At 45.6% G+C, this 60,948-nt stretch overlaps 3 protein-coding genes across 3 annotated transcripts; 2 read left to right on the plus strand and 1 right to left on the minus strand.

Moving 5' to 3' along the window:
* The first annotated feature begins 28,873 nt into the window (after window positions 1–28,873).
* LOC134949714 (olfactory receptor 5V1-like) lies at window positions 28,874–29,692 on the plus strand. The gene has a single exon (XM_063938469.1). It carries the CDS (start codon window positions 28,874–28,876, stop codon window positions 29,690–29,692), a length of 819 nt encoding a protein of 272 aa, XP_063794539.1.
* Window positions 29,693–45,284: 15,592 nt separating this feature from the next.
* LOC134949715 (olfactory receptor 10C1-like) lies at window positions 45,285–46,223 on the plus strand. Its single transcript, XM_063938470.1, has one exon. The coding sequence runs from the start codon at window positions 45,285–45,287 to the stop codon at window positions 46,221–46,223; it is 939 nt and encodes a 312-aa protein (XP_063794540.1).
* A 2,585-nt stretch (window positions 46,224–48,808) lies between these two features.
* On the minus strand, window positions 48,809–59,432 carry LOC134949716 (extracellular calcium-sensing receptor-like). Its single transcript, XM_063938471.1, has 6 exons — window positions 59,410–59,432; window positions 58,820–59,105; window positions 56,165–57,004; window positions 52,704–52,916; window positions 51,849–51,972; window positions 48,809–49,817 (listed from the first exon to the last, which is right to left on the minus strand). Exons 1-6 carry the CDS (start codon window positions 59,430–59,432, stop codon window positions 48,919–48,921), a joined length of 2,385 nt encoding a protein of 794 aa, XP_063794541.1. The 3' UTR covers window positions 48,809–48,918.
* Between the last annotated feature and the right edge of the window lie 1,516 nt (window positions 59,433–60,948).

The following is a 60,948-nucleotide window of genomic DNA, read 5'->3' on the forward strand; positions in this document are numbered from 1 at the left end:
TTCAGTGCTGATTGGTTGCCATGGGCAACTTCTCCACTGGCTCACTTCTCCGCTCTTATCACTGCTTAGTAAATGTCTCCCTAAATGACTCTACTGCCTGCGCTGTAACTGCCCAGGCGTGCAGCGGTTTGGGCGGTCAATGTAGTTGTTTTAAACAAAATTAGCACCAAGGGATAAATTTACTAACCGTAAGTTTTTGGTTCTATTTCAAAGCTGATGGGAAATCGCCCACAGACCCAGAAACGGTGGTTAGTAAATTTACCCCGAAATCTCTGCAAGTGTTTTACCCAAAATGCCACAAACCTACATCAAATTCTGTCCAGGATTGTGCAGATACGGTTTCCAGAAATCCAAGGGGAAGAGGGGAGGGGGGGACCCGCTTCCTACCTTACTTGATCAGGAAGTAGGTCCCTCCTCCCCGGCTAGCGCCATCTTGTCAGTGATATTTGGGAAGATGACACTGGCCACTAGAGAGCAAAGACTCTGGCACAGTACAGTCAATGGGGGTCATTCCGAGTTGTTCGCTCGTTGTTATTTTTTTTTCGCAACGGAGCGATTAGTCGCGAATGCGCATGCGCAATGTCCGCAGTGCGACTGCGCCAAGTAAATTTGCTATGCAGTTAGGAATTTTACTCACGTTTTTTTCTTCGTTCTGGTGATCGTAATGTGATTGACAGGAAGTGGGTGTTTCTGGGCGGAAACTGGCCGTTTTATGGGTGTGTGTGAAAAAACGCTACCGTTTCTGGGAAAAACGCGGGAGTGTCTGAAGAAACGGGGGAGTGTCTGGGCGAACGCTGGGTGTGTTTGTGACGTCAAACCAGGAACGACAAGCGCTGAACTGATCGCAGATGCCGAGTAAGTTTGAAGCTACTCAGAAACTGCTAAGAGGTGTGTAATCGCAATTTTGAGAATCTTTCGTTCGCAATTTTGATAAGCTAAGATTCACTCCCAGTAGGCGGCGGCTTAGCGTGTGTAAAGCTGCTAAAAGCAGCTTGCGAGCGAACAACTCGGAATGAGGGCCCATGTGCGGTGCCATCTTGGGAAGATGGTGCCGGCCACAGGTGAGGTGTACTCCGGGGGGAAGGGGGGGGGGGGGGCACCTCCAGCAGCCCGGGTAATTAGTACCCCTTTGTCCCGTCTCCACCCCCCTCCTCCTTCTTGGCACCACTTATTATATAGGAAGTGTTACTTGGTCGCACAATTCCTGGAGCAAGGAAGTCTAGTACGCACAAGAAATATCTTCCCCCACAATGACACCTACAGTTCCAGAAACGTTCCTTTGCATATTTGTGAATGTTAGTTACTTATCGCTCTCTTTTTTCGTCTTTTTACTCTGACCACACATGCAGGGATTTTATGAACATTAATAGAAAGCTTAGAACTCGCTCCTGTTCCTCATTTATTGACCAGTGGTCCCAGTTTTCCAAAATATTAATGATTGCGTTATTAAAGTTCCATACTAACCAATGGAGTGTGCCATTCACTATGGAAAGAGTGCGATCGTTATTTATGGTTTGTGTTCTGCATCTTGTCTATGAGCCAGTTACTGCTGGTTTCTCCATGAACCACAGATCTAAGGCCTGATGCAGTGATTCCCCCAATGCGTCCCAAATCGCAAGTGCAAATCGCGCTCACTAAAAAAGCGCCAATTGCAGTCATAATCAAAATGGAAATAGAACTCGGTGATGGCAAAAGCACCAATCAGCGTCAGCCTAGCATTCGTAAACTGCCAATCACAAGTATTCGCCAGTCTCCACTCTCCATTTGCACCTTTCCTTGGCCCCCTGCAAATAATGCGGCTTTACCAGACGTAAATGGGGGTTTGTCCCAGCTGCGTCTATTCGCAATTGCGCAAACTGTACTCAAACTATGTCAGAATGCCCCGTCGGCGCTGCGTCAACCTCTGCATCAGGTCCATTAATACATGAATACTGAAGCATGGACCCAGGGCAGTAATTTTTGCAGCCCTGCGATCAGATAGTTGCCGCCTACAGGGGGAGTGTATTTTCGCTGTGCAAGTGTGCGAACGCATGTGTAGCAGTCTCTGCGCAGCCCAGGACTTACTCAGCCGCTGCGATCACATCAGGCTGTTCAGGACTGGATTTGACGCCAGACACCCTCCCTTCAACCGCTCGGGCACGCCTGTGTTTTTCCAGACACTCCCTGAAAATGCTCAGTCGCCTTCACAAACGCCCTCTCCCTGTCACTCTCCTTGCGCTCGTCCGTGCGAATGGATTCTTCTCACAAACCCATCGCTGACCGACGACCCCCGTTGTTGTTGTCCGACACGCGTGTGCATTGCGGTGATTACGCATGCGCAGTGCAGACCTGATCGTCCGCTGTGTCACAACGCACAGCAACGATCAGGTCTGAATTGCCCCCACAGTCTCTAATCTATGGGATACATCCACTGTCTCTGATAACTTGCCGCTTGTTGGAATATAGGAAGTGAGCGTTGTGACCTTATTTTCCATAAAGGGATTAAATGTACATTTAATTACAGTTACATAGCCATATGATGGTGGATTAAATAGACCTGGTCCGCTCAGTGCCACGTCATCAGCATAAGAGACTGTGAGGTGTGAGTGATTGTAGCCCGTCATTTAAATATTGAATATTCACTCAGGGAGCAATTTGCAATTTAAAAGACTCAAACAGAGAAAGACAAAGGTGTTGATATGAAGAGTAGATTAGACCTGCACAGCCCCATCTCCTCATAGCAGGAGACCAGACCACAGGCAAGAAGTGTCCCCAGTACAGAATATTGTATGCACTAAATGCTGTGTAAGCCCCTTATTAAACAAGCGTAACACCCCACACTGTCAAGTATTTATTATTTATTTATTACCAGTTATTTATATAGCGCACACATATTCCACAGCGCTTTACAGAGAGAATATTTGGCCATTCACATCAGTCCCTGCCCCAGTGGAGCTTACACTCTATGGGGGTCATTCTGAGTTGTTCGCTAGCTGCTTTCGTTCGCTGCACAGCGTTCAGGCAAAAAAAGGCACTTCTGCGCATGCGTATGCAGCACAATGCGCACGCGCGTTGTATTATTACAACAAACGAAGTAGTTTCACACAAGGTCTAGCAAAGCATTTCAGTCGCACTTCTGGCCGCAGAGTGATTGACATGAAGTGGGCGTTTCTGGGTGTCAACTGACCGTTTTCAGGGAGTGAGTGGAAAAACACAGGCGTGGCTGGGCGAACGCAGGGCGTGTTCGTGACGTCAAAACAGGAACTGAATAGTCTGAAGTGATCGCAAGCGCTGAGTAGGTCTGGAGCTACTCTGAAACTGCACAAAAATATTTTGTAGCCGCTCTGCGATCCTTTCGTTCGCACTTCTGCTAAGCTAAGATACACTCCCAGTGGGAGGCGGCATAGCGTTTGCACGGCTGCTGAAACTAGCTAGCGAGCAATCAACTCGGAATGACCACCTATATTCCCTATCACACATACACACTAAGGTTAATTTAGTTGGGAACCAGTTAACCTACCAGTATATTTGTGGATTGTGGGAGGAAACCGGAGTACCCGGAGGAAACCCACGCAAGCACGGGGAGAATATACAAACTCCACATAGTTAGGGTCATGGTGGGAATCGAACCCATGACCTCAGTGCTGTGAGGCAGTAATGCTAACCATTACACCATCCATGCTGACCAATCCCCCATCTTCCAGTGCTCCTGACCAGCTATTCCGCATTCTACTACCTTCAGTTTATTCATCGTGTATTATTTATTTGGGAAGCCGTTAACTTCCCGATGGCTGAGATCCCGGCGGTCAATATACCGACGCCGGGATCCCGAGGGAGGATGCGATGCCAGTGTCCACATACCGACGCCGATCGGGATGCTAGCGTCACTTTACCGACAGCCGGCATTCCGATCATCCTCACAGCGGGACGCGCTGGTGTTCGGCCATTTTGGGTGACGGGGGAGGTTAGGTTTAGGCAGGACAAGGGGGGGGGGTTAGGGAGCAGGGATGGGAAGGTCAGTGTTAGGGACCGGGGAGGGAGGGTTAGGCTTAGGCACTTAGAAGGGGAGGGTTAGGGCATACTTGCCTACTCTCCCGGAATGGCCGGGAGGCTCCCGAAAATTGGGTGACACTCCCGGCCCCCCGGAAGAGCAGGCAAGTCTCCCGATTTCAGGGGTCCCCCCCTACCCGGCCGCCCACTTAGCGAGTAAAGTGGGCGGTCTGGGCAGGCGATGACGCGATTCTTGTTGAATTGCATCATCATAGCCACGCCCCCTGCTGTATAATGCCAGTAATAGCACCATTACACAGTGGGGGCGTGGCTTACATGACGTGATCCCGCAGCCACGCCCCCGTCCCACCTCTGGCCCGCCCCCCTCTGAACGGCACGTCGCCTGATGGAGCAGCGGCAATTTCCGCACTTCTGCGCATGCACGCACGCCTCTGTGTGCATGCGTAGGGGCTTAATTAGGCCCTATACCAGGCCTGGCCAACCTGTGGCTCTCCAGCTGTTGTAAAACTACATTTCCCAGCATGCCCTGCCACAGTTTTAACTTTCCCTAATAGCAAAACTGTGGCAAGGCATGCTGGGATGTGTAGTTTCACAACAGCTGGTGAGCCACAGGTTGGCCAGGTCTGCCCTATACTCTCTGTCATGGACTCATACACATACTTTAGGGTTAGTTATTTCTGTCAGAATCCATTTATCCTTCCAGTATCCTATCGGATTGTGAGAGGAAACTGTACAGTGCAAAGGAAACCCACGCAAACACGGATAGAACATACAAACTTCACACAGATAGGGCCTAGGTGGAAATCAGACCTTAGGATGGGCATACACCTGTAGAACACGTCGGCAGACCCACCGTAATACCGACCGAGCGGCCTATCAAGGTAAGTGTATGTTTGTGCCGACTGGACACTCGACGTGTCGGTCAGGATCCCCAGCTGGGCAATCATTTGAATTTGCCCGCCCAGCTGTGACATCAACCCCCCCCCCCCCCACAGCAAGTGTACGGGAGGTTGGCGGACCACCCGTACATGCGCCCAGATGGCTCGATATGTCTGCAGATATATATCGGCCATTGGTTATGCCACACAGCCGACGCAATGTGTCTGTGAACGACGATGTTTACAGACATATCAGGGGCACAAACCTGCTGACGGGCTCACAATATATCGGCCATTCGCGTGAACTGCTGATATATTGGGCACTGTGTACCCAGCATAAGAGTAGCAGCAATACTAACTACTGTGCTAACCGTTTATAATGAAACATAGCATCATAATAAGGGACCCATACACAGTGAGATTTTGGACACAATATAAATTCCTGATCAACCGAAATTAACAGGCAAGTTGGAAAAAGTTCCTGTCATCTATGTTACCTCACCTAGAGCCTCAGTGGCAGCGTATGCTATCTGTAGGCCACAGGAGTGCTGGTAATTTATTATTAATTATAATAATCATCATCATCATCATTATCATCATAGTGCTTCTTCTTCAAAAGGACTCCATTATGTGAGCCTTAGTTATGCCTTAAGACTGTGGGCGGGATGTATTAAGATACATCGCCGCCCCTCGCCGCTTATCGCAGCGATGTTGATTGCATATGTACTAACATATGCGATCAATATCGCAATGCGGTGACGTAGGCCCCCCGAGATACCTCTGAGGTGGTCTGCGGGGGGTCTCCGTCACCTCCCCGGGATCTTCCCACTGCCTAGACGCCGGGAAGCAGCAGCAGGCTGCCCCCGGCGCCTCCTCCTCCCCCTGCAGCTGGAAGGACCTCTGGCTGCGTTGCTAGGGGGAGGAGGAGATTACCTTCTGGTGCCAGGGCTGCCTGAAGGAAGGTATGCCGGCGGGGAGGGGGGCGGCGTCTGCGGCGGGGGCGGCGGTCGGCGATAAGAAGCCCATAGGCTTCTATAGGGTATCGCCATCCAGAGATAACCATACCCTGGACGGCGCAAAAACCGGCGGTAGGGTCTTTGTACATTTGAAAATGCGGTAAAACACCCGTTTTCGGGGGTTTTACCGCATTTTTCCTTTATTTAATCCCGCCCTGTGTGTATCTTCTGAGATGCCCATTAATGCCTGCTGGTTTGTGACCTTTCTGTGGCATTATACATCTGTACTGTACATATATTCCTGGGTCAGCCACTTCTATTACGTCTTTAGGGTGTAAACTACTTGAATTGAAGCTGTAGCACTGGGTCTTCTTTCATGTCTTATATTATGGGACAGATTCAAAAATACAACTTATTATCTGACCTATGTAAATGCGTCCAAGATGGATGACTGGCCTGTTACCTAGGATGAGTAGTGCTTGGAACTGATGACCCAAAATGGCTGCCTCCCTAGCTTTAGACTCATGGGGGGTCATTCCGAGTTGATCGCTCGCTAGCTATTTTTTGCAGCGCAGCGGTCAGATAGTCGCCGCCTATGGGGGAGTGTATTTTCGCTTTGCAAGTGTGCGAACGCTTGTGCAGCCGAGTGGGACAAAAAAAGTTTTTCGCAGTTTCTGAGTAGCTCTGGGCTTACTCAGCCGCTGCGATCACTTCAGTCTTTTTGGCCCCAGAATTGACGTCAGACACCCGCCCTGCAAACGCTTGGACACGCCTGCGTTTTTCCAAACACTCCCAGAAAACGTCATTTGTCACCCACAAACGCCCTCTTCCTGTCAATCTCCTTGCGATCGGCTGTGCGAATGTATTCTTCGTTAAGTCCATCGCCCAGCAATGATCCCCTTTGTACTCGTACGACGCGCCTGCGCATTGCGGTGCATACTCATGCGTAGTTTTGCAGAGTTTTGACCTGATCGCAGCGCTGCAAAAAATAGCTAGCGTGCAATCAGGTCGGAATGACCGCCATGGTTCCTAAAGTGTGTGCAAATAGAAAGAACCTTGAGTTCTGTTGGAGAAAGTGTAATCTAAGTAACATATCTGTATGCGTATGACATCTACCAGATAAATGGCCCATGTGTCCTGCCTATGCCATTATACCTTATTGCATTTGTTCTCTGAATATTTTTCTGTGTATTAGTCACATTTTTGTCATATATATATATATATATATATATATATATATATATATATATGTATATATATATATATATACAGTATATATCTTTATAACCATATATATATAATGTAACCCCATACCATATACTGACCAGGTCACCTAGATCTCCATACAATATATTGACTGTAAAATATATTCTTTCTCTAAGACCCAGCACTTAATTAGTGAATAGGTAACAGTTTCAGAAGCAGATCAGCCCATTCAGCTCTGAGGATGTAAACATCCCCTATTGTCCTGCCAGAGGCCTTTTCAATGCAAGTTTCCACTATGAATAGATTCCAATCTCTATTTTAATTCAACATTTGGTTCCAAAGGGTCTCTTCAATCAGACTCCCTCCGCCCCTATTTGTTCCCAGTTAAACAATGCCTCCTGCAGTGATATGCAAATCAATTAGGTGGTGTCCCATGGTCTGGATTGGGTGGTGGTCTTCCCTGGACACCTTATAAAAGCTGAGGGTCTGCAGCAGCAGCTGTTATGGGAAGATCATGCCAGGTAAGTTGGAGACCTCTCTTCACCATGTCTTAGTCTATTTCAGGGATCATTTTTATAGTTTTTAACTTTTGGAAATATGCTCTAAAGTGTCCAGACCTACCTCTGCTTACTATGTCTATGCTTAGTGCTATGGTGCCCTCTGCTCTGCTTCTTCTAAAACCTCCTAGCTTCTGCAAGCCTTCTATATCTCACCCCTGGGGTAGATGTACTAAGCTTTGGAAAATGATAATGTGGGGAGAGATAAAGAACACGCCAATCAGCTCCTAACTGCCATGTCATAGGCTGTGTTTGAAAAATGGCAGTTAGGAGCTGATTGTTTAATGCTTATCTCTCTCCACTTTATCTCTCTCCATGGCTTAGTACGTCTGCCTTGCATGAATGTCTTCTCAGTTGTTGCTATCTCATTTTTCCTTTCATCTAATCCAGAGGTTCTCAAACGTGGTCCTCAAGGCTCCCCAGTGGTCCATCTTTTACGTATACCCATGGCTCAGCACAGATGGTTAAATCAAATTGACTGAGGTGCTAATTAAGTCACCTGTGGCCAAGCATGGATAAACATAAAATCTGGATCGTTGGGGTGCCTTGAGGACCACGTTTGAGAACCTCAACTTTTTTCCATCCTCTGAGGGAATTCTCATACTTTTAAAGTATTGTGTGGCATTCCTAGGGCTATGTTGTTGAGGAATCAGCATTTATTGTTTATATTACTTTATGTTGGGATATACGTTTGCTAGGTTCCCAGAAGAACATGTCATGGACATAGAGTAGACCTGTGTTGGTGGCCTTGGTAAGACGTGTCTTCTCTTTAGGATGTTTGTGTGGACCATGAAGTCTGCAGCCATTATCCTGTATGTGTAGTATGCACTTGTCTGCCTAAAATCTGCATGCAAAACACCCCAAATAAAGCCTTTTCCTGTGTTATATCAGACGGGTAAGTGCTTACTTTTTGGGGCATTCTGTGTGCAGAGGAGCATCGAGGTCCATGGTCTCCTCCTAACTGATCTATGGAATCCATAACGTGTATTATTTTCCCTTTATCTCTCCCCATATTGATAACAACAGTGGGTGCTGGGAGATGGACATCATCATGTGAGGTGTATTTGCGTTGGGTATCTTGGCCACCTCAGATTCTACGTACTTATTTGCAAGCTCTCTCCAACTTATTTATTCAGTTGTAGATGACACCAGCTTGTGTAATTCTGCTTTTGTGATCTGTTCCATAATAGGCCATTTGCCAATGTTTTTGTTTTCTAGATTCCCAGCCAATGGTGGTGTGTGCGGTATTGACTATGAATGCAATCAGACTCCAACCTAGAGAGGATCCTACTTATTGAGTTCCATGATCTTGGGATTTGAACGTCTAGTGAAACATCTGCTATCATTTTATATCACAGGTCCTGGCGTACAACCATCTGGAAATTATCAAGTGCCTGGAGTCCATTGTGCAGCTCCTGGCTGTAATTTGTTTGCACAACACCCTAAACTAAGCACTTTCCTGTGTGTGGAATTTAGGAAAAGTGCTTAATTGTTTGGGGCATTGTGTGAGCAGTTGTGGTTTACTCTTCTGCTGGTGGCATGTACTATGCATTGTGTCGCTTTCTCTTATCTATGTTCCACCTGTCTTTTACTGCCACACTTCTCTGTATCGTTTCACCAGTATGTTTTTTCACCCCCACTACTAGTTTATTCTCTACTTTCTCTACTCTGGTACCCCACTTCTCATGACTGCCATAATAACCCCTTTATCTAGTCCAGGCCTGGCCAACCTGTGGCTCTCCAGATGTTGTGAAACTATACATCCCAGCATGCCCTGCCATGGTTTTAGCATTCCTTAATAGCAAAACTGTGGCAAAGCATGATGGGACTTGTAGTTCTACAACAGCTGGAGAGCCACAGGTTGGCCAGGCCTGATCTAGTCTAATGGGTATATTTACTAAGCCTTGGGTGCATATAAAGTGGATGGAGATAAAGTACCAGCCAATCAGCTCCTAACTGTCATTTTCAAACCCAGTCTGTGACATGGAACTTAGACTGATTGGCCAGTACTTTATCTCTGTCTACTTTATCTCCATCCAGGGCTTAGTAAATAGACCCCTTAGTGTCCTCCTATTCTGCTAGGCATCCTACCCATCTTCTTCACTCATTCGGTCTCCTTGGACCTTGTTCTCCTGAAAAATGTCCTCCCACATTTATGTTGTTTGCACATCAACTAAACTAAGGCGCTTGCTTATTATCAGCTACTAGTAAGTGCTTATTAGTTCAGTTGGTATGCGGGCAAACTAAGATTTAAGCGTTTGATGTCGTTGGCAGCTATGTTCTGTGTTTCTCCAATATGTAGAGTTGCAGACTGGTTGATCCTAATGTTACATGTATTGTGTCTGCACAACACCCTAAACTGAGTACTCCTTCTGTGACAAACATGAGGAAAGTGCTTTCTTGTTTGGGGCGTTGTTTGGGCAACTTACAGCAGTACTCTGATATTTATTTGGCCTACTCCCAAGTAAGTGCTTACTATTAATATGCATGAAGGATTGGACTATGATAGTGGTGGGGAGGACCACACAAGGTTGTACTGTAGCCACCATACTTCTCAAGCATGGCCTTGCAAATGTATCTGTCTGTGCAACGCCCTAAACTTAAGTACTTTTCTGCGCTGAAGATGGAAAGTGCTTCATTGTTTGGGGTATTTCATAGTCGGCTGACTCGACTGGATGTAGGTCTCCCATTTTCTTGAGGTTTCCTTACTACACCCAACAGTATGGATTTTGTGTTATGTCATTTTCCGTCCACTCTCACTAAATGACCCTGTCTGTGTTTACACATCAGCTAAACTGAGGCACTGTCTCGTTTATCACCTCTGAGTAAGTGCTTTCTAGTTTGGTTGGTGAGTGGACATTCTGAGGACCAGCAGAGCTCTCCTTTGGCTAATCTGTGTAACAGGAACCTCTTACTCAACATCAGGTTATGGTCTCTCTAAAATCTGCATGCAAAGGACCGGAAATAAAGCGCTTTCCTGTTTATACCTATTGGGTAAGTGCTTTCTTTTCGAGTTGTTGTGTGTGCGGTGGAACATCGAGGTCAATAGTATCCTTCTGACTATTCCGCCATAATTCCTGGTAATATCTTATTGTAAGAAAAGTCCTTGGTGAGAGAGATGTTGTTTTGTATGTTTTGTGGTCCAGAAAATTTGCTGGTGTTTAGTCTCGTGTTCTGGACTCCCTAAAATCTGCTTACAAAACACCCGAAAAAAAAGCCCTTTCCAGTATATACCAGCTGGGTAAGTGCTTTCTTTTCGAGTTGTTCTGTTTCCAGTGGAGCATCGGGTTTCATGGTATTCTTCCATTAATCCCAATATTTCTTATAGTATATTGCTTTATATATATATATTTCATCTATGACTTTGATAGTTTGATAAGTTGGCCTCAAATATATATTATAATAATGGCGTGTAGTGAGGCTGCTTTGCTCAGGTGCAAAATACACATAAATGGACACTGAGCAACTAAATCTGAGGCGGCCATGTTTCTGGAGTCCTGGTTCCCCTACAGGTACTGAAGCAATATTCATCTCTGCTCTTGGACTAGCCAAACAAGGGCATGCTCTTATTTTTTGATGTAAGAAAGTGCTTCTTGTTCAGCTGATTCATGCACCAGGAAATCTTCACGATATTCCACGTATGCCAACGCAAGTGTATAGGTTTGTTATGTAAATGTACATTATATATACAGCCATTTTGTGTCACATCTCATGCATGTTATATTTGGGTATTTAAAGCATAGTGCATTTGTCTTTCTACCATGCCATTATGAATGTAAATAAATCATTTTGCTTTCACATATGCTTGTGTATTTTATTTTCATTTATGTTTGTATTTTATAGATAGTAGTAGCTCTTATTTGCAGTCACTTAACAGAGTACTTGTAGCCATGGAGGCAGCCATTTTGTTTATTGAGTAGCCCCCTATTTATACATACCCTCCAACTGTACCTTTTTGGCAGGTACAGTACCTTTTTCCTATGGTCTGTACCTGCCAAAAAGGGCTTTGCACCGATTCCCCCCCCCCAAACTTCCATTGAAAGTATAGGAAAGTACAGGAAAAGGGGTCACGTCCCCTTTACCCATGGCCACGCCCCTTTCCTAATTTGTATCGGTTCTTATGTGTAAAATGTTGGAGGGTATAGTGATATCACCATGGTGGTGCAGTGTCTCGTGTTGCATTTTCATACATATTCTTACAGACTACAAAATGGCTGCCTACACTAGATAATGGTGTATTTTTAATCTTCAACCTAACTTGTTATGTGCGTTGATTTAATTGATATTTTAACATGTTTTAGTGTTGTGTGATTTTGCATGTGCCGCTGACATTGAAGGGCTTCCCAATGGTAAGTTACTAAAGAGTAAGCGGTCTAACTCTATGTACTAAGCCTTGGAAAGAGATAAAGTATATATATATATATATATATATATATATATATATATATATATATATATATATATATATATATATGTTTCTCCAAAACATAGAACATAGATCCCTATGTAACACAACATTATATGTAATTTGTTTACTTTATTTATATGGCACCAATATATTTAGTACAAATGGGAATAAACTACAGTAAAACGAAACTGGGAATTAATAGACAAAGCATTAAAAGGGTCTCAAAAAACAGTTTTCCTTATTACACATAATCATTTTGTTTTATTTTAAATTATGTACCTCCTACATATACATCTCATGAACTGCTGACGTCATTTAGGAAGATGGACAAGCACAATGGAGTGATTTAATGGGCAGCATTACACTTTAATATCAGGAAGGCGCTAGAGTAGTGGTTCTCAAACTCTGTCCTCTGGACCCCACACAGGACATGTTTTCTAGGTCACTTGTTGATTTTTAAAATGTGACAGTTGGTGATACACAGTGCACCTACCGGGTGACCTGGAAACCATGACCTGTGTGGGGTCCTGAGGACAGAGTTTGAGAACCACTAGCGCTTCTATAATGGGTGCATGGTGTGTGGTACCCTCAGGGCACCTTAGCCATGCCAAGCCCACACCGCACACTCTGCACCCACTTAACTTACTGTGAGGAGACTAGCTCCATTTTCCAAGTGTTTTCTTCAGAAGTTTGGCCGTATTTCTGAAGAGATCACCGTAAAAATGATGCCAGCACCATTTTCCCTGTGACATGGACAGTAGAATATGCCTGCGTGTCTCATCTTACTCACCCTTCTGTCTCATATCTACCTCCTCTAGGGGGAGATGTAGCTAAGAGGAATAGTGGAGAAGTGACCCATAGCATCCAATCAGATTTTAGCCATCGGTTATATAGCACATCCTATAAAGTGATAGTTACAATCTGATTGGTTGCTTTGGCCAAATTCTCCACTCCAGAAGGTTTGATACATCTCCCCTATAGTCTTCTAACTAAGGTGCCAGAGTGGTCAGCAGCGCCGAAATTGTAAAAAAAAAACAGGGCGTACATACAATAGGGACATACAAGGCAGACCAAATACATGGAGACGTAGAGACAAACGGTAGCGGGGAGCTTCTCATATGAGAGATTGCAATCCAATGAGACAAGAAGTGTAAGGTTGGCTAGAAGGGTCATTCATGTGCAGCATATAGTTGTCCATAATGCAGGTGTGTGGATAGTATCTATAAGAGTGCAGGGGGTGCAGAGTTCAGGGGGCTCACAACACACACCCTGCACGCATGCAGACAACACTTACCTCTCTCCGGAGTCCTGCATCGGCAGCTCCAGTGCAGCACAAATCGTATGCACAGTACAAAAATTGCCAGGAAAATGGCTGCTGCACCGTTTACCTGGAGACCTGAGCATGCCCAGTAGGTTCTGGCATGGCGCCTGAGTCTTCTAATGCACACTAAAATGCTGATGGCTTGAGAGGAGGGGGCTCAAATGGAGGCTGCACACGGGCCCCCGGGGGGAGAGGGGGGGGGGGGGGTTGGGCCTGGGTAATTAGTACTCTCTCCCCCTCCTCTCGGCGCCATTGGGGTAAGCTATATTAATGAGTTGGGGTCATTAGTGTGGAAAGTATAGTTAGGACTCGGGTAAGCAGGTATAGTAATGAGGTAGGTACTCACAGTAGGATAGTCTGGGCTCTGTCCCTAATCCTCTCCTTTATTGAGGAGACTTATCAAACCTGCCAAAGAGTACAAGTGGAGGAGTTGGCAGTGGCAATCAATCAGATTATAGCTATCATATATCTACTGCAGTCTATAAAATGATAGGTAGAATCTGATTGGCTGCTGTGGGTAATTGACTTGTCCTCTTTAGGAGATATGAAAAATCTCCCCCTTTATCTGATCCCATTGTCTTCACTGTGGGGTCTATGTACTAAGCGTTGGAGAGAGAAAAAGTGGATGGAGATAAAGTACCACCCAATCAGCTACTAACGGCCATATTACAGGCTGTGTTTAAAAAAATGACAGTTTGGAACTAGTTGGTTGGTAGTTTATCTCTCTCAAAGTCTTACTACATAGAACTCTGTGTCTCTTCTGCAGGGCTGCCATCAGAAATGATGGGACCCGGGACTGACAGAAGAAACAGACCCCCCACAAAAATAAGATTCTGCCGCATCAATCTCCACACCTGTGTGATGTCATATATTGTGATATTACATATAGGTGAAGTATTGCGGACCTACAGGAACGGTTCCCTGAGGCTTGTTTTAAGAAGTCTTCACTCAGCATCAACCCGCTGTTGCTTCACAGCCTGGTGCAGTTCTACAGGTATTGGTAGTAGGAGCCAGGGGTGGGCCCCCCTCTATGTAATGGCCCAGGACACCAGTCCCCACAGTCCCCCTCGATGGCTGCCCTGCTCTTCTGTCCACTTGTCTGAACATCCTTCTCCAATGCACCCCACCACCATCACCAGTACCACTCTAGGTCACATCATTCCAGTGTCTTCGTTCTACGTGCCTCTTTTGCAAACTGAACAAATACAGTATATGTGTCTCCTTTCTCTCCTTCCCCTTCATTATTGTCAAACTTGTCTCTTCTGTCCTCTTCCTTTGCCAACAACCTCAAGCCAAAAGTTCTAAAAATAATGGAATATTCTGGCCCATGCCCAATTGTAAGAAAGGGAAAAAAAAAGTTGTGACTTCTGGGGCAATCCAGTCAGACCTTGACTGTCCCACCTAAATATGGACACTTGGGAGGTCAGATGCTAAAATAAGTTCTTTGTAAAACTTTTATATTTTATGCCGAGAAACCCAACCTGGTCCCTTTGTAATAGAAATGAGCCCAGTTTAGGCTACAAAAAACAGGAACATGTGGAAGAATGAGCTTTTATTGTGTTTAATTCATCACAGGTCCCTCACCCCATCCAGGAAGGCTTACCCTGGCCCCCCTGTGGGGAATGGAACTTTTTGCCCGAAGTTAAATTGTTCACGCTCACCAAACCTCCAAACTTAATTAGTAATCAGATAATGATTTCAGAAGCTTTGGGGATGTAAACATCTCCCATTGTCTGCCCAGGGCAGCTCATTAGCATGGACTTTCCGCCATGAATAGATTTCAATCTGTGCTTTCATTTAGCACTGGAGTCTAAAATCCCTTTAATCTGACACTGTCCTCCTCCGTTTGCTCACAGATAAACAATAGCTCTTATATGACACTGATATAAATGGAAATTACTTGAATTCTTTTGTGTGGAGTCAATAAAAAAAAAAGAATTCAAAAACTGGATCATCTACCGAGGTCATCTAGAGTAGACGAATTACCGCGGATTATCATCTTCCTGATATGGGCTGTAATATTGCGGCATCAGAGGCCAACACACTCCCAGGCAATAACCCCCTCTTCCCATTGCCCAAATCATCCGGAGATGAGACTTGTAAAATGTATATGGTCTACTGTGGAGCATAAGAGACCTACATGATTATATAATGGGCAACACGGGGGTAATATTGGATACTGTACATTTTATGGATTTGATTAATCAGTCTATTTCCTCCCAACCAGCCTCAACTTTAAATGAATAGCTTTTAACATTTTCTAAATAGGCCAACTTCACCAAAAGAACCCCCATTATTAGCACCTACATTTAATGCTGAGACCTAATATTACTTTAGTAGCCCTTACTGTATATTAGGTAATCCACATTGACCTCCTATTACTTTAACATCACCCACATTACATGAATACGACCCTACTGTGCATGTACTTACCCACACTAAAGACTCACACTGAATCAGAGTCACTGCACTTACCTCATTACTAAGCCTGCCGCCTCTGTCTGCGGCTCATACCTCATTACTAAGCCAGCCGCCTCTGTCTGGGGCTCTTACCTCATTAATAAGCCTGCCGCCTCTGTCTGGGGCTCTTACCTCATTAATAAGCCTGCCGCCTCTGTCTGGGGCTCTTACCTCATTAATAAGCCTGCCGCCTCTGTCTGGGGCTCTTACCTCATTAATAAGCCTGCCGCCTCTGTCTGGGGCTCTTACCTCATTACTAAGCCTGCCGCCTCTGTCTGGGGCTCTTACCCCATTAATAAGCCTGCCGCCTCTGTCTGGGGCTCTTACCTCATCACTAAGCCTGCCACCTCTGTCTGGGGCTCTTACCTCATTACTAAGCCTGCCACCTCTGTCTGGGGCTCTTACCTCATTACTAAGCCTGCCGCCTCTGTCTGGGGCTCTTACCTCATTACTAAGCCTGCCGCCTCTGTCTGTGGCTCTTACCTCATTACTAAGCCTGCGGCCTCTGTCGGGGCTCTTACCTCATTAATAAGCCTGCCGCCTCTGTCTGGGGCTCTTACCTCATTACTAAGCCTGCCGCCTCTGTCTGGGGCTCTTACCTCATCACTAAGCCTGCCGCCTCTGTCGGGGCTCTTACCTCATTACTAAGCCTGCCGCCTCTGTCTGGGGCTCTTACCTCATTACTAAGCCTGCCGCCTCTGTCTGGGGCTCTTACCTCATTACTAAGCCTGCCGCCTCTGTCTGGGGCTCTTACCTCATCACTAAGCCTGTCGCCGCTGTCTGGGACTCTTACCTCATTACTAAGCCTGCTGCCTCTGTCTGTGGCTCTTACCTCATTACTAAGCTTGCTGCCTCTGTCTGGGGCGCTTACCTCATTACTAAGCTTGCTGCCTCTGTCTGTGGCTCTTACCTCATCACTAAGCCTGCCGCCTCTGTCTGGGGCTCTTACCTCATTACTAAGCCTGCAGCCTCTGTCTGTGGCTCTATTGTGTGTGGTTGGCATCATTGTCTTCCATGTGGAGGCCACACAATAGACAGGCCAAGCTCCATGTTACTGACCATTCATACCACATATTGCATTCAATGCCAATGCTAGGGGTCACGGGAGGATTGACTTGCCTAAGGAGACAGGAGGGGAAATGATCCTGTAAAGGGAGGGAAGGATCAAGGATATTCTTGCGGCACATACAGTGCAGTGTCATCAACACCAATATTGGCCCCCGTTGAGGCTTTGTCACCTAAACCCGGACCTTGGGAAGCCACCACCTTTCTGCTTTTAAATAAACCTGCATCCTTCATTTCTGTGTTGGGTATTGTATTAGCTATTTTTATTCCTAATCTCTGGGAAATGTGGCCGCTGGGTCTAAAAAATAGGGTATGGGCGACTATTGCCATTTGCGTCATCAAGTGAGCTGGGCAAGTCCTATGATGCCTCAAACGTGGCACAGTTTTGCCCACTTTCAAGGCCAATGAGCTACTCCAGGAAGTTTAACCTTCCTGAGGGGAATCTGGAAGATGGTGTAATGTTAGAGATGTGCACCGGAAATTTTTCGGGTTTTGTGTTTTGGTTTTGGATTCGGACGCGTTTTGGCAAAACCTCCCTGAAAATTTTTTGTCTGATTCGGGTGTGTTTTGGATTCGGGTGTTTTTTTTTCAAAAAACCCTCAAAAACAGCTTAAATCATAGAATTTGGGGGTCATTTTGATCCTATTGTATTATTAACCTCAATAACCACAATTTCCACTCATTTCCAGTCTATTCTGAACACCTCACACCTCACAATATTATTTTTAGTCCTAAAATTTGCACCGAGGTCGCTGGATGACTAAGCTAAGCGACCCAAGTGGCCGGCACAAACACCTGGCCCATCTAGGAGTGGCACTGCAGTGTCAGACAGGATGGCACTTCAAAAAATTGGCCCCAAACAGCACATGATGCAAAGAAAAGAGAAAAAGAGGTGCACTGTGGTCGCTGGACGGCTAAGCTAAGTGACACAAACACCTCAATATCACAAGAATTATTCGTTCCAATCAATGGTATTATTGGGCCAAATCACTGGAAGAAAATGACAAAATCACTGGAATTATTCGTTCTAATCAATGGTATTATTGGTCCAAATTACTGTAAGAAAATGACAAAATCACTGGAATTATTTGGCAAGATCACTGTAATTAATAATTATAAATCACTGATATTAATTGGTAAAATCTCGCTATCGCCTGCCTAGTAAAGTGGAATCTAGATGGGATTTTGTACCGGGGACACAATAACTTCATCAATTGTCTAAATCCCATTGCACTAATGGCGGAAAATGGGCACACGTCTAACAGCGCACTGATTATACTGAGAACTGATTATACTGATCACTGATGATACTACGGAAAACTGACACTGAGCAGCGAGAACAGCACTGGACTGTTGTACTATAGTATACTGGTCACCACAATGCAGCACTGACACTGAGCACAGATATTAAGCACTGATCAGGATACTAGAAGTGACACAGAGCTGCAAGATACAGCAAGATACAGCAATGGCCTACTGTACTGTACTACTATATACTGGTGGTCACCACAATGCTGCACTGTACTACTATATACTGGTCACAACAATGCAGCAGATATTGAGCACTGATCAGGATACTAGAACTGAGTCTGACACGGAGCTGCAAGATACAGCAATGGCCTACTGTACTGTACTATATGTATACTGCTGGTCACCAAAATGCTGCGCTATCCTACTATATACTGCTCACAACAATGCAGCACAGATATGGAATGGATGCTTGCAGTGACACAGAGCTGTAAGATACAGCAATAGCCTACTGTACTGTACTACTATAATTATATACTGGTGGTCCCCACAATGCAGCACACTGAGCACAGATATTACCAGGTGTATCTCACACATCGCTCAGTACAGATTACAGGATGTATAATCACCAGGTGTATAACACACGTCGCACAGTACAGTATACAGGGTGTATAACTAATTACCAGGTGTATCACACACATCACACAGTACAGTATATAGGGTGTATAATCCCCAGGTGTATCTCACACATCACACAGTACAGTATATAGGGTGTATAATCCCCAGGTGTATCTCACACATCGCTCAGTACAGTATGCAGGGTGTATAATCACCAGGTGTATCACAAACATTGCACAGTACAGTATACAGGGTGTATAATCCCCAGGTGTATCTCACACATCGCTCAGTACAGATTACAGGATGTATAAAATCACCAGGTGTATAACACACGTCGCACAGTACAGTATACATACTGGTCACAACAATGCAGCAGATATTGAGCACTGATCAGGATACTAGAAGTGACACAGAGCTGCAAGATACAGCAATGGCCTACTGTACTGTACTATATGTATACTGCTGGTCACCACAATGCTGCACTGTCCTACTATATACTGCTCACAATATTTGCAGCACACTGAGCACAGATACAGAGCTTTTCATGGAGGGAACGCAGCCACATCCTCTCCGTTCAATCTCCAATGCCCGAGTGAAAATGGCGGCGACGCGCGGCTCTTTATATAGAATACGAATCTTGCGAGAATCCGACAGCGGGATGATGACGTGCGGGCGCGTTCGGGTTAACCGAGCAAGGCGGGAAGATCCGAGGCTGCCTCGGACCCGTGTAAAATAGGTGAAGTTCGAGGGGGTTCAGATCTCGACGAACCGAACCCGCTCATCTCTAATTAGAATTACTGCCTCAAAGCACTGAGGTCATGGGTTCGATTCCCATCATGGCCCTAACGGTGTGGAGTTTGTATTTACTCCCTGTGCTAGCGTAGGTTTCCTCCGGGTACTCCGGTTTACTCCCACAATCCAAAAATATACTGGTAGGTCAATTGGCTCCCGACAAACAACCCTAGCATGTAATAGGGAATATAGATTGTAAACTCCACTGGGGCAGGGACTGATGTGAACAGGCCAAATATTCTCTGTAAAGCGCTGCAGAATATGTGTGTGCTATATAAATAGCTGGTAATAAATAATAATAGTAATGGAAAGACTAAATAAGTGACCACACTATGGGGGTAATTCTGAGTTGATCGCAGCAGGATCTTTGTTAGCAATTGGGCAAAACCATGTGCACTGCAGGGGAGGCAGATATAACATGTGCAGAGAGAGTTAGATTTGGGTGCGGTGTGTTCAATCTGCAATCTAAATTGCAGTGTGTAATAAAGCAGCCAGTATTTACCCTGCACAGAAACAACATAACCCACCCAAATCTAACTCTCTCTGCACATGTTATATCTGCCTCCCCTGCAGTGCACATGGTTTTGCCCAATTGCTAACAAAAATCCTGCTGCGATCAACTCAGAATTACCCCCTATAAATGGTAGAAATAGAGTCAATTAGCTTTTCCTGTCAATACTTTGAGTATTATATAAACTTTTTCATGTTGGGAACCCCGAGAGAGAGAGCCGTTCCTAATCTGCCTGATTTCCCAGCAGAAGCCCGCGATGTAATTAAGAAGTCTGTGTGCCGTCAGCAGGGAATGGATTTGGGTATAAAGTGTCACTAGCAGCACATTCATTCATGTATTGTGACCTGATCCCAGGTAGGTACAACGTATCTCCTTGCTCAGCCTCCACCCTACAGGATGCTACGCACACACTGCTGCGAGGCAGCTCCTGGTTCTTGTGAGGTTTATATTTGAAATACAAAATATTTGACGCACTCATAATTGTGTAACCGATGCTGGTTGACCAATAATGGGGGTAATTCCAAGTTGATCGCAGCAGGAATTTTGTTAGCAGTTGGGCAAAACCATGTGCACTGCAGCTCCCCTGCAGATATAATATGTGCAGAAAGAGTTAGATTTGGGTGGGTTATTTTGTTTTTGTGCAGGGTAAATACTGGCTGCTTTATTTTTACACTGCAAATTAGATTGCAGATTGAACACACCACACCCAAATCTAACTCTCTCTGCACATGTTAAATCTGCCTCCCCTGCTGTGCACATGGTTTTGCCCAACTGCTAACAAAATTCCTGCTGCGATCAACTTGGAATTACTCCCAATATTACAACTGGAGCAGATCTGCTTGAGCCAATAGGACAAGCTTATGATTTTGGCAGGGAGAAGTCCAGATTTGCCTTTGGCCAAGATATGCCGTTTGCTGTACGTCTTTCTCTGGAAAAGGCCTACACACCGTAGCCATTGCGAACGCATATGTAGGATCCATTTAAAAGCTTGCCTTATGTTTGGCATTAATTGTCCATTAAAAAAAGTAACATAAAATAAATTTTTAAATAGATCCAGCCGGTGTATAGTGATGTTGTCTGTTAGCAAAGCCAATTTTTAAAAACAATATTTTCGTGCCGGGAGCCTGTTTATATTGCGTCTTTGCCCTGTGCAATCTTTGCAATCCAGCATACACAATTGGCCAAGCAGCGTCCTCCGATTTTCAATCACATCTTCACTTGCGAAGTAAGGGGCATAATTGAGTTGTTGGGGTAAATTTACTAAAGCTTCTAAAATTGAAAAGTGGTAATGTTGCACCTAGCAACCAATGGGATTCTGCCTATCATTTTCTAGGATGCAACAGAGAAATGATAGACAGAATTTGATAGACTGCTATGCAACATCACCACTTTTATTTTTAGAATCTTATGTAAATTTACCCCCTAATGTGGCAAAAGCATAAATGTACCTTTTACACCTAGTATAAGCAGGCACACCTCAGAAAGCGTATCATTCTGCATAGGGGGGTGTATACGCATTATTTATTTATTTATTTTTATTATTATTTTCGCCAATTATTTGTTGGCAATGAATGGGTTCATTAACACTTTTTTATCTCCCCAAAACACCAGGATGAATGTAAGAAAGATGGATAAGGTGGGAAGTGGGGGGGGGGGGGGGGGGGGCACAACTTTTAGGAGACAGATGGTCACATCCTCACCTCAGTAATGTCAGTGGGAATTTCCCACTGTTATGTCGGCCTCTGCCTGATCCTGCGGAATTACGTCAGCGGTCAGCCACAGAACACTTCAAGTTCTGTGTGTGGGTTGGCGGGCCGCGGTCGGTAGGACAGGACAGTGCAGGACAGGCGGGCGTGAGGGAGCGCGGTGTGATGTCAGCACGTCACACCGCAGACAGGAACACAGCACAGGGCGGCCAGGAGCACAGCGCAGGGCGGGCAGGAGGGAGCGCAGTGTGACATCAGCATGTCACATCGCGTGCCGGCCGGGGCTGGACGGGGATGTGTCTCGGCAGCGCGACCGTCCATTACCCCCAGGAATTTCATTGTTACCCCATTTGGGGTAATTTACCCCTGTTCCCTGACCACTGTTGTATTCCCTGGTTTATGATTTTGATGATTGCCTGAAATTTTGAAATGGGCCAAAAAAAGTAAACTTTGCAAACCAACAATCAATTCGGCAAACGGAAAAAAAAAAAGTTTCCAAATGTTTTTCTTGAACAAAATCGGTTTTGTAGCTACAAAATAAGGGCTGTCACATTAATTCCATGTCAAATGTATTTTGTAGTCACAAAAGTGGATGTGCCAAAAGACTGTGACCCGAATCTTGAGGCCGATGTATTGTATCACAATATGCATTTTGTAACAAAAATATATTAGTTGTGTCTACAAAAAAAAGTATAAAAAAATAATACGTTTAAACCAGCAGATAAAACACAGTTTGCTAATTGCACGAGAGATTTCTACCACACATCATCACAGGAAATATGTAACTGGTTCCGTCTACAGGGGGTCATTCCGAGTTGTTCGCTCGCAAGCGGATTTTAGCAGATTTGCTCATGCTAAGCCGCCGCCTACTGGGAGTGAATCTTAGCACCTTAAAATTGCGAACGATGTATTCGCAATATTGCGATTACACACCTCGTAGCAGTTTCTGAGTAGCTCCAGACTTACTCGGCATCTGCGATCATTTCAGTGCTTGTCGTTCCTGGTTTGACGTCACAAACACACCCAGCGTTCGCCCAGACACTCCCCTGTTTCTCCGGTCACTCCTGCGTTTTTTCCGGAAACGGTAGCGTTTTTTCCCACACGCCCATAAAACGGCCTGTTTCCGCCCAGTAACACCCATTTCCTGTCAATCACACTACGATCGCCAGAACGATGAAAAAGCCGTGAGTAAAATTCCCAACTGCATAGCAAATTTACTTGGTGCAGTCGCAGTGCGGACATTGCGCATGCGCATTAAGCGGAAAAATCGCTGCGATGCGAAGGTTTTTACCGAGCGAACAACTCGGAATGACCCCCATAGAATGATTAGAGGACTGCAGAAGATACAGAGGGGTTATTCAGAGTTGTTAGAAAACCAAAAAAGTTAGCAGTTGGGCAAAACCATGCTGCACTGCAGGGGGGTGGGGGAGGGGGGCAGATGTAACATGTGCAGAAAGAGTTAGATTTGGGTGGGCTGTGTTCAAACTGAAATATAAATTGCAGTGTAAAAATAAAGCAGCTGGTATTTACCCTGCACAGAAACAATATAACCCACCCAAATCTAACTCTCTCTGCACATGTTACATCTGCCCCACCTGAAGTACATTATGGTTTTGCCCAGTTGCTAACTTTTTTGGTTTGCTAACAACTCTTAATAACCGCCACAGCATGTCAATCAATACTAGAAATGGCTAAAAATGGAAGTTGCACATGGGCCCAATCCGTCCTGCTGATCAGCAAACGTCAGATATTAAAGCACAAACAAAATGAAAAAATTATTATATCCCTTGCAGTTATAATGGACTTTTATTTTCCATTGTCTATTCATTTATATATGGCCTGATTCTGAATTGCATGTAATACCCAATGCGGATTCATCAAGCGATTTTTAGCAAACTGCACAAATGTTGCGAGCTGCATGCGCTCCTTCCTTGGGGTTGGTTGGGCATTATTGGGTTATAACGGGTGGTAATGGGGTGTTCGTATATGGCTCTGCCCGTTTGTAGTCGTACCACTGGCTCAAAGGAAGGAGCTGGGGCAATGATAGTGATGATTTCTGCTCTTGCGAAGGGAGGGCCGGAGGTTGCTCGGTCACAGACTACAATTTAAGGGTCAATTCAATGAGGTGTGAGGTGTGAGGTTCAGTTTTCTCTGCAAATTTGCATTGTGAATTCATTTTAAATCCAATAAGAACCAGTCAAAGTAAACTCACATTTTCCAGATCGCACCTCATTGTGGGTGAGAGGTGGTAGGGAATATCTTTAGATTAAGGTTAAAATTTCGGGACACCACGCAGAATCCCTTGGTTATAAATTACCCCACAAGCACCTTTTTATCATTTATTTTTTTGCATTTTTTTTTAAATTCCTTTGTAATTAAACAAAATTTGTAAGCTTTTAACATTCTTTTAAAGAAAGCACAAATCGTCCATTTGACACATATTAAAAGCATCTTTTCTTTTCCTTTTACTCACTAACATCCTTCTGTATGATTTTTCTAATTAAATTGTCCCTTTTCTAGGGTCAAGGAAGGTCCCCCCACTTTTTCTTTCTCTTTTCCCACATCGCATATTGTAGAACATTTACACCCCACTCCCTGCTGCCGGTACCGCAAATAGTAATTTTTAATTGGATCGGAGAATTCTCGGGTGCGCACATTCATGCAAAGTCTGCAAATTTCATAAAACAAAGTCGCACCTAAGTGGGTTGACCCCTAAGAATACTGGGGCAGATGTATTAACCCTGGAGAAGTGATAAAGCATCGCACCAGCCAATCAGCTCCTAACTGTAAATTTACATATTGGAGCTGATTGGCTGGTGCGTTATCACCTTCCACTTATCATTGGGAAGGAATTGCTAACCCTAATCCTATACATGCATCTCAGAATCCGGGTAATAATGCACAGCAAGCAGTTAGGTCACGTACAGCCTGTGTTTTTCTGTGACGGGTTAATGCTTATGCGATCCTTACTGAATTAGCCCCATAGTTGTGTATACAAAAATGCTTGCTTTACTTCAGGACATATTTACATTATATATTTAGTGCCCCTGTGTGATTATAAAGCCATATAATGCACGCGCAGAGGAGACCCTGACTAACATTTCTACTCTCCTCCCCAGCTAGTATTCCTGCACGTGATCCTGGGCAGCAGAGGAGCCTGCGCACGACTGTGCATCAGACTTCATTGCATCTGGGCTGCACCTCACCAGTGAGGAGCAGGTGAGATTTACTATTTTTATTTTTGAGAGGACAAGTGTATAAGGCTTTTGTAAGGAGGGGCAGTAGTCTAGAGATTTCTCCATGATGGGGATCCTTGCACTGGCGATGCCCTTATCACATGCAGCCCTGTCCTCACTAACACATCACTCATCTCCTGATATACTCTGTGCTGCTGGGGACCCTGCTCCTCCCACTATATAACTCTCAGTCTGTGGCTTCCTGCTGCCTACATTCCCCTCCTCACATCATGTCACTGCCCCTGTCACATGCAGCCCTGTCCTCACTGACACATTACTCATCTCCTGATATACTCTGTGCTGCTGGGGACCCTGCTCCTCCCACTATATAACTCTCAGTCTGTGGCTTCCTGCTGCCTCCATTCCTCTCCTCACATCATGTCACTGCCCCTGTCACGTGCAGCCCTGTCCTCACTGATACATCACCCATCTCCTGATATACTCTGTGCTGCTGGGGACCCTGCTCCTCCCACTATATAACTCTCAATCTGTGGCTTCCTGCTGCCTCCATTCCCCTCCTCACATCATGTCACTGCCCCTGTCACATGCAGCCCTGTCCTCACTGACACATCACTCATCTCCTTATACACTCTGTGCTGCTGGGGACCCTACTCCTCCCACTATATAACTCTCAGTCTGCTTCCTGTTGCCTTCATTCCCCTCCTCACATCATGTCACTGCCACGGTCACATGCAGCCCTGTCCTCACTGACACATCACTCATCTCCTGATATACTCTGTGCTGCTGGGGACCCTGCTCCTTCCACTATATAACTCTCAGTCTGTGGCTTCCTGCTGCCTCCATTCCCCTCCTCACATCATGTCACTGCCCCATCACTTGCAGCCCTGTCCTCACACATCACTCATCTCTTGATATACTCTGTGCTGCTGAGTACCCTGCTCCTCCCACTATATAACTCTCAGTCTGTGTCTCATCCTGCCTCTATTCCCCTCCTCACATCATGTCAGTGCCATTCACATGCAGCCCTGTCCTCACTGACACACCACTCATCTCCTGATATACTCTGTGCTGCTGGGGTTCCTGCTCCTCCCACTATATAACTCTCAGTCTGTGGCTTCCTGCTGCCTCCATTCCCCTCCTCATATCATGTCACTGCCCCTGTCACATGCAGCCCTGTCCTCACTAACATATCACTTATCTACTGATATACTCTGTGCTGTTGGGGGACCCTGCTCCTCCCACTATATAACTCTCAGTCTGTGGCTTCCTGCTGCCTCCATTCCCCTCTTCACATCATGTCACTGCCCCTGTCACATGCAACCCTGCCCTCACTGAACATCACTCATCTCCTGATATACACTGTGCTGATGGGGGACCCTGCTCCTCCCACTATATAACTCTCAGTCTGTGGCTTCCTGCTGCCTCCATTCCCCTCCTCACATCATGTCACTGCCCCTGTTACATGCAACCTTGTCCTCACTGACACATCTCTCATCTCCTGATATACTCTGTGCTGCTGGGGACCCTGCTCCTACCACTATATAACTTTCAGTCTGTGGCTTCCTGCTGCCTCCATTCCCCTCCTCACATCATGTCACTGCCCCTGTCACATGCAACCTTGTCCTCACTGACACATCACTCATCTCCTGATATACTCTGTGCTGCTGGGGACCCTGCTCCTCCCACTATATAACTTTCAGTCTGTGGCTTCCTGCTGCCTCCATTCCCCTCCTCACATCATGTCACTGCCCCTGTCACATGTAGCCCTATCCTCACTGACACATCACTCATCTCCTGATATACTCTGTGCTGCTGGGGTACCCTGCTCCTCCCACTATATAACTCTCAGGCTGTGGCTTCCTGCTGCCTCCATTCCCCTCCTCACATCATGTCACTGCCCCTGTCACGTGCAGCCCTGTCCTCAATAACACACCACTCATCTCCTGATATACTCTGTGCTGCTGGGGTACCCTGCTCCTCCCACTATATAACTCTCAGGCTGTGGCTTCCTGCTGCTTCCATTTCCCTTCTCACATCATGTCACTGCCCCTGTAACCTGCAACCCTGTCCTCATTGACATATCACTCATCTCCTGATATACTCTGTGCTGCTGGGGTACCTTGCTCCTCCCACTATTTAACTCTCAGGCTGTGGCTTCCTGCTGCCTCCATTTCCCTCCTCACATCATGTCACTGCCCCTGTATCCTGCAACCCTGTCCTCACTGACACATCAGTCATCTCCTGATATACTCTGCGCTGATGGGGACCCTGCTCCTCCCACTATATAACTCTCAGGCTGTGGCTTCCTGCTGCCTCCATTTCCCTCCTCACATCATGTCACAGCACCTGTCACATGCAGCCCTGTCCTCACTGACATATCACTCATCTCCTGATATACTCTGTGCTGCTGGGGTACCCTGCTCCTCCCACTATATAACTCTCAGGCTGTGGCTTCCGGCTGCCTCCATTCCCCTCTTCCCGTCATGTCACTGCCCCTGTCACATGCAGCCCTATCCTCACTGACACATCACTCATCTCCTGATATACTCTGTGCTGCTGGGAACCCTCCTCCTCCCACTATATAACTCTCAGTTTGTGACTTCCTGCTGCCCCCATTCCCCTCCTCACATCATGTCACTGCCCCTGTCACGTGCAGCCCTGTCCTCAATAACACACCACTCATCTCCTGATATACTCTGTGCTGCTGGGGTACCCTGCTCCTCCCACTATATAACTCTCAGGCTGTGGCTTCCTGCTGCCTCCATTTCCCTTCTCACATCATGTCACTGCCCCTGTAACCTGCAACCCTGTCCTCATTGACATATCACTCATCTCCTGATATACTCTGTGCTGCTGGGGTACCTTGCTCCTCCCACTATATAACTCTCAGGCTGTGGCTTCCTGCTGCCTCCATTTCCCTCCTCACATCATGTCACTGCCCCTGTATCCTGCAACCCTGTCCTCACTGACACATCAGTCATCTCCTGATATACTCTGCGCTGATGGGGACCCTGCTCCTCCCACTATATAACTCTCAGGCTGTGGCTTCCTGCTGCCTCCATTTCCCTCCTCACATCATGTCACAGCACCTGTCACATGCAGCCCTGTCCTCACTGACATATCACTCATCTCCTGATATACTCTGTGCTGCTGGGGTACCCTGCTCCTCCCACTATATAACTCTCAGGCTGTGGCTTCCGGCTGCCTCCATTCCCCTCCTCCCGTCATGTCACTGCCCCTGTCACATGCAGCCCTATCCTCACTGACACATCACTCATCTCCTGATATACTCTGTGCTGCTGGGAACCCTCCTCCTCCCACTATATAACTCTCAGTTTGTGACTTCCTGCTGCCCCCATTCCCCTCCTCACATCATGTCACTGCCCCTGTCACATGCAGCCCTGTCCTCACTGACACATCACTCATCTCCTGATATACTCTGTGCTGCTGGGGACCCTGCTCCTCCCACTATATAACTTTCAGTCTGTGGCTTCCTGCTGCCTCCATTTCCCTCCTCACATCATGTCACTGCCCCTGTAACCTGCTACCCTGTCCTCACTCCTCACTGACACATCACTCATCTCCTGATATACTCTGTGCTGCTGGGGGACCCTGCTCCTCCCACTATATACCTCTCAGACTATGACTTCCTGCTGCCTTAATTGTAGTATACAAAATATTTGTATTTGTGTGTTGTTCAGTTATAACTCCCCTGAACATGAGGTAACAATTATTACATAACCTATGATAATATCTGAGGAGAGATCTTGAGAAGCCCCGATATAGTGGTCATCATTTCAAGCTATGTATGTTTCGATCAGGTACATATCTATGGCTGTCAGAAACCAAAGTGACACGACGACCATATTTGTTCTCCTGGGTCTCTACAATGCTTCTTGGCTTTCTCCAGCTTTTTTTGTAGTCTTCTTGAGCATTTATCTGATGACTTTGGTTGGCAATATGACAATCCTCACAGCTATTGTCTCCGACGCCCGCCTCCACATGCCCATGTACTTCTTTCTGGGCAACCTGTCCATCCTTGAGATGTGCTACACAACTGTGACCGTGCCTAACATCCTCAACAACATCGTAAGACAAAGTTACGTCATTTCCTTCTGGGCATGTATCACTCAGGTTTATCTATTCACGTTGTGCGCTACCACCGAGTGCGTTCTACTGGCCATCATGGCCTATGACCGGTATGTCGCCATCTGTATTCCCTTGAGATACAAGATTATCATTAATCAAGCTATGTGTGTCCAGTTAGCCTCTACAGCGTGGTCCTGTGGAATAGCCAACTCCATCATCCAGTCCCTCCCAACATCTCTCCTGCCTTACTGTGGTTTCATCAAGATCGATCGACTGTACTGCGAGGTTCAGCCCTTGCTACTGCTGTCTTGTAGTGATACTTCCCTCAATAAGTTACTGACCACTGTCTCTGCCTCGGTATTTGGAGTTGGGTTCCTGACCTTTATTTTAGTTACCTACATCTACATAGGTGAAGCCATTATCCGAATTCCATCGTCATCAGGGAGGATGAAGGCGTTTTCCACCTGCAGCTCCCACATAACCGTGGTCACCATGTACTATGGAGCCCTCATCTTCATGTATTTGAGGCCTCATTCCAGTGATTCCCAGAGAATGGATAGCGTGATATCTGCAATCTACTGTATGGTTATCCCAGTGCTGAACCCCATCATCTACAGCCTACGAAATAAAGATGTGAAACGCGCCTTGCGAAAAGTAGTTATGTTCAAATTGCCCAGTAAGACTTGGTAGAGGTGAGGAGTGAAGTGTATATATACTGTAATACTTGCATATTACCCAATGCTGTATCTTGAGGGGTATATATCACCAACAAATTTCATACAATGACATGAAACAGAAACTTATTTGGTCCTGTCCAATTAGGCTGTCTTGTTTGTGTGACACGGGTGACCTTGTGGTTATTTTTAACTAAATCCACATCATACAAACAACATCAATATGTATGAAAAATAAAAAATAACAATACATCCCTTGAGTAGACCTATGTGTTGAAATGGTCCGTCCCCATTCAATGTTACACCGCTTGTCATGGGTCAACATATGAAAAGAGAAATATCACATGTATAATAAATTCAAAATTGAATTTACAGACTAACACACACAATGCATGAACATAAAACATATGAAATGGTCCCCCAGAATCCTGCTTTGACGGAGAGACAGAATAGTTACCAGAAGAACTGAGAACCGATCATAAACAGTTCTCACACAAGTTCAATTAAATAGTCACTAAGCTTCCTCCAGGGAAGGTGCACTGGGAGCTTCTCCTGGTTATCACTCAAGGGTTCAGATGTTCTAGGCAGGTTCTGCGGGGTCAGTAGTCCTTATTCCCAACGCGTTTCGAACCACACTCTGTTTGTCTTTGTCAAGGTAGGATAAGGGTCCCAAGTCCACAAACTGTTAGGGATCCTGGAACTTAATGGTCTCTGGAGAAGTTACACCCAGCAGATCTAATTGTATTTTATCTCTATGTTTTTCTGTAACATCACAAGCATGGATTATATTACATTTGTGCTTCATTCCCTGTATTCAGCTTTTTTTTTTTTTAGGAGCACATTTTTTTTTTTTTTAAACAATTTTATTATGAAGAAAAATTGTACAAATTGTGAACAATCATAAATGTAACAGTATTAGAGATGAGCGGGTTCAGATGTAACGCCAGAATTACTGCCAGTTCGGTTTTATCCAGATTTTTCTTATTGGCTATCCAGAACACGTGACGTCTGTGAGCCAATAAGATGCCATTTTGAGAACCGAGTAAATCTGAGTAAAACCGAGTAAAACCGAACCCGCTCATCTCTAAACAGTATGTATAAAAATATCAATGAATAAACAATAAAGTATAATATATCAGTAACAATACATAACAAGAATAAGTTGCACCTAAGATCATAAATCGCCATAAGTGTTAAAAAAGGGAATGATAAACTCTAAAGATTAGGATTGATATACTGAGTTGGTGGATAGTATATACAAAACAGTATGAGTGGATATAGAAGTGGCAATCAAAAGGAACATGTAAACACATAAAAAAATAAAATTATCGCCATTCCAAGAATTTATTTTTGTTTTGTTTTATTATCAAACAGAAAAGTAGAAAAGAAAGTTAATAAACTGGAGTAAACAGAGGGAATGTGCGGAAAAGCGATAGTAAGAGAAAAGGAGGACAAAGAAAAGAAGAAAAAAGGAGGAGGGGAAGCCCACAAAACTATCGTGGATATTCATATAGAGCACAGGTTCTCAAACTCGGTCCTCAGGACCCCACACGGTTTATGTTTTCCAGGTCACCTGTAGATTTTTTAAATGTGACAGTTGGTGATACACAGTGCACCTGTTGGGTGACCTGGAAAACGTGAACCGTGTGGGGTCCTGAGGACCGAGTTTGAGAACCACTGATATAGAGAGTGCAGGAGAGCCCTCATTGAGACGTATCAGTAGCCTACAATATTGCTGATATAGACGAAGTTCAAGATAGGAACGCAATAAAGGCCAAGTTGTGTTTTCAAATACTTTCATAATGAGTTTGAATTGAGACTTAAGATCAGGGCCGGATTAAAGCAGGGGTGACAGGGGCATGTCGTCCCAGGACCTCTTCATATTAAGGGCCCCCACACACAGCGGATTGAATCCGAGGATTCTCTGGTGGCTCAGCTGTACAGTAACAGCAGCCACCAGGAGCTCCTCCGTATATGGTGTATCGTGTGTGTTTCCGTATGTCTCCGTGAGGCTCAAGACTGCGTATGGGGGAGGAAGGAGGTCACTCGCTGTTGTCATTGGAGGGAGAATACGGGGGCAGAGCCGGCAAAGCACCAGTAGCATCAGGGGCACAAGGGAAGGAGACAGAGCTGCAGGTCAGGACACTGGTGGGAGGTGTATGGAGGAAGGGGAAGATGATAGAGGTAGATAGAGGAGACTGGGGTAAAGTACAGGAGGGGAAAGAGAGGACTGTGGGGGTAAGAACAGAAGGGGGTAGAGAGGATTGTGGGGGTAAGTGCAGAAGGGGGTGGGTAGAGGACTATGGGGGCAAGTACAGACAGGATGGGGTAAATAGAGGATTGTAGAGGTTTAAAGAAGATGGTAGGTGGTAGACAGAAGTAGTTCAGGCTAGATGGAGTTGGTAGGGGATAGATGGAAGGAGGAGGGGTGTGGATGGGGTGCACTCAGGCATAGTAGTGGGGGCCCCCACAGCTTTGTTGCCCCTGGGCCCCCACAACCCTTAGTCCAGCCCTGCTTAAGGTGCATACACATTGGGCGATTTTCACCCCGGCCAAGCGATGTTCACGGGGGTGAACCACTTTCCACAGTTGGAGACTTTGAACAGTGCTTCACTTGGCTTGTAAAACAAGCCGATGGACATCGGCGGCCAGCGATGATGCGGGAGCGCGCATCAGCGCTCACCGCTCATCGCCCGCCCATACACACTGGCCGAGTTTGAGCTCAAAGTAGCTCAAAATGCCAAAAGTGAGCTATTTTGAGCTCAAAATCACCCAGTGTGTATGGGCCTTTAGTTAAATAAGTGAGATATGCCTCCAACAATCAGGGACTTTAGCAACTCTCTTCTCAATATCCAGTAACGCAGTGCGTCTATCAATGAGCCCATCTTTAATCTCCATTGGTCCCACTTTGATCTCACATTCTCTCTGTGTGCTCCTTACATTGTTTTTTCCCCCTCATTCATTGTTTACTCTGTCGCTTCTGCTCCAAGCTGCCAGCACCTACTCTTTTCCAATCCAACAAGACTATCTCTGTCTCCACCAACACAATCTCCCTCCCTACACCAACAATCTTGCTCTGCTTCCATCACTATCTTCTCCCAGTCCATCAACACATTCTCTAATTCCACCAACTCTATCTCCCTTCCTCCACAAACACTATTTCACTCCCTCCACCAACTCCATCTCCTTCCACCAGCACCATCTTCCTCTCCCCACCAACACCATCTCCTTCCTTCCATCAACGCCAGCTCGATTCAACATCTCCCTCCTTTACCAACACCATCTTCCTACCTGCACCAACATCCTCTCCCTCTTTCCACTAATGCTATTTCCCTCCCTCCATTAACACTATCCCCATTCCTACACCAACTTCATCTCCCTTTATCCACCAACAGCATCTTCCTTCTCCCTCCCTCCACCAGCACCATCTTCATACCTCCATCAACACTGTCTCCCTGTTTCCACCAACACCATCTTCATACCTTCACCAACACCATCTCTCTCATTCCACCAACACCATCTCCCTTCTTCCATCAATACCATCTTCCTACCTTCACCAATGCCATATTCCTACCTCCACCAACACCAACTTCCTATCTCCATTAACACCATCTCCCTGTGTCCACCAATGCCTTCTGCATTCCTCCACCAACACCATCTCCTTCCATGAACTCCATTTTACTTCTGATCCCTTACTGTACTGCTTGAATACTGCGATCTGTAGATGAAGGACTATTAAGAGTACCTTGCGTAAGTCATCTGGGGGTCGAGCTTTCAGCTTTCTGGCTCCGACACTATTGATCTCTCTTCTCCCATTCAAGAATCCTTCAAAAATAGACTCAAGACTTCCCTATTTACTCACACATTTCACTAATGTCCCTAGTTAAGCTCGTTTTGTATTTTATGCTGTAAAGTCAAATTTAAAGCACTTTGAGTCCTATTAGGGGAAACGTGATATATAAATACCATTGTTACTATTATTATTTTTAGACAAATCTATGTTCTATCTTTGGACACATTTATGCATACTATCTAGGTCACCTTTAAGGGTTGTGAAATGGTCCACGTCAATGAACCATGTGGGATAGTCTTTAAATTATGAAATGATCCAAAAATGATTTTTCAATATTTTGTGTATTTAGCCTTTAAGTCCAGTTCATTATTCCACAAAAATATATACTATTGTGAGCCAAAGCCTTATTAAGAGGTTGATGTATCATGCAATGAAAAGAGTGGAGAAGTGGATAATTGTAGATGTTGCCCATAGGAACCAATCAGCTTTGAGGTTGCATTTATCAAGTATATTCTATAAAATGATATGTAGAAGCTGGTTGGTTGGGGTAATTTCTCCCCTGGTCCCCTTCTCAACTCTTATCACTGCTTGGTATACATCAACCCCTATGTTCCTTCATGTTATTGCTTCCCCTATTTTCTTAGTTACCTGTTTGTGACATGTGAATTATTAAGATCTGTGTGAACTGGAGTCACCACTAATAAATGACACATAATGACCTGCACTTTATCTGGAGGGTTGTAAAGTCTGCATTGATAGACTAACGGGAGCAAATACACCATTATTAATGGATTCAGGAACAACTCTAAAAGTGATTGCCAATTGCCTGGTAGCTTGCAATTTACTGTATATGGAGGCCCACCCATTACCAATATCAACAGACATGAGGAGCAGCACACACCCAAAGGAGATATCTTAAAATTTCAGATCCTATCAAGGGGACAGGTGCCTGCAGCTGGCTTCCATCATCAGATCAGAATATGCCCCTTCTCTATGGGGCTGATCTAGCGCATACCTATCTTCATTTATCTTTGTCCTGTTGGGACAAAGTAGGTGAACTGCCCAAAAAAGGATGTAGCCTCGCCAGGATGGGGGGCACGTCATATTGCAGTGGCACAGTCAAGTTAGGGATGTGCACTGCCTAATGCTTAATAAGTACTGGGCCACGCTGGAACTTCCTACCCTCTACTAAAGTAACTAGAAGCACACATGCATGGCACCCAGTGTGGTATCATCTGTGTCATACATCCTGATAAAACCTCACACAAAACATTCAAATTGAGTCTGTCCTGGCAGAAGTGGGACAGTTGGGAGGTTTAATAAGAGTCAGGTAAAAGTTTACGTACAATGTACACTGGCGCATACCGTGTTGTACAGCAAGGGCAAATTTCACAGTTCATGCCAGGCCATGCAAAATTCAAATCATGTTTTGCAGTACTTTACTTCTGAAGCAGGGAATGCTTTTCTAGGTGCAAGCTTTGGACCCATGGCTGCATTTGCTTTTTAAAGGTATATTATTCCTCATACAGGTGGACAAAAACAGTGAATGTTTAAATATTACCTCAATGCATGATAATAAATTAGAATATAGCCAGCACCAAGGGCTGCAGCCTTAGGAGAAAAAAAGTTCTCCCAGCTGAATACGGGGGCAGTAGTGGGTTTACCACTGGGCAACCAAAGCACTTGTTTTGGGCCCATTGGGTCCCAGGGAGCCTACTAACAGGGCTAAATCACCAGCATAACTATTGAAGGTGCAAGGGGTGCATTTGTCATGGGGCCAAACAGCTTAGGGGGCCCAACGACCCAGCAAGCAAACCACCGCACAGTGTACCCTTTTTTTTTTTTTTTTTTTTTCATTTTCCTTTGTTAAGAAAAATAAAGGAAGGGTATGTGTTGTTTTATGTTTTATTTACATATGCATATCTCCAGTCATTGAGGCTGAAGAAAGAAAAACCCTTTCCTAGAACCAAAGGGAAGTGTAGTTTAATCTATTTTGTATTCTAGTGCCATTGTATGCAATTCAATTATTTTTGTCTATGTCTGCTGTAGGGTCAAAGGTGTAGCTCAATTTATTTTACTATACATACTCTGCTGGAGGTGAACACTAGGATAATATTATTTTAATCATAAATCAATAATTATTGTCTGAGAGATGTTAAAAACTTAAAATATGAAACAAGTTGCAATACTACCTGTGTCCACCAGGTGTCAGGTGCTCTCAGACCACACATTTATTGTTCAATGTAGTTTGTACCCTATGCGAGGGCATAATTCCCAGTGTGGGTGGTCGTTATCACTAGAATCATAAATCGTTTTTTTATAAAACGCTGGATAATTAATTCTGTGTAATGAACTGATTTGGATGTTTGCACATTTCACAGCAAGAAAAGAAAAAAAAATATGCTATGAGATTTTGCAAGATGTTGGTGGTCATTCCGAGTTGATCACTAGCTGCATTCGTTCGCTGTGCAGCAATGAGGCAAAAAAACGGCACTTCTGCGCATGCGTATGTGGCGCAATGTGCACACGCGACGTAAAAGTACAAAGAAAGATGTAGTTTCACACAAGGTGAAGCGTCGCTTTTCAGTTGCACTGCTGGCCGCAGAGTGATTGACAGGAAGAGGGCGTTTCTGGGTGTCAACTGACCGTTTTCAGGGTGTGTTCGAAAAAACGCAGGCGTGCCATGAAAAACGCAGGCGTGGCTGGCCGAACGCAGGGCGTGTTTGTGACGTCAAAACAGGAACTAAACAGTCTGAAGTGATCGCAAGCGCTGAGTAGGTCTGGAGCTGCTCTAAAACTGCACAAAATAAATTTGTAGCCGCTCTGCGATCCTTTCGTTCGCACTTCTGCTATGCTAAAATACACTCCCAGTGGGCGGCGGCATAGCGTTTGCACGGCTGCTAAAAACTGCTAGCGAGCGATCAACTCGGAATGACCACCGTTATCTATAAATATCTAATTATATTTTGGACCCTTCCTGGAAATGCTGAACATGTGTCTGCTATTACAAATGTGTTTTACTTTATTTAACAATAATATTTGTAGTACATTTGTTTTACTGCAGGTCGGCATTCCAAGAGGAACACTGGGTGACATTTTTGTGCCAAAAACATGTAACTGCTCTCAAACAGTCTGACTGAGGAATATGTTAGTTCAGGCTACAGAAGTTGTGTACAGACTGGCAGAAATGGTACATATGGTTACCTGGCATTGTGTTCTTCATATCTGGCATTGTGGTTTTGGGTGTGGTATGATAGATAGAATAGATTTAGGTTGACAGTGTCTAGGTCGACCACTATTGGTCGACAGTAAGTTGGTCGACATGGTTTCTAGGTCGACAGGGACTCTAGGTCGATATGTACTAGGTCGACATGAAAAAAGGCCGACATGAGTTTTTTTTTAAAAAATTGTGTCGTTTTCTTCGTAGAGTAACTGGGAACCCCAATTAGTGCACCGTGTCCCCTCGCATGTATGCTTTGCTCGCCATGCTTTGGACAAGGTGGCTTGCTCCACTAACGCTGCGCACGGCACAAGTTACCGTTCCCAATTGTAGTCCACGTGGATCGTAAAGTATTAAAAAGTTCACAAAATGGAAAAAAAGGTGAAAAACTCATATCGACCTTTTGTCATGTCGACCTAGTACGTGTCGACCTAGAGTTCCTGTCGACCTACTTACTGTCGATCAATGGTGGTCGACCTAGATACTGTCGACCTAAGTCTTGGTGACCTAGAGACCGGAGTCCGTGGTTTTAACGCTGTCCTTTTAGTCATAAATACCAATTTTCAACACCTAAAAATGACTTAAACTGACATTATTGAATCATTGGCCCTCATTCCGAGTTGTTCGCTCGTTATTTTTCATCGCATCGCATCGATTTTCCGCAAACTGCGCATGCGCAATGTTCGCACCGCGCCTGCGCCAAGTAAATTTGCTAAGAAGTTTGGTATTTTACTCACGGCTTAACGAAGAAATTTCTTCGTTCTGGTGATCGGAGTGTGATTGACAGGAAGTGGGTGTTTCTGGGCGGAAACTGGCCGTTTTATGGGTGTGTGTGAAAAAACGCTGCCGTTTCTGGGAAAAACGCGGGAGTGGCTGGAGAAACGGGGGAGTGTCTGGGCGAACGCTGGGCGTGTGTGTGATGTTAAACCAAGAACGAAACTGACTGAACTGATCGCAGTGGCAGAGTAAGTCTCGAGCTACTCGGAAACTGCAAAGAAATTTCTGATCGCTATTCTATTCGCTATTTTGCGAATCTTTCGTTCGCTAATCTGCAAAGCTAAGATTCACTCCCAGTAGGCGGCGGCTTAGTGTGTGCAATGCTGCTAAAAGCAGCTAGCGAGCGAACAACTCGGAATGAAGTCCATTGTTCTGTGTAGCAGCCGTTCACCCAGGGGTTAAAGTGCGGGGCAACGGGACAGATCTTAGTTCCATTACCTGTAATACTAAGTGGAACGAGTTCCGCCTTCATCATGCCCATGTCAGTAATTTCAACAGAAAAGTCTGCCCCGCTACCCACATCAATAAATGATGTAGGGTAGCGCTAGTGTCACTGACAAGCTGCAGCCACCTTCCCCTTCCTCAGGTCCTGGTGGCTCCATGGTCCTTTTCCGCCTGTGTCCTGAGCCATGAAGAGGAGCAGACTCTGTGCATGATAAAGACAAGATGAAAGGGGGCTGGAGGGACGCAGAGAGGCGGGGAAGTTGCTGGAGGAACACAGGGCATGGAATTATTGGAGGGACACAGGGCGTGGAGCTACTGGAGGGAAACAAGGGCATGGAGCTATTTGAAGGAACATGGGTGGTGAGCTGCTGGAGTGACAGAGGCAGATACATGTTTAAGGAGCACTGCTACTGTGGGCATTATGTGTATATGGGGCACTACTACTGTGGGCATTATGTGTATAAATGACACTACTGCGGGTATTATGTGTATAAGATGCGCTTCTGTTGGCATTATGTGTATAAGCAGCACTACTATGGGCATTATGTGCAAATGGCATTACTATTGTGTGCATTACCTGTAAGGGGCACTACTATTGTGTGCATTACATGTGAGGGGCACCACTATTGTGTGCATTATGTGTATAAGTGGCACTACTACTGTGGGTATTATGTATAAAGGGAACTACTACTCTGGGCATTGTGTATAAGGGGCACTACTGTGGGCATTGTGTATAAGGGGCACTACCGGGTGGCATAACATGTGTAATGGGTACTACTGTGTAGCGTAACGTGAATAAGGGACACTACTGAGTAAAGTGAATGAGGGGCATTAATGTTGTGTAATATAAATAAGGGGCACTACTGTGTGTCATAACGTGAATAAGGGGCACTACTATGTGGTGTAATATGAATCAGGAGCACTACGCGTGGTGTAATGTGAATAAGATTGTGCTACTGTGTGAGGTCATTTGAACTGGGGTCCTATTGTGTGACCACACCCCATCCTTGTGAGGCCACACCCCTTTTTGCAATGTGCATCTTCTGTGGGCAATGTTACTTTATGAAGCTTGGGAGGTAGGTCACACATTTATAGATTGCAGGGGGGTGCCGAAAACCCTAGTACTGGCCCTGGCTATGCGTAATGGAAGGGGGGGGGGGGGGGAATTGAGTTCCACCACCTCTTCAGGACCACTTTAAGCCCTGTGTTCACCCACTGATACGTTCCTCCAGTTACACTATGGATTTGTGCAGGATAATTTAGAGCACGCCTTTCTCATTAGCTGTGATGAATGCGAGCTGTATTTTCTTCTTTCGTGCATCGTAGATGGCAGTATACCGAGAGTAATGTTCTGTTGGGATTTATTCCTGGAGGTAAGACAGTTAGATTGATCTCTGGAGTAATGATCCTGGGGAATACAGACATATAGCCATGATAATTGGTAATCAGGCTAATTAGCTACAATTACTTTTTACGGTGATGATGAGATTGTGCATTGAGATTGTACTCTATTGTTATAGTATACTATACTACTGGTCTTCTATGCGGCAAGCCCCCAAAATAAAGATTCCTTGTGGCCGCAATTCGCTGATAAAGTGAATCTTTATGTCAGTACGGATGGTGTAATGGTTAGCATTACTCCCTCACAGCACTGAGGTCATGGGTTCGATTCCCACCATGGCCCTAACTGTGTGGAGTTTGTATATTCTCCCCGTACTTGCGTGGGTTTCCTCCGGGTACTCTGGTGTCCTCCCACAATCCAAAAAGATACTGGTAATTGGCTCCCAACAAAATTAACCCGTGTGTGTGTGTACATGTGATAGGGAATATAGAGTGTAAGCTCCACTGTGGGCAGGGACTGATGTGAATGAGCAAATATTCTCTGTAAAGCGCTGCGGCATATGTGTGCGCTATATAAATAACTGGTAATAAATAAATAAATAATGTCGGCAAATGCGGAAGTTGGTACCACCAGGGATGAATCCTTTGGATGCTTCTTCCAGCCAAAGGTAGCCCAAAACCTACTACAAACTAATGCCATCTGAACATGACATTTGGTAAATCTGACAGCTTTGCATCCCCCATAGTAATGCTTCAGAAATGTGTTCCCTTCTTCATATATTCTAGAGATAGTTTGCAAGTCCCCCCCAGAAAACACACATTATACTGCAAATATACTTTAATAATTAGGCCCCTATATGACTCTAGTAATTAGATGGTATGTTCAGTGGTTATTTAGACAGCGACAGCTCAGCTACATACATATAGTTTATTAGTATATGTATGTACATAGAAAAACAGTGATTAAGGGGGACATGTACTAAGCAGTGATAAAAGTGGAGAAGTGAGCCAGTGGAGAAGTCAACCAAGGCAACCAATCAGCATTGACGTAACATTTCTAATTTGCATACTATACAATTATACGGAGCAGCTGATTGGTTGCATGGGAAATTTCTCCACTGGCTCACTTATCCACTTTTATCACTGCTTAGTACATGTCCCTGTAAGTCAGTGCCTTAGAGCACTGAGGGAATGGATTTCAGTCTGACCAGATAAATATCTGTGTGGAGTTTGCATGGCCTCTCTCTGTTTCCTCCAGGTGCTCTGGTTTCCTCTCACAGTCCACAGACCTGTAATGTGAAACCTGTTATACTCCAATAGCCACAAATCCTTTACCCTTAATCTCAGACATAAAAAAGCTTCATCATGAATTTCACACCCTCGCATCATTCGTCCCACCAGCCCCCGCACGTGCCCTCAGACCTTCCAAGTGCCACTTAGAGCCCCCATTTGCTTCACAATTCCCCCACATTCCCTTATACTGCCACAAATACTCCCACTAACCTCAAAATGCCCCACATGCCCACAGTTTCCAGCTGTGCCACAAAACTCTCTTCAGACTTCACAACGCGGCCCGAGAGCTGGCACTCTGGAGCAGGGGTAGGCATTTATTTTAGCTAAAGGGCCACTAACACTTTCCAGCAAATATTTGAGGGCCGTACACAAAATATATTGTTTCTGCAGGCACCTCCCTCACCCATATACGTGTGTCATCATCCCCTCACCGCCCACTCCCACGCCATTATTACCAGTTATTTATATAGCGCACACATATTCCGCAGCGCTTTACAGAGAACATTTGCCCATTCACATCAGTCCCTGCCCCAGTGGAGCTTACACTCTATATTCCCTGTCACATGTACACACATTCACACTAGGGTTAATATTGTTGGGATCCAATTAACCTACCAGTATATTTTTGGATTATGGGAGGACACCAGATTACCCGCCGGAAACCCACGCAAGCATGGGGAGAATATACAAACTCCACACAGTTAAGGTCATGGTGGGAATTGAACCCATGACCTCAGTGCTGTGAGGCAGTAATGCTAACCATTACACCATCCGTACTGCCCATATAGGAACCGCATCCCAGCATCCACAGCAGCGCCGGGCAGCCAATACAGAAGGAGAGGGGGATGCTGCAGCGGCGCTTACTACCAATGACATAGCGCTGCTGCGGCTCCCTGCTCCCCCTCCCTCCTCCTCCTCCTTCTCCGCTGCCCGGCGCTGGTCCTCTTCTCCCTCCACAGCTCGGCGCACGGCGCACACAGCAGAGGCGGCATGTAATGAGTCAATTTGACTCATTACATGCCGCTGGCCGTGCGCCCTCAGGGCAACTGCGCTGTGTGCCAAGCCCACTTGGCACACACGTAGTTACGGCCCTGGGTTTGAGGGTTAGGGTCCAGGCTCCTGATGAAAATTTCTCTAATGAAACTGAAACGTTGAGGAAGTCTCTGCTGATGTTAATTAGTGATCTGCTGTGAGTGTCGCCTTGTCCCCCGTGCATTACATATTCTATTTGGAGGGCACCCAGCCAGTTGCTTTTATGGAGGGGAGAGTGCCGAGTCTGACTATATATATGTATATTACACTCTTGTGATAGCCGGGCAGCGGCCGGTCCATCAGTCATATTAAAAAGCATTGCACGCCAGGCCGTTTCATCACATAAGCAAGCAGTTTATTCACAGTTCAGACAGGGTTATCACGACAGTAACATTTAACTTCTTTTTCTTCTCTCCAGCACAATATTCATATGGGTTACATCAGGTTACATCTCCTTTCATTTGCTTCACTGGCAATAACAGCATTTACAGTGATGTGGCAGCATTACAGTACAGTACATACCAGCGCAGTCTCTGGGAATCAGTAGTGCGGCTTCCGCAAACTGAGATTCATTTCAGTGTGCTCTCCCCCATTCGCTAGGGGCTCTATCTAAACGGGATCTCTCATGGACACGTTACTGGGGGCCTTCCGCCAAACGTGGTTTCCTACCACTCACCCAGGTCCTCTCCCGCAGACTCACATCTCCCGTCCTGCTTCCTGGGTACCCCTGAAGGTGAAGATCCCCTTTATTTCTTCCACTGATTGTTCATGCTGTAGCTGCTCTCACACTGCAAATCTGGATATCTCTTGCTCTTCCTAGCAGCACCTACATGCTGTTCTATAATGCAGGGACTGTGGAGTTATAGATGCTTGTTCCACAGTCCCCAGACTGCATTTCTCCTGGACACTAGCCTGTGCCCTCCATCTCAGTCCTCAGCTCACACTGAACTGTCCTGTGCTTTGTTCCTTTTGCTAAAATCCCCCTGCACTTCCTGTCCTAACCCCCTAGATGTGGCAGGGTCTGCCAGAACTGGTTTTGGGGCCATAAAACTCCCCCACTCACTGATAAGAATTAAATGGCTTTTGGAACTTTCCAATATCTCTTGTCTCCTAACATTCCAGTATGCCACACTCTTCCACACACACACCACATCTTGTCCTCACTAACAATCAAAGAGCCTGAGAACCTGTCCTCCCATACCTTGCTTACTCTCACCCCTCTTAATGTCACCACCCATGACCCAACCACATATAGGTGTCCTCATGTGTTGCCATTTAGTCAGATGGAGTGACCTCTAACCCACCATAGGGCCACTTTCTTGGGCTGGTCACAGTACCCCTACCAAGAGACAAACCATCTGTATCACGGTAATGGGAGGATAGGTATTGCCCTGGGCCACTGCTCAAAAAAAAATGGTTGGGGGAGTATCTACCACATGCTAAAGCCCTGTCTTATGGAGTCTCAGCCACTATCACTTACTCCCCCTCAGGCCTATGCAGCCTTCTAGAGGAGACCCCTAGAGAAGCCATATTCTAGTCTCATAATTCTTGTTACTGAGCCCTCTCTTCTCATGTAGTGGCTCCGAGATAAGCCATTCCTACAAGTTTAATGTTGTTTTTATAGTCAACCTATTTTTTCTAGTTACTTGAGTTTGATGTTCTTCAAATTTCGCCCATTGTAGTGTTTTACGTTTCTGGGACTGAGGTGCTACTTCCTATTCTGGCTCATCCCATTTTCCGATAACCATTACAAAACAGTGGTCATTCCGGCACAATGGTCTTTACGCTTGCAGACAAGTAAAGCTATACAAATCAGGAGTTTTTTTGATGCATCGTGCCATGGAGTAAAGAACAAAAATAAATAACACACAGGGGACAATTTTAGTTGGGATAATCTACCATAAAGCAACTGGGAGAGGGACCTATTATATCCCCAATGTATAGCTGATGCCTAGAAAAGGAGCTTGTCAGCCCGAACACTTACATCATTTAACTACATGCCGGATGTTGTATCTCTGTATGTTGCATGCAAATCTTTCTCCTGAAGATCATACGCAGCTCACCAAATCCTGCAGAGCTTTCTGATTGAGTAGATGTTCTGTATTGATGGTCTTGCACACAATATACAGTGTTCTGCTTGGATTTCTCACACAGAATGTAGAGCACTCTATACATATCCCCTTGGATGGCATGGCAACAAATTACATTTTCATTTTGATGCGAAGACACAAATGGAGGATTACATTAAATGTAAACAGGTCAGAAAAAGTTCTATAGCCCTGGCTCCTAATTCTGGACACCTTTTAGCCTTTCAGACAGCCCCAATGGTCAATTCTTATGGGCCCTACACACTGGCCGACATCACTGCACGATATGAACGATCTCGTTCATTAATGAACAAGATAACGTTCATATCGTGCAGTGTGGAGGCACCAGCGATGAACGATGCGCGGCCCCGCGCTCGTTAATCGCTGGTGACATGTCGGCTGTGCATGCAGGCCAATATGGACGAGATCGTCCATATTTGCCTGCACGTCTACAGAGCCGGGTGACGGGGGGAGTGAAGAAACTTCACTCCCCCCCGTCACTGCCCCCCCCTGCTGCCGGGTCGGCCGTGTCGGCCGTCGGGCACCTCGGTTGCCAATCGCCTAATGTGTAGGTCCTATTACTTCAACAATAGTAATAAACCAGATACAGCTGCTGTTTTATGTTGTATAATTTAGTACCCCATGTTTGTTTTTTTTTAAAGGAAAAGTGGGGTCAGAGCTTTTTCATTGTAACAATCAGTTTTTATAATGGAGCACCTTTGCATAGCCACGTCTATTATTTACTGAATTTAACAAACCAGAAGCGTTTAAATGAATGAGGGTTATAATGTCATGACAGGATGTGTGTTGAGACGAGTCACATGATGTCATAGTCATGTGACCTTTTAGCAATGGCCGCTATGCCCGAGACTGGTCTGGTATTGAAACTAGCAGATCATCTCACATTTAACCATAATATGATTAACATGTATGTATAGCACTATCTTTATACTGTCACCTTAAACTTCTGGTTAATCTGCACTGGCAGAACATTTATATCTGCAGTGCCTTGGTGCTACTCCTGGATACGGGTAACGGATGAGTTGCAAAAACTTTATTTGTGTTATATAATTATTTCACTTGCGCTTTCACTCGCAGTTCTCCACAATACAAAGTGCTCATTGAATTGAAAAACGATTGTGCTATTTTTACAAGGAGGACATACAGAGCTAAACAAGACATATTTGAGTAGAATGCACTTTTAACATTTTTATTTTCTTTTTAATTTCTGCAACCGCACAGGTTCCGTTCCCAGATTAAGATACGTGATGATAGCACTGAGAATCTGAGAAGATAGAGCAAGTAATTGTGTAAAAAAAAGCATAGTAAGAGTATAGTCCTCAAGATGCGCTATGCTAATTTCCTCTACCGCTAATGATCATCGTAGGAGGATATATATATGTACAAATGAATGTAAAAAAGTGCAACAATTCCCTCTCTTGTGCGTTTAATGAGGATCAATCTTTGCTACTTTCATTGGTGGTTTCTTGACGTCATGCTGTTTATCCAATAACATTCTATATTCCATATTCATTGTCAGCCATCACTGACCCGTCACCTAGTCCACCATACTCCGGTACTGTTTGCCAAGCAGGATGAAGGCTGATCGCCAATGACCACAATGAGTAACCAAACCACGGTGACCAGTTTCTTAATTCTTGGCTTCTCAGCTTTCACAGAAGTCTGGCTTCCGTACTTCGTCTTCTTCCTCTTCGTTTACCTGGTCACTCTGATGGGTAATGGGGCAGTTGTCTACATTGTGCACTCAGACCATGCTCTCCACTCCCCCATGTACTTCTTCCTGTGTAACTTGTCCATCCTGGAGACAGTGTACTCATCTGTCACTCTTCCGAACATTCTTAAAAACCTGGTGTCAGGGGATAAAAGAATTTCGTTCCTTGGCTGCGCCATCCAGATGTTCTTCTTTCTGTTCTTAGGGACCACCGAGTGTCTTCTCTTGGCTATTATGGCATTTGATCGTTACACAGCTATCTGCCAACCGCTCTTCTACAATATGGTGATGAGCAAGCAGAGGTGCGGCTACCTGTCTGCTTTGGCGTGGTCCTCCGGCGCGCTTCTTTCCTTAGGACAGACAACCTTTATCTTTACACTAACCTACTGTGGTCCTAATGTCATTGACCACTTCTTCTGTGACATACCTCCAGTCCTAAAGCTGGCATGCTCAGAAACCTACCTGAATGAGATTGCCATTTTCAGCGTGTGTGTGGCCATCCTCCTGACGCCCTTTCTCCTGATTCTTGCATCCTACACCCGAATTATCTCAACGCTACTGAAAATGACTTCGGTGGAAAAGCGGGGGAAGGCATACTCCACTTGTGTGTCCCACCTGACGTCAGTCACTCTCTTCTACGGCACGGCCTCGTTTATGTACTTACGACCCCGATCCCTGTACTCTCTACACACTGATAGGTTCCTAGCACTCTTTTATAGTGTAGTGACTCCCATGTTGAACCCACTCATCTACAGTTTAAGGAACCAAGAAGTCAGAGGGTCACTGCAGAAGATCATCAAGGAGATTCACATTTTACGCAAAAAATGATAACACAAACCAAAAATCTAACCTACGGATTAAATAAATGTTCAGGCAACCTGTAGTCTTCTCTTAACTCTGCAGATGAACCTTCAAGGCTTGAGCTGATCTTCCTTGATTTACAAAATTGATTAAAGATGGTGGGCAAGGAAGTCTTCTATTTTGGTGGCATATACTGGAGCTTAAATTGTTGGAAACAGTTGAGGATGGTTGGTGATATGGTGTGAGTGACTAAGGGGTCTAATTATTAAGCCTTGGATGGAGCTAAAGTACCAGTCAATCAACTCCTAACTGCCATGTCACAGGCTGGGTTTGAAAAATGACAGTTAGGAGCTGATTGGTTGATACTTTATTAACATCCACTTTATCTCTATCCAAAGCTTAGTAAATAGTAAGTAGGTGACTGACTGACGGAGTGAGTGTGAATGATGATAAGGTAAGTGGAACATGTAAGGTACCTAAAATGTCCTCAGCAAATTGGACTGTAAGCTAAGCATTGTCTTTCTTCAAATTTATAAAATAATACCTAGACCATTTATTAAAAGGGTAAACAGTATCTTAGGGTTCGTAAAGCCATTACTCATCATATTTTTACTAAATTTTAGCCTTAATTTATGCAACGCTAACATTTTACACAGTGCTCATAAACATTGGACATCTTTCTCACATTACTCCAACTGGTTCTGCTGCAAGGCCAACTGGCAAAAAGTGCACCTCCGATTTAGCGGTCACATCGCAAATCAATATAACTCTGAATATGGGCGTATATACCCACTGTTCCTGTAAACCTATCTTGGTAGCCATATGCGCCCAATTTATACCAAATCTGTATCATACTCTTAACTTAATGGGTCCAGTGCCAGCTATCTTATACTGCAGCCTGTCCATCACCGGGTACTGTTAATGTTGGTATACATTTTCATACTTAGATATATATATTTAAAATATTGTTTTTAAATGGCTATAGTTTTTTAAAATAACTTTATTGACATTCCCCAATAGGTTACATAAAAATCCTACAATATGAAGATCAGATATTAGACCCCCCCCCCCCCCCCCCCGTCCTTCCAGGTGTCCTTTTTTAGAGTTAGGGTAACACCTTCAACTGAAGTGTCCTAACTGACGCCTGCCCATGAGTTGCAAGTAGTAAAGAACAAAGAGGCAAAACTTGGAGAGAGATAAAGTAGAGAAAGATAAACTACCAACCAATCAGCTCCTGGCTGTCATTTTTCAAACGCCTGCAAACTGACAATAGCTGATTGGTTGGTACTTTATCTCTCTCCAAGGTTTAATACATACAGATGGAGCTACGCTTATCTAGCCTTCTCTGCTGTGCCTAGGTGCACCAAGGCTTATTAGCATAAGCCTTTCATCTATTGTTCTCAGCTGCAATACAATACAGAGAGAACAATACAGCCGAGTTGATCGTAGCTGTGCTAAATTTAGCACAGCTACGATCTTCTTCCCTGACATGCGGGGGGACGCCCTGCACAGGGCTATCCCGCCCCGCATGTCAGTGCCCCCCCCCCCCCCCGCAGAAGTGCAAAGGTATCGCACAGCGGCGATGCCTTTGCACTTCAAGTGTAGCTAAAGTTGCGCTGGCCGGGAGCTACTCCTCGCTCCCCGGCCTGCAGAGGCTGCGTATGACGTCACACAGCTGCTGCGGCCCGCCCCCCATTCGGTCCGGCCACGCCTGTGTTGGCCGGACCGCGCCTACGAACCGGCGGCCAAACGCCGCCGTTTCGCCCGCTCATCGAACGCCTCTGCCTGTCAATCAGGCAGAGGCGATCGCAGCCCTGCTATGAGCTTCGGCTGTCTGGCATGCGCCGGCAAACTATAGCGTTAGCGCATGCGCAGTAGGGACCCGTTCGCTCGGCTGCAACAAAAAGCAGCGAGCGAACGGGTCAGAATTACCCCCAAAGTCCAATGTCCTCTATTTGGCCATCGACCAGATAACCTCTTGTAGTGCATCTTTAGTAAGGCGACAAGGGGTGCTCTAAGAATCAAAAAATATGACCCTGCAGATGCTACCTTGGGGTCTCGTGTGTCTATTCTTCAGCGACTATTCCTATTTATACAGTTTAGCGCATGCCTTGCGTTCTAGATGGCGTTCTTTGGTAAAGGCAAGTGAGGTGCAATCATGCATCTTGTATTGTGTCCATGTATAAAAACAATATTTAATATTGCAGGATGAAATGATCTTTAATGGGTGTAGATGGAACATTTAGGGATATGTACATTGTGTAGCTGGTGGGTCTGAGAACTTTATTTCCTGCAAAAATTAACCGATTTTACAGCTGTCAGTGGGACCCCTTTGTTTTTTTATGAGGTCAATATAAAATATGAATATAATATGAATATATATAATATGAACATTTATAGCGACACATGTAGTCATAGTCTACGTAAGATATACAGAATATAAGGCTCAAACAAGCAACCTGTTAGGCTCCTCTTTGTAGTGCAGAATGTTCCACAGCCGGGAGTATATATATGGTATTGGTTACATATATTGTTCATAGAATTTGAAGACTGTGCACACATATCGTGTAAGAAAATTTTGGTGAAAGCCAAAAATGGAACCCTCCCCCCCATGCAAATCCATTGTTTGCACTTACACCTAGTGATGACTACGGAACACCCTGCTCCTTCTGCTGTATGGAACCTCCTTATTATTTAAAAATATTTCTTGCAGTGTCTGATTTTATGCATTTGACCTTAAATATTCTCTTGTGTTCATTGATGGCTTCAGGAGGATGACATTGCATTTGGGGCCAAATATAAAGCACAGAAGACCAAAACTGGACAGTAATATGGTAAATATCTCACTGGCAACAATGTATTTGCCCTTAGTGCTGAGATAGGCAGGAATAAAACTCGCCCAGACACTGAGGAAGGTCAGCATGCTGAAGGTGATGTATTTCGCCTCATTGAAGCTGTCCGGTAAGTTCCTAGCCAGAAAGGCGACCACAAAACTGATCAAGGCCAAGAAGCCCAAGTATCCTATGGTGCAGAAGAACATGATGACAGAACCCTCATTACATTCCATGAGGATGACACCAGTTAAGACATGATAATTAGGCTCTAGAAACGGTGGGAACCTGACCAGCCACACCAGGATAATAATCACCTGGACACAGTTTGAAGTAGAGACAACAAGGAGGGCTGTCTGGAAACCAACCCACGCCCTCAAATTGCTGCCAGGTCTGGTGGCATTAAAGGCAATGACAACGATGATGGTTTTGGCCAAGATACAGGAGATACACAGCGAGAATATGACCCCGAAGAGAGCTTGTCTGATGGTGCAGGTCAGTCTGGATGGGCGGCCGATGAATGCCAAGGAGCAGAGGAAGCAGAATGTTAGGGACAGTAGGAGGAGGTAGCTGAGGTTGCGGTTATTCGCTTTCACCACTACAGTGTCCCGGAACCTGAAAAACACGCACAGCACCATCATTGTGGCCAAAGAGAAGATCACTGAGAATGACGCCATCACCAGCCCCAAGGGTTCCTCATAGGAGAGGAATTCGATGACCTTAGGAACGCATTTGGTTCTTTCATTATTTGACCACTGGTCTTCTGAACAAATGAAGCAAGACATAGAATCTGCAAAATAATATTGAGTAAATTAAATCACTGCACACAAAAAAAAAACACGAATCCCTGCTATTTGGGTGGGTTATATTGTTTCTGTGCAGGGTAAATACTGGCTGCTTTATTTTTACACAGCAATTTAGATTTCAGTTTGAACACCCCCCACCCAAATCTAACTCTCTCTGCACATGTTACATCTGCCCCACCTGCAGTGCACATGGGGGGTCATTCCGAGTTGATCGCTCGCTAGCAGTTTTTAGCAGCCGTGCAAACGCATTGCCGCCGCCCGCTGGGGAGTGTATTTTCACTTTGCAGAAGTGCGAACGCTTGTGCAGCAGAGCGCCTGCAAAATCTTTTTGTGCAAAACAAGACCAGTCCTGCAGTTACTCTTCGTGTGCGTTGATTCTAACGACGGAGGGACGGCTTTTGACGTCACACACCCGCCCAGCGTTCGCCCAGCCACGCCTGTGTTTTTCCCGACACGCCTGCGTTTTTCTAAGCACTCCCTAAAAACGGTCAGTTGACACACAGAAACGCCCACTTCATGTCAATCTTCTTGCGTTGTGCCGTGCGACTAAAAGCTTCGCTAGAACCTGTGCAAAACCACAAAGAACTTTGTACCCGTACGTCACGCGTGCGCATTGCGGTACATACGCATGCGCAGATTAGCTGTTTTTTTCACTGATCGCTGCGTTGCGTACAACGGCAGCTAGCGATCAACTTGGAATGACCCCCATGGTTTGGCCCAACTGCTAACAAATTTGCTGCTGCAATCAACTCTCAACTAGGCCCACTGTCATTAAAATGCATTGAGTCTCTGGGGGTCATTCCGAATTGATCGCTAGCTAAAAATGTTCGCTGCGCAGCGATGATGCAAAAAAATGGCACTTCTGCGCATGCGCGACATACTTTCACAACGGTCACAGGGTCTAGCGATGCATTTCAGTCGCACTGCTGGCCGCAGAGTGATTGACAGGAAGGGGGTGTTTCTGGGTGTCAATTGACCATTTTCAGGGAGTGTTCGAAAAAACTCAGGCGTGCCAGGAAAAACGCAGGCGTGGCTGGGCGAACGCAGGGCGTGTTTGTGACGTCAAAACAGGAACTGAACAGTCTGAAGTGATCGCAAGCGCTGAGTAGGTCTGGAGCTACTCTGAAACTGCACAATTTTTTTTTGTAGTCGCTCTGTGATCCTTTCGTTCGCACTTCTGCTAAGCTAAAATACACTCCGAGTGGGCGGTGGCATAGCATTTGCACGACTGCTACAAACTGCTAGCGAGCGATCAACTCGGAATGATTCCCTCTATCAGAAGCAGATAGCACTGGGAGTTCTGTTTTTAAGGTTTTACCCATGCTTGTAAATTATTTTCTGATTCTCTCATTCCTCATAAATTGAAATAACCTGCACCCCACAATCCTATCCTAGAGGTGCCCTGTATGGTAATATTGATTGATTGGCTCCATATAAGTTATCAATCATGTCTCACAGGGCTTTTATAAATGGGTTGTGGAAATCAGCTATTTAATGTCAACAAAATCTGTGGCATGCTGCACCACGCAGGCAGAAATATTACACGCAAGTCACTTTAATCCCTATAATTCTGCATTTTAAAATAAATCAATCTATGTAACACCCCCCTGCTGCCTCCCCACACCGCTAACCTGTCTGCTCCCTCCCAGAGTGTGGATCAATGTGTGAAATGTGTATTGAGAGCCTGATATAGATGCAGCCGCAACTTCAATGGTGTCACAGCTGAGCTATTAGCAGCAGAATCTGCATGCGTGGCGGCCGAAGTGCCACGCGCCAAGAGTCCTTTGCGATGCCGCTTGCGGTGAGGAGTCAGTCGCAGAGTAACTGACAGGAAGAGGACATTTAGCTGAGGTAAACAAAGACGCGCCGTGACCATTTTCAGGGCGTGTCTCGGCACGTGACTGTGAAGTCGTACGCATAAAACATGGCGCCAGCGCTGCAGCTTCCGCTGCTTTTCTACACAGCCGTGGAGACACTCAGTATTGAGCAGAGAGTGGGACTAGTCTAATACTCACTTGTTTGGTTGGAAATCATCCCCTCCGGGCACAGAAGGCAGTCAAAGCAACAGACCGGCTGACCTCTCCGCGGCGTCTTCCTGTAACCAGGAGGGCAGTCACCGCTGCAGACTGATATTGGAACCTGGTATATCAAACAGAACAAATACAGTATCTAAGCTTTCCTTTTATTTGACTCATTTTTAGAATAAGGCCCATAAGTGTATAGTATTAAGTAATAAACCCATGGCCATAGGCCCTCATTCCGAGTTGTTCGCTCGCAAGCTGCTTTTAGCAGCTTTGCACACGCTAAGCCGCCGCCTACTGGGAGTGAATCTTAGCTTATCAAAATTGCGAACGAAAGATTTGCAATATTGCGAAAAGACTTCTCTGTGCAGTTTCTGAGTAGCTCGAGACTTACTCTTCCAGTGCGATCAGTTCAGTGCTTGTCGTTCCTGGTTTGACGTCACAAACACACCCAGCGTTCACCCAGACACTCCCCCGTTTCTCCAGCCACTCCCGCGTTTTTCCCAGAAACGGTAGCGTTTTTTCACACACTCCCATAAAACGGCCAGTTTCCGCCCAGAAACACCCACTTCCTGTCAATCACATTACGATCACCAGAACGAAGAAAAAACCTCGTAATGCCGTGAGTAAAATTCCTAACTGCATAGCAAATTTACTTGGCGCAGTCGCACTGCGGACATTGCGCATGCGCATTAGCGACTAATCGCTCCGTTGCGACAAAAAAATAACGAGCGAACAACTCGGAATGACCCCCATAAAACGTAATACATAATCTCTATCCCTAAAACACTTTAAGAAAACAAGATTGTTTTAATAGTGCATGGTACTAGCATGAATACGGAAATTCACCTTGCCCGGTCCTCCAGCCCAGAAAATGGCGCTGTCATTACTGGAGAATCCCTGACTGGGGCTGACCGTCCCGACTTTCACATATTTACCAATGTTGTCTTCTAGCTGCCAATTCAGAATATCAAAGTAGCCGTTGATGTCTCCGTTAGCATCAAATGACACTTCTTCCCCGGCAGTGTTGACAAAATGAACTCTTCTCAAGTGATAAAGAAGCTGAAATAAAAACATAATAACATTTGTTACGCCACAGCAAGGAATAAAGAGGAGACCACAAAATCCACGTTCATTAACGAATCATAATCTGAGGAGAATTATGGTTTTGAGCTGAGAGCTCTGCAGATACTAACACTCAGGGGTCTTGGATGGAGATAAAGTACCAGCCAATCAGCTCCTAACTTCCATGTCACAGGCTGGGTTTGAAAAATGACAGTTCGGAGCTGATTGGCTGCTACTTTATCTCCACCCACTTTACCTCTATCCAAGGCATGAATTCAGCATTTACCGTATGCACAATTTTGTCCTCATAATTGACAGGATTTAGATTTTCTTTTGGTAGGTGGGGGGGGGGGGGGGGGGATTCTATCATGAGGCAAAGGTACTTGGTATATATACATTAAATATCAGAATATATATCTAGCACTGACTAATCTTTTTCTTGACCTCTGAGTCTGCACAGGTTTATCTCAAATATTTATGTGACTACAATTACCAGCATGCACATGTCTGTGTTCCCAGGGTACCAAGGGGAAGAGGGTAGAAATATTGGGTGCAAAGGCCCTTGACCTGGGTCTCCAGTCAAGCAGGAACCCAGGAATATTGTACCTCATCCTCTACCTTGTGTGAGGCACAGCCATACTTACATGAGACTGTGGCGGACTGATATTAACAACACGCTTAGGCATTGGAGAGAGAAAAAGTACCAACCAGCTCCTAACTGCCATGTTACAGGATGTTTGAAAAATGACAGGAGCTGATTGGTCGGTACTTTATCTCTCTCCACTTTATCACTCCCCAAGGCTTAGTACATATGTACCTTAGTCTCCCTCCCTCCTAAGTGCCGGCCCCACTATTTCTAATGTGTTTTCGCCCCCCTCACATTATGGCTTGTCCCCCCTTTAATCAGTTACAGGGTGCCTCTTCTTCATTACATTATTCCAAGAGCTGTCGGAAAACGTGCGGCTTTATTCAACAGCACTGAGTGGATGTTCCCTATTCCATGCTATTATTATTATTATTAAGCACCGGACAGAGGGGAAAACAGATTACTCCGGACTTTCCAGAAGTCAGGGAATCTGTTCGGAGTCCGGAGTATCAGGGGTGTATCTTCCTATTGGCCAGGATGGCACTTGCCAGGGCGACAGCCAACGGGGGGTGGGGGTGGGGGGGCGCCGCCCGGCAGTGCCACCCGCACCAGGGGGTAGAATGACATACTAGTTCTCACTGAGTACATCCCTTAGCAGTGCTCATCCACTGCCGGACTCTCAGAAGCGTATTGTACCCTGACACTCTCTGTGACTACGGTCACAATGATGGTGAATATAGCCGGGGAGCGGGGCACTTCCAGGTATGGGGGGGGAGGCGCGAGTCTCTTCCTCTTCCGCTCCCCTTCTCATTGGTCCCATGCGGTCTGCCACCAAACACCAGCCACTACAATCAGCACCAGTCAGCAGTGCAGCATGACCATACCTGTACATATTCTGTGGTACCGTAGCTGCACTGCATGGTCTATCCTGGCAGTCTGGATAACAGCTTACAAAGATCTCTGTATGGAGAGGTATCTAGACCACTGACTGCCTGTCCAGTTGTGTTGAGACTACAAGTCCCAGCACACCTTGTCAACTGGATTTGCTGGGACATGTAGTGCCATCACACCTAGAAAGGGTTTTTAACTGTATGTGTATTGTGTGCATATATCCCCTTGGTGTCCCTGTCCGCACCCTCCTGTAATTCTTCCTCAGTGTTTCTGACCTCAACCTCCCTGTGACACCCCCCTCAGTGTCCCTGCCCGCACCCTCCTGTAATTCAACCTCAGTGTCCCTGGCCGTACCCTCCCCGTAATTCCCCCTCAGTGTCCCTGCCCGCACACTCCCTGTAATTGCCCCTCAGTGTCCCTGACCTCAGCCTCCCTGTAAGCCCTCCACCTCATTGTCCCTACCTGCACCCTCTCTGTAATTCTCCCTCAGTGTCCCTGACCTCAACCTATCTGTAACCCCCCCCCCCTCTGGGTGGGGGAGGTGGGGGGCACCAGTTACTTACTTTGCCAGGGGCGCTCAGACCCCTAGATACACCCCTGCGGAGTATCCATAATTTTGGAGGGTGTGGGTTGATAGATAGACAGTGTCTAGTTAGACAGTCAATAGATAGACACCATGGGCCAAATGTAATAGAGTGAGAGTTTCAGAAAGTGAGAGATTTGGTAAGGTTTTGCAGTTTTGTTTAAAGTGGCAATCATTTACACTGCAAAACCAGGCTGATCTTGCAGTGTAAATGATTGCCACTTTAAGAAAAAACTGCAAAACCTTACCAAATCTCTCACTTTCTGAAACTCTCACTCTATTACATTTGGCCCCATATGTTAGACAGACATTAGGTCGACAGGGTCAAACGGTCGACATGAAAAGATAGATCGTACAAAAGGTTGACAGGGTCAAAAGGTCGACATGAAAATGGTCGACACAAATAAAGGTAGACCCCATGTTTTTTGCATTTTTGTGGTTTGTGTGGATAGTTTTGTCATCTGGGACCCCAAATTGTAGAAAGGCATCCCCTCGCGGGGCTCGCTTCACTGGCCATGCTTCGGGCTCGGTGGCTCGCTGCGCTCGCCACAAGGTTTATAACCAACTCTATGCCGACATGGATAGAGAAGGTATGAAATAGTCCAAAAACATGTAAAATGTTTAAAAAAGTGTCTATCTTTTGTATGTCGACCATTTTCATGTTGACCTTTTGACCTTGTCGACCTTTTGTACTGTCTACCCTTTTCATGTCGACCTTTTGACCCCGTCGACCTAATGTCTGTCTAACATATGGTGTCTATCTATTGACTGTCTCACTAGACACTGTCTATCTATCATCCAGATACCATTTTGGATGGGCAGTGACTGAAAAAAGAATCTTGGTTTTAATAAATGGTGCAAGCTCAGTGGTCCCGCCCTCTTCCTCTGCTGTGTTCCGGTTGTGTGCACCGCAGCAGGGAACCTGGGCCTGCCACACGGCCACTATCACTAATCTCTGCTCTGTCTTTGCTTTGCCTGTTCCACTTTGCACATGCACAGCAGCAGCAGCACCCTGATAACAGCGGGAGGGCACTCGTACAATAACCTACCCGGGAAACCATCATGTATGTTACCATGGAAACATGCTTCCATGGACATCCAGTGCTGCAAGCCATGATGGGGATGTGTGGCTGAGGTTATGTGTTGGTAAGATATGGGGCATGAGAATACAGTAACTACGTTTACCTGCCAAGGTTTAATATCATGTTTATCGGCACAAGACTTCCCAGCGAAGGGTCCTTCGTCAGGTTCACAGGTCAGCAGGTTGTGGAGAGCATGAGCAATGGCGTAGAGAGCATTGTGAGCCGAATACACGGCTTGTGATGTCGGGTCATTGTACTCCGTAATGTCATCTGTCACCAGTTTCTCCAACCCCGTACAAACCCGGCTGCCTGGGCCTACAGCAGATGATACTCTACTATTGGTCTCACCCACAGCCCACCTGCAGTTAAATAATATCTCCCAAAACTGTTGGATGGAGAGCATCCTGGAGTATGTGGAAGGGTGGACAGACTGGAGGAAGCTGGAGAAGTGTGGTAGTGTATTTCGACTTCTTGCGATCCCTATGGTGCCGTTGAGAAGGTCCCAGTACTGCTTCTGCTTGAATATTGGGGTGGTGAACCAGGCTTCGGTGCCAATCCAGACTTTTCCAAAGAGATTATGTTGAAGGACCCCGATGAATATCATGTTAACCTCTGCTGGGGAGCAGTAGAGAATTACCACGGTGGCTTTTGATCTGCGCACCGTTTCTACGATCGTCGGGAGAACCGCTATGCTGAGAACGTAGTCGACCGTTTCAAAAAATGCTATGCAAATCCCGTTCCTGGTCGCCTCACGTTTGAGGGTTGTACCCGCTTGCAGGTAATAGTCTATCGAGGAAATAAAGATCCCTATCCAAGTCCAGCCAAATTTCAGGCACATTTCAATCACTGCTTGCGGCTGATTCGCAACACTGACGCTAGTCCTTAAGAATGACGGAAAGTCCATTTTGTTACTCAGGGCTGGAACGGAGGCTATATAGCTGACCTGGAAATATATACAAAATACCATTCTTTACACTGAGCTACCACTTCATACTTCCTAAAAAATATCTTTACATCTTACATAATATATAAACTTCTGTATGTAATATTGGCACCAACAGTTATCTTTGATGTCTTTGTTTATAATCAGTGAGTTCTGATGTCATAACTTCAATGCTCATTATCAGGGCAGCCGGTAGCCAGATTAGGGTGGGGGGGGGGGGGTCGCAGGGCATACAGTACCCCCGGCCCCCCTTTGTTAGGGGGCCGCCCAGCCAGAGCACACTGACATCGCTAGCTTTCCCTTTCATGCAGCAGCAGAACCAGACAGCCAGAATGCTAGGAGGGCAGTATCCATTGCAGGCCTAGTTTAAGGTTTTATGGGCTACCGATTGAGCTGTCATGAACAGCGAAAGCCGGTGTGCATCCCCCCCCCCCCCCCACTTCCCCCCTCCCCTGCCTTCCCCAATGACTCACACTGCAGCAATGGAGATGGGAGTAGGACCTTTGCGCTAGCGGGGTAGGTGAAGGCCAAGGGAAGGGCAGGGCTGCGTCCTTTTAGATAATTATAGCACTCTATAGTGACTAGATAATAGAGGAGAGACGATGTATCAAACCTTGGAGAGAGGTAAAGTAGAGTAGTTGCCTAAAGCAACCTAGCAGATACTAACGGTCAATTCAAGACTGTGCTAGATAAATGACAGCTATAAGCTGATTGGTTGCTCTGTGAAACTTTTCCACTTCATCACTCTCCAATGCTTGATACATACATACCCCAAATTAAGTCTAAATGTTAGAACTATGGCCCTCATTCCGAGTTGTTTGCTCGCAAGCTGCTTTTAGCAGCATTGCACACGCTAAGCCGCCGCCTACTGGGAGTGAATCTTAGCATAGTAAAATTGCGAACGAAAGATTAGTAGAATTGCGAATAGACACTTCTTAGCAGTTTCTGAGTAGCTCCACACTTACTCGGCATCTGCGATCAGTTCAGTGCTTGTCGTTCCTGGTTTGACGTCACAAACACACCCAGCGTTCGCCCAGACACTCCTCCGTTTCTCCAGCCACTCCCGTGTTTTTCCCAGAAACGGTAGCGTTTTTTCGCACACACCCATAAAACGGCCAGTTTCCGCCCAGAAACACCCACTTCCTGTCAATCACACTACGATCAGCAGAACGAAGAAAAAACCTTGTAATGCCGTGAGTAAAATACCTAACTGCATAGCAAATTTACTTGGCGCAGTCGCACTGCGGACATTGCGCATGCGCATTAGCGACTAATCGCTCCGTTGCGAGAAAAAAATACAGAGCGAACAACTCGGAATGACCCCCTATATAGTATATACTCAAGGGGTGCAACAAGGGATCACTGGCCATACAGCAAAAATCTGAAGTTGGGCTCAGCAAATGCTTGTCCCATCCCTTTCCCGAGGCTCCCACAATGCACAGGGAATTCACACGCACAATAAATCCTGTTTGGGGCCTCACTATGCAAATCCTGAGCATTCTCAGAAGTAGCCCCTCCCTCTGGTGGATCCTCCTCACCTATGTGCCACACCCCCCTCTCTCATAGGTCCACTCTTGCCTAAACATTAACGAAGAACCATAGCAGGAATAAAAGAATTGGGTAATCTTGATTTCTGGATGACGTTTTCATTTTGCAATCATCACATTAAAGATGTTACTTTAACTATACATTGCTTTGTGTACTATAGGACATACAAAAACATAGAATAAAAGGTGTCAATCCCTGGCCCTCAAGTATCCTTGCAACATCTCATTCACGTCATTGCACGGACTTAACAGTCTCAAGTCTACTTACCTGAGGTAACCTCCAAAGGCCAAGTACTCTTCCTATTGCCAATGACGAAGTTGATATATCTCCAATGACAGCCGGTGGAAGTGGCCGGGCGGCACAGTTATAGTTTGGGGCATAGTTCCCACCTGAGGTCAGCTGGAAAGTGGCCTGAAGAGCAGGTGGCTCGGAGTAGCAGGAGTCATACATCTGGAAGCCCAGTGTGATGTTTGGTAGAAGATATGGATCTTTGTTGATTTCTTGGACCGCGAAAAGCAAAGCCAGAGCCGACTTGTACAGTTCTGACCTAAAACTAGAGACAACAGATATATATTAGCCCTAATCCACCATACCATAGAGAGGTTCCTTCCACCTAGAGATAAAGAGCCTGACATAAAGTGTAGGGGTATACAGCAATAAGGTACCATACTGGAGATAGATGTCTCTTATAATAATAATCTTTCCTAAACCAAGCGATATCTGTTAAATTCCATACTGAACCTGAAAACTTAACTTATACCCTATATATCCCATACTGATCTCTCCTGAACCTGGACATTGATTGAAGTTATAGTCTCTACAGATCTCTTGAAGTTTACGTTGCATCTTGTTCTCACCTCCAGTAAACAGGTGGCACCATTGCTGCCCCTGTAACGACACCTGTTACATCCTGCGGACACTCTGGGCACGGCGCTTCAGCTTGGTGTCAACGGACCTGCACCCGCAGCCTGACATCATGATGTTACTTGTTCAGAGGGGCAGGGCTGGCACAGGGCATAAAATTGCCCAACTCTTGCACTGCAAATTGTATATTGTGCTGATCTCTCCTAAACTCGGAGATAGAAGTTATGTTGTCTACTGATCTCTCCAGACCATGGGGACAGCAATAATATCATGTTCTGACTTCCCATCAGCCCTGATACACAAGTTACACCGTATACTGATCTCTCCGCAGACTGGTGGCACAGGCTACGTCATATCCTGGTCTCTTTACAGCCCAGAGATATAAGTTACATCTGAGAGCTTTCCTGGCCTTATAGAGTTGTAGAGACCGGAGAAGTTACAAGCCATACTGAAATCTTCCTTATGTGGGGATTTAAATAGGGGTCTATTCATGAAGCAGTGAAAAGTGTGGAGAAGTGAGCCAGTCTAGGTCGACCACTATTGGTCGACAGTAACTAGGTCGACAGGGTTTCTAGGTTGACATGTTCTAGGTCAACAGGTCAAAAGGTCGACATGAGTTTTTCACAATTTTTTTCTTTTTTTGAACCTTTTCATACTTAACGATCCACGTGGACTACGATTGGAACGGTAATCTGTGCCGAGTGAAGCGAGGCACCTTGCCTGAAGCATGGCAAGCAAAGCGTGCCATGTGAGGGGACAAGATGCACTAATTGGGGTTCCCGGTCACTCTACGAAGAAAACAACACAAAAAACCCATAAAAAACTCATGTCGACCTTTTGACCGGTCGATCTAGACCCTGTCGACCTAGAGACCCTGTCGACCTAGTTACTGTCAACCAATAGTGGTCGACCTAGACACTGTCGACCTACAGTAGTTACTATCTACCTTCCATACCACACCCGTATCATATTGGTAAACAGTGTTCTTCATATACTGTACGTACCCAGCATCAGTCCTATATCCCAAAGGAATGCAAACCAGATATACAGTATTCACTAGAAAAATAAGCTACCTCCAGCAACCAGTGTATAAAATACCCTACTTTATAAAATACAGCCCATTATAATAACCCTTATAATCTGAGCAGCACTCAGCGATTATCCAAATATTAGTACTCACAGGACACATGGACGTGGATCCGGGCGGCTGGAGAATAGATTGATCGGCTTAGTTGTGCTGGCACTTATAGGATTGACCATGCCTAACACGACGTCTCCTTTCTCAGTGTAGTATGTCCGAGATGGGATGGAGAGGAGACACCTCGGAACCAGTGCCACAACACAGCAGAGAGGCAAGGCCAGGATACACAGCTGGAAGTGGACACACATTACCGATCTGATGAGGAAGGAACGACAAAGTCTCTAGATAACCTGGAAAGAAGTGTATTGAGCACTGGCAAACGCAGGATTTCGAGAGGGGGGGTTTCCAAATGAAGTCCACAATCTCCCACTCTGTGGAACATTAGAGCAAG

This window comes from Pseudophryne corroboree, chromosome 8 (genome assembly GCF_028390025.1).
Source record: "Pseudophryne corroboree isolate aPseCor3 chromosome 8, aPseCor3.hap2, whole genome shotgun sequence".
Classification (NCBI taxonomy): Eukaryota; Metazoa; Chordata; class Amphibia; order Anura; family Myobatrachidae; genus Pseudophryne; species Pseudophryne corroboree.

What these genes read in the sequence shown, in the direction of transcription:
- LOC134949714 (XM_063938469.1), top strand. Translation starts at nt 28,874, where the DNA reads ATGACAATCCTCACAGCTATTGTCTCCGACGCCCGCCTCCACATGCCC.
- LOC134949715 (XM_063938470.1), top strand. Translation starts at nt 45,285, where the DNA reads ATGAGTAACCAAACCACGGTGACCAGTTTCTTAATTCTTGGCTTCTCA.
- LOC134949716 (XM_063938471.1), bottom strand. Translation starts at nt 59,432, where the DNA reads ATGGTGCCACCTGTTTACTGGAG. An exon ending in GCCTTTGGAGGTTACCTCAG is followed by an intron (nt 57,005 to 58,819) that starts GTAAGTAGACTT and finishes ATATATTTCCAG; the next exon opens with GTCAGCTATATAGCCTCCGT. An exon ending in GATGATTTCCAACCAAACAA is followed by an intron (nt 49,818 to 51,848) that starts GTGAGTATTAGA and finishes ATTATTTTGCAG; the next exon opens with ATTCTATGTCTTGCTTCATT.